The following is a 72,089-nucleotide window of genomic DNA, read 5'->3' as shown; positions in this document are numbered from 1 at the left end:
CCACAACCAACAAGGCTGCAGAATTACAGTGCATGGCAGGCAATCCCTGCATGTTCATTGGCTCTCTAAAGAGCTCCAAACATGCAGGGAGGGGACCCGAGTTCCCGCCTGAGCCACCCGGAAATACTCACCGAGCTCGTCGAGCACAGTGATGCTCAGGCAAGTACCAAGCAGTGGCGAGCACGTTCGCTCATCACTACCTGTGACCTGTCAATGACTCGCTGACTGTCCCTGTGAGATCCTGCTTATAGTTGGATCTCACAGGCCACCATACACTGGGGTCATCAGATAACCTAGGGGTACCATGGCAATGATCGCCACCTGCAATTACAATCGTGTGGGGTTGATCCTGCCATTGGGGGTCTTTTAACCCTTTTTTAACCTCTTAGCTACCGCTGTCACGATTGTCCATGTTATTTAAGGGATTAATCGGACCAGATCGACTCCAAACCCAGCAAAGGCTGAGAACGCAGGGTGTCAGCTGTCATGTACAGCAGTCACCAGTGGGAATTGCGACCACGGGTGGGTTGATGGGGGTGCGCTGTTCACTTGTTCCCAACCGCCATTTTAAAACGACAATCTGGAATAAGGCCCCTCAACGATTGCCGTCTAATGCGTATTGGTAATCATTAAAAGGTTTAAGCACCTCTCCAGTGTGTTTTTTTCTTTCCATGCTGGAGTGGTGTTTCTGTTGTTGCACACTTGTAATCATCTATTATTACAGCTATACACATAACCTGAATACAGTTGCCTGTTGCAAATTGTCCTGGTGACAAAAAAATTTGGAGCCGATCAAATGCCTCCCTGATGGTATTACATAATGGATAAGTATCTGCCTGTATTTCTCAGCATTGAAGACACCATTAATTGTGACTAAATTCCCAACATCAATTCTCCCTCTGATATCTAACAAACAGGTCATGCTGGAGAAACTTGCACCTACTGCCACTCAGTGTCTTCAGCACCTTTGCGAGAAACTAATGTTTGGGCAGTCAATCAGTCTACCAAATAAAATTCCTGAGAAGGAAATTATGGATGGCTTCGCTTCTTTTACTGGGTGGCAATACCAAACCACTGGAAATATTCCAGGCTGGTTGGAGACAAGCTCATTCCAACAGAAAAATACCAGCAGCAAGCTAAGGAGATGGTGGCCTCTATCATCATGAAGGAGTCATGCTCATTTTTATAGTTTTAAGTGAGCACACAGAGACTGGTTTCTGCAGCAGCACATCCAGGCCGGAATAGTGGCAGAGAAATTGCTGTACCATCAGGTTGAGGATGCGAGCCATGTAAGGCACATGCATGAGGTTGCCCCAGCGTAGGGCCACCACCAGGTTAGCACCATTATTGCACACGGCCTTCCCTGACTCCAGGTTCAGTGGAGACAGCCATTGCTCAAACGTGGCCTGGAGAGCTGTCCACAACTCTTCAGCTGTATGACTGCGATCCCCAAGGCATATTAATTTTAACACTGCCTGATTGTGGTGAGCCCTGGCTGCACAGTACGGAGGTGGGGGGATTCCGTCTGTACTGTTCAAACTTGTGTTTCATTAAGGCAGAGGTTGAGGTTGCAGGTGGGGACCCTAGAGGAGGTGGAGGAGGCTAAAGCACTGGAGGAAGTGTTAGATACAGAGGTTTGTCCCGCAAGCCTTGGGGATTCCAACACTTGCTGTCCAGTGACACCTTGGTGTCCAATAGTGGTTTAGTTCTCCATCCCCTGGTGTGTAGTAGTTTAGTTCTCCAAACCCTAGCTGTTTAGTAGTTTAGTTCTCCAACCCCTGTTGTCTATTAGTTTAGTTCTCCATGTTCTGGTGTGTATTTGTTTCATTCTCCAACCATGCCCACCCCCAGGGGTTAACGTCTGGTGACGAGGGTCAGAATTCTGCTCTGACCCTATCAACTGAAAAAAAATTTGGGCTTCGCTGCACATGCTTTCCCTCTCTTGAGTCTATGAAGCTTTGGATCAGACCTCTGATACCCCAGAATAGAATGTGTGAACAACTCTGCAGACTTGCCCATCTGTGGTTCCCCACAGTCAGTTGGGTGGTTGGAATGTTGTGACGTGGGGGAAAACAAGGGTAACTGAAGTACCACCTCTGAGGACTGCACTGTGTGTGATGTTAAGGTGGAGGAAGAGGAGCAGAGGCTACTTGATGCAGTCATCTACTGGAGCACATGTTCTCTCTGGTCCTCATCTGCAAAGTGTACTGCTGTCTCGGCATCACAGACTTGGCCCTATCTTGGATCTCTTCATACCTAAACAACCCTACATTCAGTGTCTCCCACTCACACACCACCACCTTATCTCACCCTCTATGTGTCGGTGTCCCCCCAAGGTTCAACTCTAGGACCCCTGCTCTTCTCCATCTATACCTTCGGCCAGGGACAGCTGATAGATCTACCTCTCTGGACCTGATATCACCTCCAGTCCTTACTAACCAGAATCCCACAATGTGTGTCCGCTATTTCATCTTTCTTCTCTGCTAGATTTATAAAACTTAACATGGATAAAGCCAAATTCATCATCTTTCCACCATCTCATTCATCCCCCCAACTGACCTATCCATCAAATCAATGGCTGCTCACTCACCCGAGTCCCTCCTCATCAGATCCAAGCCCTTTCCACGTCCTGCCAACTCCAGAATATCTCCAGGATCCTCACATTCTTCAACCATGAATCTACAAAAACACCAGTGCACACCCTCATCATCTCCCGCCTGGACTACTGCAAGCTCCTGCTCTGTGGCCTCCCTTCTACCACTCTCACACCCCTCCAATCTATCCTATACTGTTCTAGCGGACTAATCTACCTGTCACCCCACTGTTCCCCGACTTCTCCCCTCTGTCAATCCCTGCGCTGGCTCCCCATTGCACAGAGACTCTAGTTGAAAATACTGTGGAAACCTTGAAAAGGAAGCTGAAGAAGACCCACTTCTTCTGACAAGCGTACAATCTGCAGTAACCCTCACTCCACCATACCGCTGCACGACCAGCTGCACCCTCACCTACTTTATCCTCACCCATCCTTTGTAGATTGTTTGTGTGCTCTTGTGGGCAGGGTGCTCTCTCCTCTTGTACCAGTCGGTGACCCCTTTTCACATGTAAAGCTCCATGGAATAAATGGTGCTATAATAATAAATAATAATAATTATATTACTTGTACTCTGGGTCAATTGATGGCACTTTCCTGGTGTCTGCCCCTAATTTGATGTGTTTTGGTAGCTTTTGGGCCCATTTGAAGGTGTTGTACATGGGTTTGGTTTTGCTCATCATTGAATCCAATAGCGTTGTCACGCAAGGTGTGGGAAAGACTTAGTGCAACAAAAAGGGAAGAAGGAAAGGGAGCCTAGACTCTAGGGAAAGGGGGGGAAGTGGAAACCTCCTAGGTGGATCTAGCGTCACCCTGTCTCCCTTAACGTCCCTGTATTGGCTCTTCAATTGCCCTGTCTTTCTGTTGCGTAAGCCTACGGCTAGGGAAGGGAGGAGATGAGCACTAGTCAATCTCCACTAAACACTATAGACAACAGGAGTACACAAACAGGGGGAAATTGCTTAGCTTTATATGACTCCAGAAAAATGCGCACACGTCCTCAAGCTCCAGAGAGGACGAAGTACTTCTCTTGCTAAGACCTTCACAAGTAGTAATAAATATCGCCGGCACCTCGCTCTGAAACACAGCAGATATTTATACATCCAGGCAGGGTGATAATTAGCTAGAGGGAAGTAGCCACTGGGTCCTAGAGACAGCCTCTAAGAAGATGTCTGTAATGCCAAACATAGAACTCGCCTGCAGCAAACTGCAGGTCGACTGTCTGTCACTTCTGACACACCCGTGACAGGCGTTCGGCTATGTTCAGTGAATATTCAACTAATAAATCGGCGAATATTGCAAATTTGATGATCATAATCCAAACCGAATATTGAAATATTCGCTCATCTCTACTGTTCACTAAACTTGATCTTTTTGAGGGGCATATAACTTTATTTGTGATAGACCAGGTGATGACAGCATTTAGATAACATTATGAACTTTATGAGTAGAGATGATATAAATTTTTTAAATTTGAAATCGCCACGTTCGGCAAAATTTGTCCAAAAATTTGGTGTGTGGCAAACTTATTTATTGCGACTCTAAGGTAGTCCAATTGGACTGGAAATATGGGTAGAACATTTTGTTGTCCCCCAATATTGTATCCCATCTGTTTTATCCTTAATATAGCCTTAAGGGGATGAGAGAGATGAGAAGAGTTGAACATAAGTACATTACTCAATTGAATATAATTAATCAGTTGTGCTGGCACTGCTGCTGCCACCTAACATATATGTTAATAATAATGTAAAGTTGTAAATATTATCTTCCTAGAATTTGATACTAATTATTGCTGTTACGATTGAAAGCTTTCCAACGAGGAGTCAAACATAATAAATCATGTTTTCGTTTAATTTTAATGATTTGAACATACCTTTCCTATTTCATTTGTTATATGTAGCATATTAAAGGATTGAACAGCAGGATACAGAATTTCTGGCAAAATTTAAAGAGCAGCATCTGACCTCCTTGACTTTTTCTTTAATCATCACCCTTCTGAGACTTCGGAGCAGGCAGCTGCAATTTCAAGCCCGCCTCCGCACTTAGGTGGAAGAACTTCTAAAGCAAGCTCTCTGCTCATGAAAAACACTAGCAGTACTAAAAAAAGAAAAAAGCGACAAGACATCAACCTAGGGTAAACCTCCATGTTCAATAAGCACTGTACTCCGAACAAAGTGAAACCCTAGGACTACAACTGACCATGCTGGGCTGATACAAAGCACTTTCCATGCCCCAGGTCACTCTAACTGTGATTGAAAAAGTGCACTTGTACAAAACATGCGCTTAGCTGGTCAAGTGTTTTTCTTTTTTAGAACATTTTGGAAACATAAATATTTCCTCTAATTTATTTGTCCATACTTATAACAAATGTCATGTTGAGTTCTTTATTTTTTTTTCTAAAACTGCATGGGGAACAAATGCTTCCACAACAAAAATAAACATATGTTTACTGGAGAATTAGTTAAAACTAAACTAAATACGGAAAAAAAGAACAAGTATCACAGATTTTATGTGGTTTTAAAACCCACTCAATCATATCATTCAGGTGTATTTGTCCCCATTGGTCTGTATTCTGGGACACACATGTCTACTTGTTCCTGTTTGCATAATATAACTTGTATATTGTAGGGCGCCATGCAAATAGTTTAACTAATACCCCCTCCAACAGAACCTGAAATGAATCATGAAATCATGGATTAAACTTGAAGTACAGAACTCTTGGAACACTTGGCTCTAGGCGTAATAACCTTGAGATTCTTGTGGATCTTTATCCAGATGAGATAAATATCATCCCAAACATCCACAACAGAAGACACCTGGAATTTTACAAAGATTGGAAATGGAAAAATCAGATTCTAGAGTGGATCTTTATCCAGATGAGATAAATATCATCCCAAACATCCACAGCAGAAACCACCTGGAATTTTACAAAGATTGGAAATGGAAAAATCAGATTCTAGAGTTGACTGTAAGCAAACTCAGACATGATTGCCACGGACAATGACTACCCATTGAAGCAGTTCAAGCTAATCGTCATGATGAGTATTGTCATACTGTAGACCAAGGAGGAACACATTCAATGGGTATTTTCTCCCTTCTCAGCTATGGAAATGATGGGTGAAACAATCTGAGATAAGTTATATATCAATTGGCAGTACAAAACCTGGGAAACTCTGAAGAGACTCGATACTCACCAGTTGTAGACACTTTTTTAGGGAAGGCTACTGTAGCACTTGTTTCTCATATACAGTAGGCTTTTCTCCAAGTTGACATTGAGCATACAGGTATATTATTAAGTTAAACCAGAACATATTGACATAGGATATCTTGGAAGAACTTAATAATGAATATTGAAAAATCACAGGAGCACTGTGGATAACTCATTGTATCACTAGATATTTATACTGCCCATTCGTATGGAAAGCAGTTTTCCATTAATGTACTTCTTTGATCTGGATAAGGTTGTAAACTCTCCAAAGATCTAACTTTGAGAAATAATGAGCCCTTCTGATACGATCAAACCTGTCCAAGATGATAGTCCAAGACTGTGTTTTCACAGGCAATGCTAATTAATGAAAGATCTTATAGATACAGGCAATAACGACTGAAAAATGTATAGAGATTTCCTTTAATGCAGTTGGACATCACCTCAGACTTAAATTAAACTCTGCTTCTGGATACGTCTTTACAAGGAAGGAGAGTACTAGGGCTATTGTGGAAAGAAAGGAGATAGGTCCAAGGTTATATCTGTACTCTCATTTAGGCTGTGGTGTTTTACAGCTTCAAGTGATGCTGTAGATGGATTCTAAGGTAGGTGGGCTTCAGAATACTCGTAGATTGGCTGCAGTAGCACTGTCAAAGTGAGGCATGATCAAGAGTAAGGAACAGGAGTAGTACTACAAGTACCAGTCCTGATATCCAAAGGTCAAGGCATGATGAGTTTAAACAAAGTTAAAGTTACATACAAAGGAAATAAATAAAATACGGAATTACCCAGAACCATGTGCCTTTATCAACCATTAATTAGGCTACCAGGACTCCTGTCAACACTGTTGCATATTTTCTCCTGACAAATTTTACATCTGTACATACCACACTATTACAACACTTTGTTACAGGTGCTTGCTTTTGAGTCATGTGCCTTTCATTTTTTGGTACATCAATTTTGGGAAGGGGGTTGAATTTTGGTTAAAATATAGAAAAACAAATGAAAAAAATATAGATATTTAACTGTGTACCTTTTTTACTAGTCCAATTTGACGACCGCTGAACCTACACCTATATCTCAGCAGCCTGCTATGCATTGTACCTTCTTTAAAGTACATTTTAATCAACAGATCTTGGAATATTAACGATTTCCACAATTGCATGTGTTTAAGAAAAATGTTCCTGTGCTGAGATAATCTTATAAATGTGCCCCTGCTGTGTACTGTGTAATGGCAGTGTCTGACCGTACAGGAACATGATCTGATCATACCACATCTCCTGGGCAGGGGAGGTAGCTAATGAGAGTATACAGACAGGACAGCACGAGGATCACAGCTGAATCTTTCTCTGAGGTTAAATATTGTTTAAAAACAGGCAGTGATATGTTTTTCCTCACAAAAAGAATCATTTCTGATCCCGGCTGTAATGTCTGTATACTCTTTTGCTTCCTCCCCTGCCCAGGAGATGTGGTATGATCAGACCATGTTCCTGTACGGTCAGACACAGCCATTACACAATACACAGCAGGGCCACATTTTTAAGATTATCTCAGCACAGGAAAAAAAAATTTAAACACATCCAATTGTGAAACACATTATTATTCCAAGATCTATTGCTTAAAATCAACATTAGTTCATGGGACAACCCCTTTAAGCATACCTACCTATCTAGCATTTTTTGTTAAGTTCTTTTTGGCATTGTTTAAATAAGATTGTCAAAAATGTATTATATTGTTGTACAAAATGGATGGAAAAAGAAAAGGTGGCAATGATAATGTGTGGTGTAGTGTAAAAAAAAACATACTAAGTCTAGAATTAATAATAAAAGGAGTCAGGTCTATGCGTTTTGAATTTCAGAACTTACAGTGATTATGCTCGAAATGCATAGACCCAAGTATTTTTATTAGTTTTGTATTATTTGATTTTTATTTTTTCCTTTTTTTAACTATGTTGCTAATAAAATAATTTTTTAATATGCTTACCTAATTTCCTGCGGATGCTGTATTTTTTCATTTTGCTGCTATATCTACAACCAGAAGTTGGTCTAGAGTCTCCGTGCACCGCACTTCGATTCAAGGCATTTTTCAACAGATGGTTAGCCAATATACAACTTTTCTATTTTTTATTTGTATTATATAATCCAGATGTTGGTGTCACTGGTTTGGCTGACAACTAAAGTCATGTTTCATGAATCATTGAAGTATTTAAAATAGAATATTCACAATTTTTATTTTCTGGCCCCCAAAAACTGTTAATCTGACTATGCACCTCTAGATCAATATGGATATACAGTAAATAGTGATGAGCGAGCGTGTTCTGTTAACCCTTTTGGCGAGCATGCTCGGGTGCTCGCCGAGTATCTTCAGCATGCTCGTGTGTTATGTTTGAGCTGCTCCCTGTGCATGATTTGACAGTTTGACAGCTTTAATACATGTCAGGAATGCCTAACAAGCAGGCATTCCTCACATGTATTAAAGCTGTCAAATAGTCGCAAATCATGCACACGGAGCAACTCAAACATAGCACCAGAGCACGCTGAAGATACTCAGAAAACACCCGAGCATGCTCGTAAATTTCGAGTAACGAGTAGAGATGAGCGTTGTTCTACTCGAACTGTTCGCCAATCTCAAATTCGAGCTGTTTTGGGCGGTGTTCGAGCCGGTCGGCGAACACGAACAATTTGAGAAAAATTCGGCTGTTCGAGGTTATGTTCGATAACTGTTCGTGCACCAAAATCATAACTGGATTTTTTCTCAGTAATGATGAAAATTAACGTTAATACGCAGTTTGAGTGTACAGCGGGGCGGGGGGAGGGGCAGGGGATGGATCTCTGCAGGAACAATGAAGATCTCCATTTTTTTTTCTATTTCCCGCATTTGCAGTGGGGAGGTGCAATCTGTCAGCCTATCAGCAGCGCACACACGGAGCGAAGTGCTTTTTTTCACACAAGCAAGGGCATGTGTGATTGGCAGTGTATGTCACATGTCCTTGCCCTATAAGACCAAGCCATTTTCCCCGTCGCCACCATTTTCTCACTGCTGCAGCTGCGTGTTAGACGGCACCGCTGTTGCTGTGTGCGCTATACCTTGTTAATTTCAAGCCAATTTTCGCACAAATATACAGATAGCTTGGGAGTAGGGAATAGTTGTGATTGCAGTCCTTTTAAGGACTAGGTTACAGCATTTCCTATGACTTTTATCAGGCAGGTCTGTGCTCTTAAATAGATAGATTGTGGGAGTAAAGACTAATTGTAATTGGAGTCCTTTTCAGGACTAGGTTACATCAGTTCCTATCAGTTTTTGCCAGGCAGGTCTGTGCCAGTGCTGTGCAAGTTTTTTTCACAGCATTTGGCTGAATCTAGCAAAGCTAATCCTTTTTGGCCTATTGCAGAGTGTGTTAGTCAGTGGAGTAGCCTATCTGTGTTGCAAGATATACCACCTGTGTATAGAATACCAATTTTTTTACTGCACCTAGTGAAGTAAAATCTTTTGGGCATAGCATCATTCTATTAGTCCATCTATACTGACCTCCATCAGGTTGCAAACTGAATATAATTTTTTTCTGCATCTAGCTCTGAAAAAATATTTGGGCTTCTAGCAGTGTGTGGGACTTGGTCTATTAGTCCATCTATACTGACCTCCATCAGGTTGCAAATTAAAAATATTTTTTTTCTTCATTTAGCTCTGAAAAAATATTTGGGCTTCTAGCAGTGTGTGGGACTTGTTCTATTAGTCCTTCTATACTGACCTCCAGCAGGTTGCAAATTGAATATAATTTTTTTCTGCATCTAGCTCTGAAAAAATATTTGGGCTTCTAGCGGTGTGTGGGACTTGGTCTATTAGTCCATCTATACTGACCTCCATCAGGTTGCAAATTAAAAATAATTTTTTTCTGCATCTAGCTCTGAAAAAATATTTGGGCTTCTAGCAGTGTGTGGGACTTGGTCTATTAGTCCATCTATACTGACCTCCATCAGGTTGCAAATTAAAAATAATTTTTTTCTTCATTTATCTCTGAAAAAATATTTGGGCTTCTAGCAGCGTGTGGGACTTGTTCTATTAGTCCATCTATACTGACCTCCATCAGGTTGCAAATTAAAAATAATTTTTTTCTGCATCTAGCTCTGAAAAAATATTTGGGCTTCTAGCAGTGTGTGGGACTTGGTCTATTAGTCCATCTATACTGACCTCCATCAGGTTGCAAATTAAAAATAATTTTTTTCTGCATCTAGCTCTGAAAAAATATTTGGGCTTCTAGCAGTGTGTGGGACTTGGTCTATTAGTCCATCTATACTGACCTCCATCAGGTTGCAAATTGAATAAAAAAATTTTCTGCATCTAGCTCTGAAAAAATATTTGGGCTTCTAGCGGTGTGTGGGACTTGGTCTATTAGTCCATCTATACTGACCTCCATCAGGTTGCAAATTAGAAATAATTTTTTTCTGCATCTAGCTCTGAAAAAATATTTGGGCTTCTAGCAGTGTGTGGGACTTGGTCTATTAGTCCATCTATACTGACCTCCATCAGGTTGCAAATTAAAAATAATTTTTTTCTGCATCTAGCTCTGAAAAAATATTTGGGCTTCTAGCAGTGTGTGGGACTTGGTCTATTAGTCCATCTATACTGACCTCCATCAGGTTGCAAATTGAATATAATTTTTTTCTTCATTTAGCTCTGAAAAAATATTTGGGCTTCTAGCAGTGTGTGGGACTTGTTCTATTAGTCCTTCTATACTGACCTCCAGCAGGTTGCAAATTGAATATAATTTTTTTCTGCATCTAGCTCTGAAAAAATATTTGGGCTTCTAGCGGTGTGTGGGACTTGGTCTATTAGTCCATCTATACTGACCTCCATCAGGTTGCAAATTAGAAATAATTTTTTTCTGCATCTAGCTCTGAAAAAATATTTGGGCTTCTAGCAGTGTGTGGGACTTGGTCTATTAGTCCATCTATACTGACCTCCATCAGGTTGCAAATTAAAAATAATTTTTTTCTGCATCTAGCTCTGAAAAAATATTTGGGCTTCTAGCAGTGTGTGGGACTTGGTCTATTAGTCCATCTATACTGACCTCCATCAGGTTGCAAATTGAATATAATTTTTTTCTTCATTTAGCTCTGAAAAAATATTTGGGCTTCTAGCAGTGTGTGGGACTTGTTCTATTAGTCCTTCTATACTGACCTCCAGCAGGTTGCAAATTGAATATAATTTTTTTCTGCATCTAGCTCTGAAAAAATATTTGGGCTTCTAGCGGTGTGTGGGACTTGGTCTATTAGTCCATCTATACTGACCTCCATCAGGTTGCAAATTAAAAATAATTTTTTTCTGCATCTAGCTCTGAAAAAATATTTGGGCTTCTAGCGGTGTGTGGGACTTGGTCTATTAGTCCATCTATACTGACCTCCATCAGGTTGCAAATTAAAAATAATTTTTTTCTGCATCTAGCTCTGAAAAAATATTTGGGCTTCTAGCAGTGTGTGGGACTTGGTCTATTAGTCCATCTATACTGACCTCCATCAGGTTGCAAATTGAATAAAAAAATTTTCTGCATCTAGCTCTGAAAAAATATTTGGGCTTCTAGCGGTGTGTGGGACTTGGTCTATTAGTCCATCTATACTGACCTCCATCAGGTTGCAAATTAAAAATAATTTTTTTCTGCATCTAACCGAGCCAATAGTTTTGGCCTAATACCACAGTTTGGCCACTCAGCTCTGCTCGGTTACCATCCATTGTTTTTTTGTGCAAACAACTCCAGAGTTGTGAATTAGTTAACCACCAAAATGAGTGGAAAAAGGCCTGCTGCTGGTGGAAAGGGGAATAGGCGTGTTGGGAAGGGGAAAAAAGGTTGTGTCCGTGGGGTAGGTGCAGAAGAAAGACCATCTTCCAGCCAAACTAAAATGTCTACTTCTTTTAGCGGACAATGTGATAAGATCCCTTTCTTACGGCCACGCCAATCGCTACAAATTCCAGATGAGGCACAAAAACAGCAGGTGCTTCAACGGATATCAAGTGCTCCTTTAAGTGGGCTCTCCTCCACATCAACTTCAACATCACAAATACTCCAGTCCTCAAAGGTGTCACCCAAATCGCACTTGCTTCCTCACAGCTCCCAAATCTCCAGCTGCCCGTCTGAGTATGAGGTAGAACAGATGGTTGAGTCTGCAGAGCTGTTTACTCATACTATAGCCTTGGAATCAGAGGTCGACTCCAGCGCTTCTGTGAATCCAGACGAGGAAATGATCTGCACTGATGCCCAGAATCTTTATGAGTCGGATCCAGGACCAGACGCAGAAGGTTCTGACCATAATGTAGACCCTCATTCCCAAACTGTAACTCCTGTTGGTGGAGACAATGAGGAAGACGATGATAAGACTCAAATACCTGATTGGAGCGACAACTTTAGTTTTTTGTCAGGGCAGGAACAGGTTGGCTCTGAGGACGACGGGTGTGATAACGCACAGGGTGATGATGATGAGGTCGGAGATCCCACTTACTGTCAACCCACAGTCAGCCAAGAGATGAGGTCAGCAGAGGAGGTGGAGGAAGATGCTAGTGACGACGAGGTCAGGTTGCGCCTTCCTGGACAGAGACGTAGTACTGGAAGCACGTCAACAACTGCATCCTCAAACACAACTCTGCCTCTCACCACAAGTCGTGGTGGCTCTTCAGGTCGCATGGGTGCTAAGCCTTGCATAGCCTGGGCATTTTTTCAGATCGATAAAGATGACCCAACTCGTGTTATCTGTAACATTTGTCAGCAAAAGCTAAGTAGAGGCCAAAAAATACATAGTTTGAGTACTTCATGCATGAACCGGCACATGGACATGAAGCATAAGTTGCAGTGGGAAGCTCAGTGTGCTACAATGCGGTCTAGCCGGCCGGGCCAACCACCGTCTGCCATATCTTGTGCATCCGCGGCCTCTTCATCCTCTGTGACTGGGGGGACAGCAGTCACACCTGTTTTGGGGCGCAGACCTGCCACCTCTTTACCCGCAACAGCCAGCGTGATTGGCAGGTCATCATTTTCTTTGGAGGTGGTAACACCATCTGGTCTTGAGCGCTGTCCGACATCGATAGCACCACCTTTGGATCAAGGCAACCTAACATGTCCACCTGCATCTTCCTCACAGACCGGCAGTTTGCCGGGGACACCCTTATCAACCCCGTCTAAGCACAATAGCCAGCCCTCGGTCCCTCAGATGTGGACAAGTAAAAGACCATTTCCTCCTAGCCATGAGAAAGCTAAGAGGTTGAATTTCACCATCTGCAAGCTCTTGGCTACAGAAATGCTGCCTTTCCGCCTGGTGGACACAGAGGATTTTCGAGACCTTATGTCCGTCGCAGTGCCCCAGTACCAGATGCCCAGTCGGCACTACTTCTCAAAGAAAGGTGTGCCTGCGCTCCACCAGCATGTCGCACACAACATCACCGCTTCTTTGAAAAACTCTGTGTGACAGGGTGCATTTCACCACAGACACTTGGACGAGTAGGCATGGACAGGGGCGTTACATGTCGCTGACTGGGCACTGGGTAACTATGGTGACAGCAGGACAAGGGGATGCTGTCCAAGTCTTGCCGTCCCCACGAGTTGTGCGTCAATCCTCTTTATGTCAAAGTTCCTCCACTGCTTCTGCCTCCTCAACCTCCTCTCGGTCTTCCACCTGCACCCAAAGCCTGTCTGGTCATGCCACAAGCTTTCTAACTGCGCAGAAGGGATCCTGCACACCTCCTTACTATGCTGGCAGTAGGGCTCAACGTCATCAGGCGGTTTTTACATTGAAATGTCTGGGAAATGTGAGTCACACTGCTGAGGAGTTGTGGTCAGCTCTGGAGAACCAATTTCATGAATGGTTGTCTCCACTGGACCTGAAACCAGGGAAGGCCGTGTGCGACAATGCTGCAAACCTGGGTGCGGCCCTTCGCCGGGGCAATGTCACACACGTGCCTTGTATGGCTCACGTGTTGAACCTGGTTGTCCAGCAATTTTTAGCCCACTATCCCAGACTAGATGGCCTTCTGCAGAGGGCACGGTCGCTGTGTGCTCACTTCCGCCGTTCGCATCCCGCAGCTCAGCGACTTACATCTCTACAGAAGTCGTTGGGCCTGCCACTTCACCGGCTAAAATGCGATGTGCCTACCCGGTGGAATTCAACTCTGCACATGTTGCAGCAACTGTGGCAGCACCGACAAGCCCTGGTGCAATACGTTCTGACGTATAGCCTGGGCCAACGAGATTCAGAGGTGGGGCAAATCACGCTGGAGGAGTGGTCTCAGATCAGGGACCTATGCACCCTTCTGCACAGTTTTGAAATGGCGACGAAGATGTTTAGTGCTGACGATGCCATTATCAGCATGACTATTCCGGTGATTTACATGCTGGAGCACATGTTAAACAGAATTCGGAGTCAGGTTGTGGCACAAGAGGAGGTGGAGGAAGTAGAGGAGGAGGAGTTGTATGCGGAAGGGCTAACATCTGCAAGGTCCAGACGGTCGGCAGCACCAAGGCGGCAGGCATGTGAGGGTGGGGGAGATGATTTTACCAGGGTGCATGGTAGCAGCTAAACTAGTGAGGAAGGTGCAGGAGCCCAGGAAGAAGTGGAGGACGAACTGATGGAAGACTCATCAGATGAGGGAGACCTTGATCACATTTCTGTTGTGCGAGGTTGGGGGGAGAGGACAGAGGAAGGAAGCATGATTGTTACCTCGCCACAAACACAACAGGGACTTGGTGCTCCTGGATGCGCAACACACATGAGTGCCTTCTTGCTGCACTACCTGCAACATGACCCTCGAATTGTGAGAATTAGAAATAATCCTGACTACTGGGTTGCCACACTGTTAGATCCCCGGTACAAAAGTAAATTTGCAGAAATTATTCCTGCCATAGAAAGGGATGCACGCATGCAGGAGTATCAGCAGAGACTGTTGCAGAATCTTACATGTGCTTTTCCACAAAATACCAGTGGTGCACGTAGTGAATCTCACAGTTCCAACTTGCCAACCGTGGGACCGTCAAGTGTTCAGCACTCAAACCGTAACAGAACCACAGTATCTGCTGGTAACATCAATTTTGCGGAATCATTTCACCACTTTTTTAGCCCATCCTTTGCAAGGCCACAGGAGACAAGAAGTCTGACACATAGTCAATGCCTAGAGACGATGGTACAGGAGTATCTCCAAGTAAACATTGAAGCCACGACTGTGTCACTGGACCCTTGCTCTTTTTGGGCTTCCAATCTGGATAAATGGCCGGAGCTAGCCACTTACGCCTTGGAGATCTTGTCATGCCCCGCAGCCAGCGTTCTGTCTGAACGTGTGTTCAGCGCTGCTGGTGGTGTGCTGACAGATAAGCGCAAGCGGCTCTCCACTGATAATGTAGACAGACTCACGTTCATAAAGATGAACAAATCATGGATCCGAAACGACTTTTCTACCCCTGTGTCATCCTGGGGAGAGTAAAAGCTTGATGATTGGTTAAAATCACCCTACCAACCGTTTTAAGCTTTCAAATTACTAATCATGTTTACCTGTATCTTGACTGAAAAATAATTTGGGCTTTGTAGCAGTGTGCAGCACTGATCCTATTCGGCCATCTATAATAAGCTTCACCAGATTTAAAATTAAAAATAATTTTTAGCTGCATCTAGCCCGGAAAATAATTTTGGGGCTCCGAGATGCGCAAGACACATAAGTGCCTTCTTGCTGCACTACCTGCAGCATGACCCTCATATTGTCAGAATTCGAAGTAATCATGACTACTGGGTTGCCACACTCTTAGATCCCCCAAACTTTTCGATCAACCTTTTCATTTTAATAAAGACCTAAAAAATGGTCATTTTTGAAATTATAAGCATTAGCAGGTTGTTAGAAACTGAAATCAAACAGTTTTCAACTCAAAACTTTATTCTAGGTGATGTTACATTTTCACATAGGACCGCTTGTTCGAAAGGAGCTTCTGAACTCTCTCGTCCATTGAATTTGTCAGGTTTTGGATGGTTTCTGCTTCAATTGTTTTGCATGAGGACAGAATACCCTCCCAGAGCTGTTGCTTAGATGTGAACTGCCTCCCGCCATCATAGACACTCCTTTTAATGATGCTCCAAAGGTTCTGAATGGGGTAGAGGTCAGGGGAGCATGGGGGTCACACCATAAGTTTGTCCCCTTTTATGCCCATATCAGCCAGAGATGCAGATGTTTTATGTGCAGCATGAGATGGTGCATTATCATGCAGAAAAATGATCTTGCTGTGAAATACACGGTTCTTCTTCTTGAACCATGGCAGGAAGTGCTGTTTGAGAAAATCCACATACATTATGGAGTTCATCTTTAGCGCCTTCAGGGATCCTAAAGGGGCCGACAATCTCTCTCCCCATGATTCCAGCCCAAAACATTACTCCACCTCCTCCTTGTTGGCGCTGTAGCCGTGTTTGCGTGGGGTGTCCATCAACCAGCCATCCTCCACTCCATTCATCTGGACCATCGAGCGCTGCACGGCACTCATCCGTGAACAAAACAGTTTTGAAATCAGTCTTCATGTAATGTTTGGCCCACTGGAGCCGTTTCTGCTTGTGTGAAGTGGATAGAGGAGGTCGACAGGATGGCGTATGCACAGCTGCAAACCTCTGAAGGACCCTGCATCTTGTTGTTCGGGGGACGTTGGAGGCACAAGCAGCTTCAAAAACTTGTCTGCTGCTATGACAAGGCTTTTTTGCCGCTGCTCTTTCAACCTGACGTAATTGCCTGTAGGAAAGAGTCCTCAATTTGCCCTTATCAGCACGCACACGTGTGTACTGTGAATCAGCTACATACTTCTTGATTGCCAAGACACTTCATCCTGATCATCGCACAATGTTGATTGTAGTCATGCCTTGACCTAAACACTCCACAATTTGTTGCTTCTCAGCAGCCGACACATCCTTTTTCTTTCCCATTTTGGCAGAAAATGTAGGCTGCTTAATAATGTGAGAGAGCCTTCTTAAGTAGTCTTGCCTTTCATTGGACACACCTGCCAAACTAATTAGCACAGGTGTCTGCAATTGCTTACAGTGATATAAAGAGCCCTGACACACATCACCATCAATGAGTTTAACTGACAAACAAACAAATTCTTCCCTTATCACTCCTAAATAGAGATGAGCGGTGTTCGACTAGAACTGTTCGCCAATCTCAAATTCGAGCTGTTTTGGGCGGTGTTCGAGTTGTTTGACGAACCCGAACGATTTGCAAAAAATTCGGCTGTTCGAGGTTATGTTCGATAACTGTTCGTGCACCAAAAGCGTGTCCTGCATGTCTTGCGCTATTTAGAGCACCAATCATGCAGGGATTGTCTGCCACTCACTGTAATGCCACAGCCATGGTGGTTGTGGCATTACAGTGATTGCCCAAATCGATGGGAACAGTGCCAACAGTGAAACATGAAAAGCCGGCAATTCAGCAGCGGCATACACCTGTACCCGACAATTTAGAACCGAAAGAATAGAGCTTCACACATAGATTAGATAGATATAAACATGTCAGCCACATATATACGAAGTACAGTGAAAGTGCTGCTTACTGTACTTGTCATTTAGCGTAAAGGATTTATCAAAAAAAATAATAGTGTTTTCATGCATCGTCTCTTTAAAAAAGCCGGCCGGCAATTCAGCAGTGGTACCCGACAATTTAGAATAGAAAGAATAGAGAATCACACATAGATTAGATAGATAGAAACATGTCAGTCACATATATATGAAGTACAGTGACAGTGCTGCTTACTGTACTTGTCATTTAGCGTAAAGGATTTATCAAAAAAAATAATAGTGTTTTCATGCACAGTCTCTTTAAAAAAGCCGGCCGGCAATTCAGCATCTGTACCCGACAATTTAGAATAGAAGGAATAGAGCTTCACACATAGATTAGATAGATAGAAACATGTCAGTCACATATATATGAAGTACAGTGATAGTGTTGGTTACTGTACTTGTCATTTAGTATTAAAATAAAGGATTTATTATTAAAAAAATTGGCGTGGGGTTCCCCTTAATTTTAGGCTCTAGCGGAGGTTAAGCAGACGGCTGGGGCAGATGTTTGAAGCCTGGGAAGGGGGTAATACCCACGGAGCTTCCCAGGCTACTAATATCAGCCCCCAGCTGAATACATAGCCTTTACTAGCTATTAAAATGGGGGACCCCCCAAAAAAAATGACGTGGGGTCCCCCCTAATTTAATAGCTAGCAAAGGCTAGGCAGACAGCTGGGGGCTGATATTAATAGCCCAGGAAGGGAGCCATGAATATTGGCCCCCTCCCAGGCTAGAAACACCAGCCGTCAGCCGCCCCAGAAATGGCGCATTCATAGGATGCGCCAATTCTGGCACTTAGCCTCGCTCTTCCACGCTGCCCTGGTGCGGTGGCAGGGGGTAATAGGGTTGGGGTTGATGTCAGCTTATAATGCCAGCTGACATCAAGCCCAGGTTAGTAATTGGAGAGGCGTCTATAAGACACCCCCATTACTAACCCCATAGTCAAAGTTAAAAAAAACACAAACACCCAGAATAAAGTCCTTTAATTGAAATAAAGACACAATCCTTTATTGTTCTAAATTAAACCATACTTACCGTCACGCCCATTCCAGCTGAAGCCAACGATCTCCTGCAATAAAAGAAAAATAATAAAGCAACCTCATCCTTACCTTTCCATGGTTCCCACGACAGCTTCAGCTCTGCTACATCGAGATGACAGGCTGGACCGCAGCAGAACGCTGCCATCCAGCCTCTCATCCCGCAGACACTGAGAAGCGCAGGCTTGCTTGCGCTGCTCAGCGTCTCTCTGTGACGACATCCAGATGAGCCGAGTTCATGTCCAATGAACTCGGCTCACCTCATGCACGTCACTGACAGCGTGGGAAAATTCTCACGCTGAAGCGGTGAGTGCAGGAGAATTCTCCCACGCTGTCAGTGACGTGCATAAGGTGAGCTCATGTCCAATGAACTCAGCTCACCTCCTGCACGTCACTGACAGCGTGGGAGAATTCTCCTGCACTCAGCGCTTCAGTGTGAGAATTCTCCCACGCTGAAGCGCTGAGTGCAGGAGAATTTTCCCACGCTGTCAGTGACGTGCATGAGGTGAGCCGAGTTCATTGGACATTAACTCGGCTCATCTGGATGCCCTCACAGAGAGACACTGTGGAGCGCAAGCAAGCCTGCGCTTCTCAGTGTCTGCGGGATGACAGGCTGGATGGCAGCGTTCTGCTGCGGTCCAGCCTGTCATCTCGATGTAGCAGAGCTGAAGCTGTCATGGGAACCATGGAAAGGTAAGGATGATGTTGCTTTATTATTTTTCTTTTATTTCAGGAGATCGTTGGCTTCAGCTGGAATGGGCGTGATGGTAAGTATGGTTTAATTTAGAACAATAAAGAATTGTGTGTTTATTTCAATTAAAGGACTTTTTTCTGGGTGTTGTGTTTTTTTTAAATACTTTACTAGAAATTCATGGTGGTCATGTCTAATATTGGCGTGACCCCATGAATTTCGGGCTTAGGGCCAGCTGATAATGCCAAGCTGGCCCTAACCCCTTTATTACCCAGTGAGCCACCGCATCAGGGCCCTGGATGAGTTGGGTACAGCGCCAGAAGATGGCGCTTCTATGAACGCGCCATTTTCCGGGGTGGCTGCGGACTGCAATTTGCAGCGGGGGTGGCCCAGAAAGCTTGGGCCTCCCTGCGCTGCGGATTCCAGCCCCCAGCTGCCTAGTTGTACCTGGCTGGACACAAAAACAGGGCGAAGCCCCACGTCAATTTTCTTTAAATTATTTCATGAAATAATTAAGAAAAAAAGGGCTTCCCTATATTGTTGTGTCCGGCCAGGTACAAATAGGCAGCTGGTGGTTGGGGGCAGCCCGTTCCTGCCTGCTGTACCTGGCTGGACACAAATATAGTGCGAAGCCCCACGTCAATTTTTTTTAAATTATTTCATGAATTTCCTGAAATAATTTAAAAAAATTGAAGTGGGGCTTCGCACTATATTTGTGTCCAGCCAGGTACAGCAGGCAGGAACGGGCTGCCCCCATCCACCAGCTGCCTATTTGTACCTGGCCGGACACAACAATATAGGGAAGCCCTTTTTTTCTTAATTATTTCATGAATTTCATGAAATAATTAAAAAAAATTGAAGTGGGGCTTCGCACTATATTTGTGTCCAGCCAGGTACAGCAGGCAGGAACGGGCTGCCCCCAACCACCAGCTGCCTATTTGTACCTGGCCGGACACAACAATATAGGGAAGGCCTTTTTTTCTTAATTATTTCATGAATTTCATGAAATAATTAAAAAAAAAGTACGTGGGGCTTCACCCTATTTTTGTGTCCAGCCAGGTACAACTAGGCAGCTGGGGGCTGGAATCTGCAGCGCAGGGAGGCCCAAGCTTTCTGGGCCCCCCCCCCGCTACAAATTGCAGTCCGCAGCCACCCCGGAAAATGGCGCGTTCATAGAAGCGCCATCTTCTGGCGCTGTACCCAACTCATCCAGGGCCCTGGTGCGGTGGCTCACTGGGTAATAAAGGGGTTAGGGCCAGCTTGGTATTATCAGCTGGCCCCAAGCCCAAAATTCATGGGGTCACGCCAGTATTAGACATGACCGCCATGAATTTCTAGTAAAGTATTTAAAAAAAACACAACACCCAGAATAAAGTCCTTTAATTGAAATAAAAACACAATTCTTTATTGTTCTAAATTAAACCATACTTACCATCACACCCATTCCAGCTGAAGCCAACGATCTCCTGCAATAAAAGAAAAATAATAAACCAACCTCATCCTTACCTTTCCATGGTTCCCACGACAGCTTCAGCTCTGCTACATCGAGATGACTGGCTGGACCGCAGCAGAACGCTGCCATCCAGTCTGTCATCCCGCAGACACTGAGAAGCGCAGGCATGCTTGCGCTCCTCACTGTCTCGCTGTGACGGCATCCAGATGAGCCGAGGTCATGTCCAATGAACTCGGCTCACCTCATGCACGTCACTGACAGCGTGGGAAAATTCTCACGCTGAAGTGCTGAGTGCAGGAGAATTCTCCCACGCTGTCAGTGATGTGCATGAGGTGAGCTCATGTCCAATGAACTCAGCTCACCTCCTGCACGTCACTGACAGCGTGGGAAAATTCTCCTGCAATCAGCGCTTCAGCGTGAGAATTTTCCCACGCTGTCAGTGACGTGCATGAGGTGAGCCGAGTTCATTGGACATGAACTCGGCTCATCTGGATGTCGTCACAGAGAGACGCTGAGCAGCGCAAGCATGCCTGCGCTTCTCAGTGTCTGCAGGATGACAGGCTGGATGGCAGCGTTCTGCTGCGGTCCAGCCTGTCATCTCGATGTAGCAGAGCTGAAGCTGTCATGGGAACCATGGAAAGGTAAGGATGAGGTTGCTTTATTATTTTTCTTTTATTGCAGGAGATCGTTGGCTTCAGCTGGAATGGGCGTGATGGTAAGTATGGTTTAATTTAGAACAATAAAGGATTGTGTCTTTATTTCAATTAAAGGACTTTATTCTGGGTGTTTGTGTTTTTTTTAACTTTGACTATGGGGTTAGTAATGGGGGTGTCTTATAGACGCCTCTCCATTACTAACCTGGGCTTGATGTCAGCTGGCATTATAAGCTGACATCAACCCCAACCCTATTACCCCCTGCCACCGCACCAGGGCAGCGTGGAAGAGCGAGGCTAAGTGCCAGAATTGGCGCATCCTATGAATGCGCCATTTCTGGGGCGGCTGACGGCTGGTGTTTCTAGCCTGGGAGGGGGCCAATATTCATGGCTCCCTTCCTGGGCTATTAATATCAGCCCCCAGCTGTCTGCCTAGCCTTTGCTAGCTATTAAATTAGGGGGGACCCCACGTCATTTTTTTTGGGGGGTCCCCCATTTTAATAGCTAGTAAAGGCTATGTATTCAGCTGGGGGCTGATATTAGTAGCCTGGGAAGCTCCGTGGGTATTACCCCCTTCCCAGGCTTCAAACATCTGCAACAGCCGTCTGCTTAACCTCCGCTAGAGCCTAAAATTAAGGGGACCCCCACGCCAATTTTTTTAATAATAAATCCTTTATTTTAATACTAAATGACAAGTACAGTAACCAACACTATCACTGTACTTCATATATATGTGACTGACATGTTTCTATCTATCTAATCTATGTGTGATGCTCTATCTTTCTGTTCTAAATTGTCGGGTACCGCTGCTGAATTGCCGGCCGGCTTTTTTAAAGAGACAGTGCATGAAAACACTATTATTTTTTTAAATAAATCCTTTACACTAAATGACAAGTACAGTAAGCAACACTTTCACTGTGCTTATTATATATGTGACTGACATGTTTCTATCTATCTAATCTATGTGTGAAGCTCTATTCTTTCTGTTCTAAATTGTCGGGTACAGATGCTGAATTGCCGACCGTCTTTTTTAAAGAGACGGTGCATGAAAACACAATTATTTTTTTTAATAAATCCTTTACACTAAATGACAAGTGCAGTAACCAACACTGTCACTGTGCTTCTTATATGTGTGAGTGACATGTTTCTATCTGTCTAATCTATGTGTGATGCTCTATTCCTTCTTGTCTAAATTGTCGGGTACCGGTGTATGCCGCTGCTGAATTTGCCGGCCGGCTTTTTTAAAGAGAGTGTCTTCTGAGCAGTTTGTCAGCTTTTGGACACCTTTGCAGCTGTTTTCTATGTGTTTCTATGTGTTTTTGTTTGCCTGCCATTGGTTTTAACGGTGTTCGACGGTGTTCTAAGGTGTTCTAAGGTGTTCGACGAACAGTTCGACGAACAGTTCCTCGAACATCCCGGTGTTCTACGAACCGAACCGAACCCGAACACTACGGGGGTGGCTCAACACTACTCCTAAACACTTTTTGCATAATAATTTGGAACGCGGTGTACATGTGCTTTTCCACAAAACACCAGTGGTTCACGTAGTGAATCTTACAGTTCTAACTTGCCAACCGTGGTCTGTTTGGAATTGTTCAATAAAGGGCCCAAAATTAAGATAACATAGATGGGAGAGGTCTCTATGAATAGGAATTCCTAAGTATTTGATACCCTGTGAGGGCCAGGCAAAGGGAAAGTTGGACTGGATGGAATCCTATATGGATTTAGGGAGGGAGACATCGAGGGCCTCAGACTTCGCTGCATTGATTTTAAAATTTTACCATGTAACAAAGTGATCTATTTCAGGCATAACAGCAGGGATGGATATATGTGATTGAGTGATATATACTAGGACATCATCAGCAAATAGAGAGCATTTGTACTCGGTGCCTCCCACCTCAATCCACCTAATATTGGGGTTATGGCGAATTGATGAGAGCAGGTGCTCCGTCACTAGGATGTATAAGAGAGGGGACAGAGGACATCCCTGCCTTGTCCCATTGGTGATTGTGAAAGGTGATGAAAATGTTCTGACGCACCCCCTGGGCCTTGGGACACCCGGAGCCGGACCCTTTTGGTGGATGCTGGTGGTTGTAGTCTTCGTGGCGGCGATCCGGTTCCGTGGCTCAGGGCGGTCAAACCAGTTGCGGAACTATTTATGTGGTTTTGATGTTTAAATGTCCGACTACGCCACCCGTGGATTGCGGTCAGAGTGAACCGCCGCTACAGGGCAGACCGCTAAGGCTGGTGTTGTGGGTGCAGCAGAGCGTAGCATAACTCCCCACGGGAGGAGTATAGCCTCAGGGCAGTGTATGCGGAGGATGGGGGTGATGGTGCAGGGCAGCAGCAGTAACGACACGGAGTCAGTGATGCAGTTCAGGGCCTTTACTCACAGTTCTTATTATCCAGACCACGTCTGCAGGTAACGGCTGCCCACGTCGTACTGTGCTCACCAGGTGAGGGGCTCAGACAACTCCCAGATAACTTTGGAGCGCTTCACAGGACCCCCTTTGTGTGTCCTTTGTCTGGCCTTTCTTACCAACACTTCTGTCCGGCTGCCTCGGGCCTCCTCTTGGTAAACTTGGCGCCAGTTTCCCTGACCCTATGTGGTGCCTTCCTAGCGGGTGGAGCAAGGGGCTGCGCCACATAAAATGTCAGAGCCTCCGGTTTCTAGCTGAGGGTCGTTTCCTGCCTCCACTAGTTCGGGGACCGGTCTCCCCCTTTGGCCTGACCCCTCCACGCAGGTGGATTCGGGCGTGCGGTGGCGACTCGCCCGTCCGCACCCCTGGGATCCCTTCATTCCTCGTTCCTGGAGCCTTCTACGCTCCTCTTCCTTCCTTCTCCCTCTTGCAGGCCTGGGCCTCTGTTACTAGGCCCGCCTCCGGAGCAGAGCTCATGCAGAGCCCCTGCTCCCTGCCACTTCTGCTCAGACTTCTCTGCACTGAACTAAGATGGTGCCCACCTTTTATACTCCCTTCTCAATGCACCCAGGAACTGCTTCCTCCCTGCTCCTGCACTGCAGGGTTCCCCTTCCTCAGTGTTCCCTCCCCCCACTCCAGCCAGGGACAGGGACTGTCGTGCCCATCTCAGGGGCATATTGGTCGCCCTGCCCCACGGCAATGTGGTGTAATGCATGCAGGTGTCGGGTCCTGATCCACACTCCATCCTTATCTGAGAGTGAGATATCACACCTCTGGGTGAGGTGCAATACGTCTGTAGCAACCGAGCCCTCGGTGCTACAGTTCCATTTATCTTCAGCCTAGGTGACGTATTGTGATACAGGGCCGTGATTTTGGCTATAAAAGGGTCCCCTAGACCCCTACCCCAAGCTTTTTAAGAGAATCATATATGGCGTGCCAGGAGACTCTATGGAATGCTTTCTCAGCATCCAACGAGAGTATCTACTTACAAATTTTTAACTGCATCTAGCCCAGGAAATACTTTGTGCCTAGTAGCAGTGTCTGCTAGTCATCGGATTATCCCGGCTGTTAAGCAAGCTACACCACCTGTAGTTTGGACACTTAATTTTTTCAAAGGAAATGCTTCGGGACCACGGGATACTCAGTGAAGAGCATCAGGAGGCACCCCAAGGCATAGGGGCTGGGACTGGCACTAGGATGCCTTGCGGTGGACAGCCGAGCTCGATCCTTATAAAAGCTTTTTAACTGCAGCAGCTTTAGTGGACGCTACTGGAGCTGGAATTACGCGGCTGCTGGCATGAGACTTGCCCTCCAATAGATCCTTGTAAATGGATTTAAAGTGTATTCATTCAAATTAGAGGGACAATTTAAATTAAAAAGCTTAGAGCTGCCTCCACCACAGGGGGGCTCTCTCGACCCACCAGCGGACAGGCACCAGTATTGGGAGAGGGGGGCTGGCCGTCAGGGTTTTCCGCGGCTCTGGCACAAACCCGGCGACACGGAGGTGGCACGGGCAGGAGCGGACTGGCCGTCTCGGCTTCTCACTTTTTGGATTTTAGAAGGGCATGACATGCCTATATCTGTGTCTCCCCCTCCTTTTACTCCTCCACCTCTTTTCTTTTCGCATGACTATATGTACTTGTCACTTTTCCATGTGTTAGTTGTGTCTTCTGAGCAGTTTGTCAGCTTTTGGACACCTTTGAAGGTGTTTTCTATGTGTTTCTATGTGTTTTTGTTTGCCTGCCATTGGTTTTAACGGTGTTCGAAGGTGTTCGACGAACAGTTCGACGAACAGTTCGGCGAACACACGGGTGTTCGACGAACCGAACCGAACTCGAACACTACGGGGGTGGCTCAACACTAGTAACGAGCATGCTCGCTTGTCACTAACAGTAACCTGCTTGTCATTATGTAAGAACATGTTTACAAGCTACTGTAAATTTTACTGCTTTCTTGAACTGTATTATTACTAGCCATGCAACACCTCTAATGCAATCCATGCATCAATAAAGGTTGTACATAACAATACTATTACTGGTGTTTTACATTGCTTTTCCTTGACAATTAATAGGCATTTTTACCCATTATGTGTCTTGTGTGAAAACTATGCTCTACTTAATGAGGTCAATAAACTCATTAGCAGATAGTAGAAGCTAATAATTTTGCTAAAAATCAATTCATACATAAAAGATTGACACGAGTTCACTAAATGTTACAATTCTAAATGTAAATGACTCCAGTAAAAGGACTCTTTGTCTATGTCACTAGGTAAAATATTTTCTAAGGATTAAGCTGAAAAATGTTCTGCTGTGACACTTAGCGACAGAGACTTGGAATAAAAAATTGACTCCAGACAAGTTAACAAAATCAAAGTATCTTATTCATTTTTATTTTACTCGCTTACAGTGTATAGAGCCATTCATTTTCACAGCACTGTAGAGATAGCATCACCGTTTTCCCCATTGGGGCTCACAATGTGAATTCTCTATCAGTATTTCTTTGAAGGAAACCGGAGAACCTGGAGGAAACCCACGCAAACATGGGAAGAACATACAAACTCCTTGCAGATGTTGTCTTTACCCCAGGACCCCAATGCTGCAAAACAACAGTTATAACCACTGAGCCACCATGCTGTTAAGATTAGTGATGAGCGAGCACTAAAATGCTCGGGTACTCGTTGCTCAGGTCGAGAAAATTGGAATACTCGGGTGCTCGACCCGAGCAACGAGCCCAATGTAAGTCTATGGGAAACTCGAGCATTTTTTAGGTAGCTCCCACCCGCGGTCTGCAGAGGGCCTAAAAATTGCCCAAATCGATGGGAACAGTGCTAAAATGACATGGGAACAGCATGGGGAAGACCCCTGGAAGCATCTCTGACTCCCAGATCACTGCTGTCAACAGCGTTGTCAGAATATTACGCCACTTTTACGGACTCACAACAAGACATACAAAAACGAAACCAAAATGGATTTTTCTGGGAAATATGTTAAGGAACATCCTTTCCAGGTTAATGACTTGTATATAAGGCAAAATAAATAACCAAAAACAAAAATGCTCCTCCACAACTTGGGCTATCTTAACGCTTTTGCATTGATTTCAACCAAGATAAATACATTCACCAGGAAATGTAATTTTAACATTTTACAACCTTATCTTGCCATGTTGTGTGTGATACATCATCAGACACATGCATACAGTGCTGAAAAGACATGGGAACAGCATGGGGAAGACCTCTGGAAGCATCTCTGACTGCCAGGTCACTGTCTAAAAGTGTGCCCATCATAAGTGATCCTTGGCGCATGCGAAGATGCCTCCTGCCATGCACCTGTCCTTGCAGACTTGCAACAATCACCGTCCACGTCCTTGTCCCAGTGCAGCGTTCAGTTGTCCCTACCCCATTCCTTGGAATGCAAGTGCAATTATGCAGGCAGCCACCCAACCACCCACAGTCTGCAATACTATACTGCCAAATTTTTGACAGCTACTTGCACTTGAAATGTGGCCTTTTAGGCTCGTGGCGGCGGAAGCTTTCCATAACCTCATGCCGGCGGCGGCCGCGTGTTCATGCTCGGTCCCCAGCCGCCACTATATTTCCCGGTATCGCCTCCGCCTTCCACAAGCTCATGTACCACAACATTACCCATGCCCTCCCCAGTGCACTTACTGGGAAGGACCGCTTAACCACAAACACGTGGACAGGTGAATGTTGCCAGGGATGGTACGGATCCAGTCCACAACATTTTTTTGCTGAGAGTTGTATTTATCTCGGTGAAAGGACTGGCATAGAGCGAAATCGTATCTACCCTGCGTGTCATTTCTCCCAGGAAGTCCTGTAAATGAGCTTGTTGCAGAAGCAATGGCAGCCCGTCCAGCATCAACTCGCACTTGTCGGTGGTGCTTGGACACACACACATCTTTCTTTGCGCATTTAATTTCTTGAATACAGAGTTGGACTATGGCCTGATCTGTAATGCGTTTTGAGAAATATCATGCATAAGCATGGCCAATCCACAATAAAAAAGCAGCAATAGAATGTCCGGGAATCTTCCCCAACACTTTCTTAGCCAGGGCTGCTTTTCGGCAAGCTTGGACGGGCCCACCAGAGAACCGGAGACTCCTCCAGCGGGCCTTGGCTTCTCCTTCAGGAGAGTTCATAGTGCCGAGGTGAGGCCATGATGATGATAGAGGCCACCATCTGCTTAGTTTTCTGTTACTTGGAATGCAAGTGCAAGTATGTGATGCGCCCCCTGGGACATATTCCTTTTTGAGGGGAATACCCGGCACCGGATCAGATGGGGGGTTGTAGTCTCCGAGCGGCTGTGACCCGGCCCGTGCCCAGGGCGTCAAGCTCAGTGTTATGTGGCAGTCCTACAGATGTTATTAAGAGTTCTTTTGTGTCGACTACGCCACCCGTTGTGATGCGGTCACTGTGGCCGCCGCTGCAGCAGGGTCCGCTGAGGCTGATGGTGGGTGCGCAGCTTGGTGGGATAACCCCCAACGGGAGGGGTATAGCCTCAGAGGGGACAGGCGCAGAGGATGGGGGTTGTGGTGGTGTAGTGCAGACGGCAGTAAAGACAGAGTCGGGTTGTGCAGTTAAGGGTGTTTACTTACTGAAGTTGTTGTACTGGTCACTCCAGCTGCTAGTGACCACCCGAGCCGTGCTGCGTCCACCAGGTCCTGGATCCAGCCAACCCCCAAACAAGTCCGGAGCGTGGCCCTGAGCTCTCTTTCTGTCCCGTTCTCTGGCCGTCCCCACCAGTAATCCACCTAGGTCCAGCTCCCTCGGGCCTTCTGTTGGGACACCCTTGGCCCTGGGTTCCCTGACCCTTCATGTGGTGTGCCTTCGGGGTGGATGTGATGGGTGACCGTGGCAGACGCTGCCCACGGTCTCCGGTCTCTGGCTGGGGAATGTTTTTACCCCCACCAGCTTGGGTTCCGGTACCCTGTGCCGACTCCTCACCCGGTGCTTTAATTTGGGTTCTTGGGTCCTCTCTGTTTTCCCCTCTGGGTACTCCTTCTCTGCTCCTCTCTCACTCAGGGTCTCTCTTCTCCCTTGCTGCAGGCTGACTTCCTCTCTCTGCTTGCTGTCTGCTCCTCTGCATCTGACCCTGATCTTAGTTGGTGCCCACCTTATATACACCCTCTATGTGTGAGCTCAGGTGACCAGCACCCAATGAGCTCCTATCTTTACCCAGGCTGCTCCCCCTATCTGCCCCTACACTACATGGGATGTACCACCCCCCTCCCACTCCAGCCAGGAACAGACTCGGTCGTACCTGCACATCTCTAAGTGGGAGTACCGTCGGCCTGTTCCCCGGAAATGGGATGTGTGTAGTGCATGCAGCCTACCGAGCTCAGATCCACACTCCATCCTTGCCCGGGAGTGGAATATCACACCTCTGGGTTGAGGTGCAATACCCCTGTAGCAGCCGAATCCTCAGGGTGCTACATTCCCCCCTGGTAAATCACAGCACGTCCTCGGGCTGTAAGACATAAACACCAAAACATACAAATTTTTTTATAAACATAGAAAACATATAAAACATTATATATATAAAACTTTTCATATAAACATTCTCGTCGTCTCTTGTTTCAGGTTCCTCCTCCGGACACTGTGCAACGTGTGTCCGGGAAAAGTGCGACAGTCTCTTTGAAAAACTGGTTTTCTATAAAACCGGTAGGGGGCGCTTTAGGACGCGCAACTATTTACAGGGGAAGTTGGCCGCTCTCAGTCCTCGGCCAGGTAGAGGGAAGGGAATGGCTGCTCACAGTCCTCAGCCTGTAGGATGAAGGGGTTAACGGGTAAACAGTTCACTGGTCCCAACGGGGACTATTTTAGCAGCAACGGTTCACTGTGCCCCGACGGGCAACTATATACAGTCTCTACTCCCGTCCTCAACGACGGCTCCCTCCTGCTTTTTCTTGGTGATATGGTGTTGCTTCAGACCCGTCCGGGTCCTCTGGCTCCTCCTCCCCGTACCGCAACTCCTCCTCCGTCAAGCGGTGTACGTGGAGGGCGTAAGGTCCTTTGGCACACTTGTGCCGGGTGAAGGTGACCTCGTCCCCGATGTAAAGGTCACGACCTCTGTGTCCCTCCGGTAGGTGGGACTCAACGTCTCTCCTGGTTACGAAGACGTCGCCTAGGGTGTGGTGGTCTCGGATGAAGCCCCACCCATGCTGCAGGTTAAACTTTATCACAGTCCCGGTGGTGCGGGGACTATGCGCTGCACGGGGGTCCCTCCTGGTTCGGCTCTTCTGCTCGGCGCTCCTTATTTGGGCCTGTTGTTCCCGGACCCGCCTCTCTCTCCGCTCCCTCGCAAACTCCTCGAGCTGTTGGCGGCAGCACTCAGCACGCTCCGCTGCAGCTGCCCTGGTTTCCTGAGTGAACCCCATTAGATCTTCTCCGGTGGGGTCCCACTCAAACTGCGCTTCCGCTAGCGGGGGCGAGATCCTTATTACGGGCTTCGGAGCCGGAATCAGGGGTGCACACATGGCCCCAACCCTCCTCTGGTGCTCCAGTTCGTAATACTTCTGGGGCCAGATGAAAGGCTGCCCGTCCGGCCACGTGTGCTGGGCAAACAAGTCCTCTCCCAGACGCGGCACCCTTGGTTTTACGGGTGCGGGCGCGGTGGTGGTGGCGCCCGGGTTGCCCAGGCCTTGCGGCCAGGCCTGGGGCACCTGGAAGGTGAAGGGCACCGTTAATACGGCGGCGCCCTGGGCTACCTGGCCTTGCGACCAGGCCGGAGGCTCCGCGGAGGTAGGGGGCGCTGTTGGTGATGCGACGCCCGGGAATTCTAGGCCCTGCGACCAGGCTGGTGGTACTTCCTGCTTGGTCACGCTCGGGGTCGAGGCGTGTGACGTCACAGGGGTCGCGGCGGCGGCTTCCGGTTGGGGCCTAGTCTGCGTCGGTGACATGGCGTTTTCGGGCACAGCAGGGGGACTTTCGGGCTCTGCGACGGGGAGCTGGGGCAGGTAAGCGGTGTCACGGCTTGGGGTATAGGCGTCCCCTTTACCTGCCTCCATGCGTTCGGCTCCCTCCTCGGCGCCGTCTCCGGCCTTGGGTCCTCCCGCGCCATCCTCAGAGGCGGTCTGCTTCCTCATCTCGGCTGGCGTGCTCCGGGTCTTGGTTTGCTGGGCCATCTCCCGGCTCCACTCCGCCAATGTCTCTCGCTGTACCCGGGCCATCCTCCGTGCGAGGCCCTCCAGGGCAGTCTGTGCACACTCCCGGTCTCGGGGAAGCTGTGCAAGGACCTCCACTAGGCCTAGTGGGGTCGTGGTGTCCAGCAGGCTCCTGACCAACGGGTCGGTGCTGCTCTGCTCTTCTTCCAGCAGGCTCCTGGCCAGCGGGCCGGTGCTGCTCTGCTCTCTGGACATCTCCGGGTGAGCTTCTCTGCTACTCCTTGTTAGACCTCTTGCCTCCGGGTGCGCTCGCTCCAGACTGCTCCAAGCGGCACCCATCTTTTCTCTTCTCTTTCGTCTCCTCCCACCTCGAGGGCGGTCCCGGGGCAACTCGGTGACTGTCAGCTCCAGGGGTAGTTCTTTCACGCTGACAGACACCTCCAACATCACAGTCTCTGTTGGTTTGGGCGGTTTCCACTTTTGGCGCCATTTTCTGTCCCGGCCCACGATGGGAGGTGGCCTCTTGCCCTCCTCTGGCACGCCCATAATGGCGTCCGCTGCTCTTCCAAGGCGGGAAATCTGCGGTTTTGGCGGGAAGCGTCGCCCAGTGGCGGGAAACTCTGCAGATGGCGGGAACAAGCTGGAAATGGCGGACAATCGGCGGGAAACGACTGGTGATGGAGTCCGATGGCGTGGACCCTCCGGAACCGGCGGGAGACTTCTTTCTGAGGTAAACTTGCACTTTTCTTCAGGCACGCAGTACCCGGGTGTTGCGGGCACGTAATCCTGCCGACTACGCCAAAGTTGACGCGCCCCCTGGGACATATTCCTTTTTGAGGGGAATACCCGGCACCGGATCAGATGGGGGGTTGTAGTCTCCGAGCGGCTGTGACCCGGCCCGTGCCCAGGGCGTCAAGCTCAGTGTTATGTGGCAGTCCTACAGATGTTATTAAGAGTTCTTTTGTGTCGACTACGCCACCCGTTGTGATGCGGTCACTGTGGCCGCCGCTGCAGCAGGGTCCGCTGAGGCTGATGGTGGGTGCGCAGCTTGGTGGGATAACCCCCAACGGGAGGGGTATAGCCTCAGAGGGGACAGGCGCAGAGGATGGGGGTTGTGGTGGTGTAGTGCAGACGGCAGTGAAGACAGAGTCGGATTGTGCAGTTAAGGGTGTTTACTTACTGCAGTTGTTGTACTGGTCACTCCAGCTGCTAGTGACCACCCGAGCCGTGCTGCGTCCACCAGGTCCTGGATCCAGCCAACCCCCAAACAAGTCCGGAGCGTGGCCCTGAGCTCTCTTTCTGTCCCGTTCTCTGGCCGTCCCCACCAGTAATCCACCTAGGTCCAGCTCCCTCGGGCCTTCTGTTGGGACACCCTTGGCCCTGGGTTCCCTGACCCTTCATGTGGTGTGCCTTCGGGGTGGATGTGATGGGTGACCGTGGCAGATGCTGCCCACGGTCTCCGGTCTCTGGCTGGGGAATGTTTTTACCCCCACCAGCTTGGGTTCCGGTACCCTGTGCCGACTCCTCACCCGGTGCTTTAATTTGGGTTCTTGGGTCCTCTCTGTTTTCCCCTCTGGGTACTCCTTCTCTGCTCCTCTCTCACTCAGGGTCTCTCTTCTCCCTTGCTGCAGGCTGACTTCCTCTCTCTGCTTGCTGTCTGCTCCTCTGCATCTGACCCTGATCTTAGTTGGTGCCCACCTTATATACACCCTCTATGTGTGAGCTCAGGTGACCAGCACCCAATGAGCTCCTATCTTTACCCAGGCTGCTCCCCCTATCTGCCCCTACACTACATGGGATGTACCACCCCCCTCCCACTCCAGCCAGGAACAGACTCGGTCGTACCTGCACATCTCTAAGTGGGAGTACCGTCGGCCTGTTCCCCGGAAATGGGATGTGTGTAGTGCATGCAGCCTACCGAGCTCAGATCCACACTCCATCCTTGCCCGGGAGTGGAATATCACACCTCTGGGTTGAGGTGCAATACCCCTGTAGCAGCCGAATCCTCAGGGTGCTACATATGCAGCCAGCCACCCACCCACCCACCTACAGGCCGCAACACTAAACTGCCAGATTTCTGGGCCGCTCTTTGTACTTGAAATATGGCCTTTTAAGCTCGTGGAGGCGGAAGCTTTTCATAACCTCATGCCGGCGGCGTCCGGGTGTCCATACTTGTTCCCCAGCCGCCACTATATTTTCCGGTATCGCCTCCTCCTTCCACAAGCACGGGTCTCACAACATTACCCGTGCCCTCCCCAGTGCACTTGCTGGGAAGGACCGCCTAACCACAAACATGTGGACAGGTGAATGTTGCCAGGGACGGTACAGAGCCAGTCCACAACTTTTTTTTGCTGAGAGTTGTACTTAGCTCGGTGAAAGGACTGGCATAGAGGGAAACCGTATCTACCCTGCGTGTCATTTCTCACAGGAATTCCTCTAAAGCTGCTTGCACTTGAAATGTGGCCTGAACGTTACTGATGGTACTTTTCTGTCGGAATTTGCTTGCTTCCTACCAGCCTGGAATATTTCCAGCAAGCTATGGTACGATGCCATGGTATTAGCACTGCCCCCAGTACCAGTACTCAGGCATTTTATTTGGTAGACTGAGTGACGGCCCAAATACATTTTCTCACAAAGGAGCTGAAGATAGAGTGGCAGTAGGTGAAAGTTTCTCCAGCCTGTTAGATATTAGAGGGTGAACGGCAGGACATTGGATCAGTGGTTAGCACTGAAGACTTGCAGGGCTGGGATCCTGGGTAGTGTTGAGCCAACCCCGTAGTGTTCGAGTTCGGTTCGGTTCGTCGAACACCCGTATGTTTGCCGAACTGTTCGTTGAACTGTTCGTCGAATACCTTCGAACACCGTTAAAACCAATGGCAGGCAAACAAAAACACATAGAAACTAGTGTTGAGTGAGCACTAAAATGCTCGGGTGCTCGAAGCTCGGGCCGAGCTCACTGTGATACTCGGGTGCTCGACCCGAGCAACGAGCCCAATGTTAGTCTATGGGAGACCCGAACATTTTTGCGGCGGCTCCCCCGGCAGTCTGTAGAAAGCCTAAAAAGTGCCCAAAACGATAGTGACAGTGCTCAAATGACATGGGGACAGCATGGGGATCGCCCCCGGGAAGCATTTCTGACCCCCAGGTCACTGCTGTCAACAACGTGGTCAGAGTGTGACACCCCAGGGGTCTGGTTGCCACAGTGATAGAGATATTATGTCTGAGAGCAGGTGGGAGGTCCTTTGGTCAGGGATCCTGTGCATGCCACACCTCCTGCCCAGTCTTGGGAGGGGAAGAACTTCCCCTGTATAAACCCGGGGCTGAGGCAGGGTGAGTCAGACAAGGAGAGTGGAGAAGAGAAGCAGCATAGGAAACAGCAGAGTTACAAGGAGTCAGGGGCTGGCAGCTACAGAGCTCGCCCTGACTAAGAAGATTCTTTACCGGACCCGGAGTCCGAGGCTGTGGGGACTAACTCCTACCCAGCAGCAGAATCCGTCGGGCAGGGGATTTCAGGTCCTCTGGCCCAGAAGCCCGAAGGCACGGTCACACGTGTGGGACCAGCACCGCCATCGTGGAGCGGAAGCCATTAGAAGGCCCCGAGTCACCGGCCATACGGGTGAGCACCACACGGTACACTCAGGGACGTGGGCTACTTACATCAGCTTCTAGCAAGGTAGCCAGAAGAGTACAGTCAGTTTGGGAGGCCTACAACTACGCCTGGCCAGGGGAGATCCCATCTGCTCAAAGACTGACCAGGCCCCGTTTGCTAGCAAGTACTCCGGGAGGGTCTGTCGTTGTTACCAGTAAAGACCCTGAACTACACCGCACCGTCTCTGAGTGGTTCCTGCTACCCCCATCATCCACGTCGGCTGCCCTGAGGCCATACCCCTCCCGTTGGGGGTTATACTATCACGCTGCACAATCCTACCACCGGCCTCAGCGGTCTGCCCTGCAGCAGCAGCTTCCTGGCTGCACTCAACGGGTGGCGTAGTCATCAACTATTTACTACTAATAGACTGCCGTCTAGTTTGACTCCCTGGGCACGGACCGGGTCACCGCCACGAGATTACAACCCTCCACGGATCCGGCTCCGGGTAAGCTCCCGCGTGCGCACCGCAGCGCGACACAGGCCCAGGGGCGCGTCAAGAGGTATTAAGCCACTTTTACAGGCTCACAATAAAACATTCAAAAACGAAAGTGAAAGTGCTTTCCTGTGAAATATGTTAACCCCTTAACGACCATGGGTCTTTCTGTTTTTGTGTTTTCCTTTTTTGCTCCCCTTTTTCCCAGAGCCAGAACTTTTTTAATTTTCATTCAATATAACCATGTGAGGGCTTATTTTTTGCGGGACGAGTTGTACTTTTAAACACCATCACGGGTTTTACCATATCGTGTGCTGGAAAATGGGAAAAAAATTCCAAGTGCAGTGAAACTGCAAAAAAAATGCAATTCCACAGTTGTTTTTTGGGTCCTTTTTTACCACGTTCACAGATTGCTAAAACTGTCCTTCCATCATTATTTTCCAGGTCGTTACGAGTTCATAGACACCAAACATGTATAGGTTCTTTTTTATTTAAGTGGTGAAAAAAAAATCCAAAGCTTGCTAAAAAAACAAAAAAAAATGACGCCATTTTCCGAGACCCTTAGCTTCTCCATTTTTCGGGATCTGGGGCCAGGTGAGGGCTTATTTTTTGCGCGCCGGGCTGACGTTTTTATTGATACCATTTTGGGGTAGATCCGATGTTTTGATCGCCCGTTATTGCATTTTATTGCAAAGTTGTAGCGACCAAAAAAACTTAATTCTGGCGTTTAAATTTTTTTTCTCGTTACGCCGTTTACTGATTGTATTAATTCTTCTTTTATATTGATAGATCGGGCGATTCTGAATGCGGCGATACCAAATATGTGTATGTGTTTTTTTTATATATATATATATTTTATTTTGAATGGGGCGAAAAGGGGGTGACTTAAACTTTTATATATTTTTTATTTTTTTTATTTTTTTAAAAACTTTTTTTTTACACTTTCTGCTTGCTTCTATAGTCTCCAGAGGAGACTAGAAGCAGAAGTTGTCTGATTGCTTCTACTGCATACAAGCGATGAGCAGATCGCTTGTATGCAGGAGAAATGCTGACTTGCTATGAGCGCTGACCACTAGGTGGCGCTCATAGCAATTGAGACATGACAACCACAGGCGTCTGCTGCAGACCCTGAGTTGTCATGCCCACCCATTGGTGACCCGCGATCACGTGACGGGGTCACTGATGGGCGGGGCTTAGGACTCCCGGAAGCGCGAGTTAAATGCCACTGTCAGAGATTTAACATGTTAACAGCCGCGGGTGGATTGCGATTCCAATAATCAGCTGACATGTGCTCGCTTCAGTGCAGGCTCAACGCCGGAGCCCCCGCTGAACCGGCCTTCCCGACCTGGTGCGTACTATTACTGACCAGGTCGGAAAGGGGTTAAGGAACATCCTTTCCAGGGTAAAGACTTGTGTATAAGGTAAAATAAATAACCAAAAACAAAAATACTCCTCCACACCTTGGGCTATGTTCACAAATAGCATTTTTTATGCGTCTTTGCACGTTTGTATTGCTTTCAACCGTGACAAATGCATTCACCGGGAAATGTCATTTTAACATTTTACAACCTTATCTGGCCATGTGCTGTGTGACACATGCATACAGTGCTAAAAAGACATGAGAACAGCATGGGGAAGACCCCAGGAAGCATCTCTGACACCCAGGTCACTGCCTAAAAGTGTGCACATCAGAAGTGATCCTTGCCGCATCAGAAGATGCAGACTTGCAACTATCCCCGTGCAAGTCCTTGTCCCAGGGCAGTGTTCAATTGTACCTCCCCCATAACTTTCAATACAAGAGCAAGTATGCAGCCTGCCACCCACCCACCCCCAGGCTGCAATACCATACTGCTAGCTTGCTTGCACTTGAAATTGGGCCTTTTAGGCATGTGGAGGTGGAATCTGGCCACCACGTCATGGCTGCGTCGGTAGCCTGGTATTCATACTCAGTCCCCAGCCGCCCGGCTTCAACACAAAGTTCAGTAGGTAGACAGCAGCAGTGGTCGGCCTCCTACACAACGAGTAAATTATTCATGATCATGAGGCCATCCACCTCCTTAGCTTTCTGTTCCTTGGATTGTAAGCGCATGTATGTAGTAGCAGCTAGGCCTGAGGTGGTCAGCGTTTTGGCGCATATTCTACCTCCTTTGAGGATTGCTGGATGTTTTCTGCTACTATCCCAGTTCTATGACTCCCGTTAAAACAAAGCTTCAGGTGATGAATGATGGATGAGGTGGTGGCAAAGGAGAAAGAGCAGGAGGAACAGGGACCATTCACATCAATATCATGCCAGCCAACCACACATGTCTTGTAGGATATGTTTCTGTACCAAAAGGAGCGGTTCAGCTACACAGTTATAAGGCATACAGTGAATGCAATGCCTACCAAAAATTTCGAGGCACTCCAATGCCCCTTGGAAGTGACATGGAGGTCAGAGGGCCTTAACTAAACCGTTTTTTCCATTTATATCAACTGGGTCTCCTGTACACTAGAGATGAGCGTTGTTCTACTCGAACTGTTCGCCAATCTCAAATTCGAGCTGTTTTGGGCGGTGTTCGAGCCGTTCGGCGAACACGAACAATTTGAGAAAAATTCGGCTGTTCGAGGTTATGTTCGATAACTGTTCGTGCATCAAAATCATAACTGGATTTTTTCTCAGTAATGATGAAAATTAATGTTAATACGCAGTTTGAGTGTACAGCGGGGTGGGGGGAGGGGCAGGGGATGGATCTCTGCAGGAACAATGAAGATCTCCATTTTTTTTTCTCTTTCCCGCATTTACAGTGGGGAGGTGCAATCTGTCAGCCTATCAGCAGCGCACACACGGAGCGAAGTGCTTTTTTTCACACAAGCAAGGGCATGTGTCATTGGCAGTGTATGTCACATGTCCTTACCCTATAAGACCAAGCCATTTTCCCCGTCGCCACCATTTTCTCACTGCTGCAGCTGCGTGTTAGACGGCACCGCTGTTGCTGTGTGCGCTATACCTTGTTAATTTCAAGCCAATTTTCGCACAAATATACAGATAGCTTGGGAGTAGGGAATAGTTGTGATTGCAGTCCTTTTAAGGACTAGGTTACAGCATTTCCTACGACTTTTATCAGGCAGGTCTGTGCTCTTAAATAGATAGGTTGTGGGAGTAAAGACTAATTGTAATTGGAGTCCTTTTCAGGACTAGGTTACATCAGTTCCTATCAGTTTTTGCCAGGCAGGTCTGTGCCAGTGCTGTGCAATTTTTTTTCACAGCATTTGGCTGTATCTAGCAAAGCTAATCCTTTTTGGCCTATTGCAGAGTGTGTTAGTCAGTGGAGTAGCCTATCTGTGTTGCAAGATATACCACCTGTGTATAGAATACCAATTTTTTTACTGCACCTAGTGAAGTAAAATCTTTTGGGCATAGCATCATTCTATTAGTCCATCTATACTGACCTCCATCAGGTTGCAAACTGAATCTAATTTTTTTCTGCATCTAGCTCTGAAAAAATATTGGGCTTCTAGCTGTGTGTGGGTCTTGTTCTATTAATCCATCTATACTGACCTCCATCAGGTTGCAAACTGAATATAATTTTTTTCTGCATCTAGCTCTGAAAAAATATTGGGCTTCTAGCTGTGTGTGGGTCTTGTTCTATTAATCCATCTATACTGACCTCCATCAGGTTGCAAACTGAATATAATTTTTTTCTGCATCTACCTCTGAAAAAATATTGGGCTTCTAGCTGTGTGTGGGTCTTGTTCTATTAATCCATCTATACTGACCTCCATCAGGTTGCAAACTGAATATAATTTTTTTCTGCATCTAGCTCTGAAAAAATATTTGGCCTTCTAGCAGTGTGTGGGACTTGTTCTATTAGTCCACCTATACTGACCTCCATCAGGTTGTAAACTGAATATATTTTTTCTGCATCTACCTCTGAAAAAATATTGGGCTTCTAGCTGTGTGTGGGACTTGTTGTATTAGTCCATCTATACTGACCTCCATCAGGTTGCAAACTGAATATATTGTTTTCTGCATCTACCTCTGAAAAAATATTGGGCTTCTAGCTGTGTGTGGGTCTTGTTCTATTAATCCATCTATACAGACCTCCATCAGGTTGCAAACTGAATATAATTTTTTTCTGCATCTAGCTCTGAAAAAATATTTGGCCTTCTAGTAGTGTGTGGGACTTTCTCTGTTAGTCCATCTATACTGACCTCCATCAGGTTGCAAACTGAATATATTTTTTTCTGCACCTACCTCTGAAAAAATATTGGGCTTCTAGCTGTGTGTGGGTCTTGTTCTATTAATCCATCTATACTGACCTCCATCAGGTTGCAAACTGAATATAATTTTTTTCTGCATCTAGCGCTGAAAAAATATTTGGCCTTCTAGTAGTGTGTCGGACTTTCTCTATTAGTCCATCTATACTGACCTCCATCAGGTTGCAAATTAAAAATAATTTTTATCTGCATCTACAGTACCTCTGAAAAAATATTTGAGCTTCTAGCTGTGTGTGGGAATGTTGTATTAGTCCATCTATACTGACCTCCATCAGGTTGCAAACTGAGTATATTTTTTTCTGCATCTACCTCTGAAAAAATATTGGGCTTCTAGCTGTGTGTGGGACTTGTTGTATTAGTCCATATATACTGACCTCCATCAGGTTGCAAACTGAATATATTTTTTTCTGCATCTACCTCTGAAAAAATATTGGGCTTCTAGCTGTGTGTGGGTCTTGTTCTATTAATCCATCTATACAGACCTCCATCAGGTTGCAAACTGAATATAATTTTTTTCTGCATCTATCTCTGAAAAAATATTTGGCCTTCTAGTAGTGTGTGGGACTTTCTCTGTTAGTCCATCTATACTGACCTCCATCAGGTTGCAAACTGAATATATTTTTTTCTGCATCTACCTCTGAAAAAATATTGGGCTTCTAGCTGTGTGTGGGACTTGTTGTATTAGTCCATCTATACTGACCTCCATCAGGTTGCAAATTGAATATAATTTTTTTCTGCATCTAACCCAGCCAATAGTTTTGGCCTAATACCACAGTTTGGCCACTCAGCTCTGCTCGGTTACCATCCATTGTTTTTTTGTGCAAACAACTCCAGAGTTGTGAATTAGTTAACCACCAAAATGAGTGGAAAAAGGCCTGCTGCTGGTGGAAAGGGGAATAGGCGTGTTGGGAAGGGGAAAAAAGGTTGTGTCCGTGGGGTAGGTGTTAAAGCAACAGTAACATCTGCAGAAGAAAGACCATCTTCCAGCCAAACTAAAATGTCTACTTCTTTTAGCGGACAATGTGATAAGATCCCTTTCTTACGGCCACGCCAATCGCTACAAATTCCAGATGAGGCACAAAAACAGCAGGTGCTTCAACGGATATCAAGTGCTCCTTTAAGTGGGCTCTCCTCCACATCAACTTCAACATCACAAATACTCCAGTCCTCAAAGGTGTCACCCAAATCGCACTTGCTTCCTCACAGCTCCCAAATCTCCAGCTGCCCGTCTGAGTATGAGGTAGAACAGATGGTTGAGTCTGCAGGGCTGTTTACTCATACTATAGCCTGGGAATCAGAGGTCGACTCCAGCGCTTCTGTGAATCCAGACGAGGAAATGATCTGCACTGATGCCCAGAATCTTTATGAGTCGGATCCAGGACCAGACGCAGAAGGTTCTGACCATAATGTAGACCCTCATTCCCAAACTGTAACTCCTGTTGGTGGAGACAATGAGGAAGACGATGATAAGACTCAAATACCTGATTGGAGCGACAACTTTAGTTTTTTGTCAGGGCAGGAACAGGTTGGCTCTGAGGACGACGGGTGTGATAACACACAGGGTGATGATGATGAGGTTGAAGATCCCACTTACTGTCAACCCACAGTCAGCCAAGAGATGAGGTCAGCAGAGGAGGTGGAGGAAGATGCTAGTGACGACGAGGTCAGGTTCCGCCTTCCTGGACAGAGACGTAGTACTGGAAGCACGTCAACAACTGCATCCTCAAACACAACTCTGCCTCTCACCACAAGTCGTGGTGGCTCTTCAGGTCGCATGGGTGCTAAGCCTTGCATAGCCTGGGCATTTTTTCAGATCGATAAAGATGACCCAACTCGTGTTATCTGTAACATTTGTCAGCAAAAGCTAAGTAGAGGCCAAAAAATACATAGTTTGAGTACTTCATTCATGAACCGGCACATGGACATGAAGCATAAGTTGCAGTGGGAAGCTCAGTGTGCTACAATGCGGCCTAGCCAGCCGGGCCAACCACCGTCTGCCATATCTTGTGCATCCGCGGCCTCTTCATCCTCTGTGACTGGGGGGACAGCAGTCACACCTGTTTTGGGGCGCAGACCTGCCACCTCTTTACCCGCAACAGCCAGCGTGATTGGCAGGTCATCATTTTCTTTGGAGGTGGTAACACCAGCTGGTGTTGAGCGCTGTCCGACATCGATAGCACCACCTTTGGATCAAGGCAACCTAACATGTCCGCCTGCATCTTCCTCACAGACCGGCAGTTTGCCGGGGACACCCTTATCAACCCCGTCTAAGCACAATAGCCAGCCCTCGGTCCCTCAGATGTGGACAAGTAAAAGACCATTTCCTCCTAGCCATGAGAAAGCTAAGAGGTTGAATTTCACCATCTGCAAGCTCTTGGCTACAGAAATGCTGCCTTTCCGCCTGGTGGACACAGAGGATTTTCGAGACCTTATGTCCGTCGCAGTGCCCCAGTACCAGATGCCCAGTCGGCACTACTTCTCAAAGAAAGGTGTGCCTGCGCTCCACCAGCATGTCGCACACAACATCACCGCTTCTTTGAGAAATTCTGTGTGTGACTGGGTGCATTTCACCACAGACACTTGGACGAGTAGGCATGGACAGGGGCGTTACATGTCGCTGACTGGGCACTGGGTAACTATGGTGACAGCAGGACAAGGGGCTGCTGTCCAAGTCTTGCCGTCCCCACGAGTTGTGCGTCAATCCTCTTTATGTCAAAGTTCCTCCACTGCTTCTGCCTCCTCAACCTCCTCTCGGTCTTCCACCTGCACCCAAAGCCTGTCTGGTCATGCCACAAGCTTTCTAACTGCGCAGAAGGGATCCTGCACACCTCCTTACTATGCTGGCAGTAGGGCTCAACGTCATCAGGCGGTTTTTACTTTGAAATGTCTGGGAAATGTGAGTCACACAGCTGAGGAGTTGTGGTCAGCTCTGGAGAACCAATTTCATGAATGGCTGTCTCCACTGGACCTGAAACCAGGGAAGGCCGTGTGCGACAATGCTGCAAACCTGGGTGCGGCCCTTCGCCGGGGCAATGTCACACACGTGCCTTGTATGGCTCACGTGTTGAACCTGGTTGTCCAGCAATTTTTAGCCCACTATCCCAGACTAGATGGCCTTCTGCAGAGGGCACGGTCGCTGTGTGCTCACTTCCGCCGTTCGCATCCCACAGCTCAGCGACTTACATCTCTACAGAAGTCGTTGGGCCTGCCACTTCACCGGCTAAAATGCGATGTGCCTACCCGGTGGAATTCAACTCTGCACATGTTGCAGCGACTGTGGCAGCACCGACAAGCCCTGGTGCAATACATTCTGACGTATAGCCTGGGCCAACGAGATTCAGAGGTGGGGCAAATCACGCTGGAGGAGTGGTCTCAGATCAGGGACCTATGCACCCTTCTGCACAGTTTTGAAATCGCGACAAAGATGTTTAGTGCTGATGATGCCATTATCAGCATGACTATTCCGGTGATTTACATGCTGGAGCACATGTTAAACAGAATTCGGAGTCAGGTGGTGGCACAAGAGGAGGTGGAGGAAGTAGAGGAGGAGGAGTTGTATGCGGAAGGGCTAACATCTGCAAGGTCCAGACGGTCGGCAGCACCAACGCGGCAGGCATGTGAGGGTGGGGGAGATGGTTTTACCAGGGCGCATGGTAGCAGCCAAACTAGTGAGGAAGGTGCAGGAGCCCAGGAAGAAGTGGAGGACGAACTGATGGAAGACTCATCAGATGAGGGAGACCTTGATCACATTTCTGTTGTGCGAGGTTGGGGGGAGAGGACAGAGGAAGGAAGCATGATTGTTACCTCGCCACCAACACAACAGGGACTTGGTGCTCCTGGATGCGCAACACACATGAGTGCCTTCTTGCTGCACAACCTGCAACATGACCCTCTAATTGTGAGAATTAGAAATAATCCTGACTACTGGGCTGCCACACTGTTAGATCCCCGGTACAAAAGTAAATTTGCCGAAATTATTCCTGCCATAGAAAGGGATGCACGCATGCAGGAGTATTAGCAGAGACTGTTGCAGAATCTTACATGTGCTTTTCCACAAAACACCAGTGGTGCACGTAGTGAATCTCACAGTTCCAACTTGCCAACCGTGGGACCGTCAAGTGTTCAGCACTCAAACCGTAACAGAACCACAGTATCTGCTGGTAACATCAATTTTGCGGAATCATTTCCCCACTTTTTTAGCCCATCCTTTGCAAGGCCACAGGAGACAAGAAGTCTGACACATAGTCAACGCCTAGAGACGATGGTACAGGAGTATCTCCAAGTAAACATTGAAGCCACGACTGTGTCACTGGACCCTTGCTCTTTTTGGGCTTCCAATCTGGATAAATGGCCGGAGCTAGCCACTTACGCCTTGGAGATCTTGTCATGCCCCGCAGCCAGCGTTCTGTCTGAACGTGTGTTCAGCGCTGCTGGTGGTGTGCTGACAGATAAGCGCACGCGGCTCTCCACTGATAATGTAGACAGACTCACGTTCATAAAGATGAACAAATCATGGATCCGAAACGACTTTTCTACCCCTGTGTCATCCTGGGGAGAGTAAAAGCTTGATGATTGGTTAAAATCACCCTACCAACCGTTTTAAGCTTTCAAATTACTAATCATGTTTATCTGTATCTTGACTGGAAAATAATTTGGGCTTTGTAGCAGTGTGCAGCACTGATCCTATTAGGCCATCTATAATAAGCTCCACCAGATTTAAAATTAAAAATAATTTTTAGCTGCATCTAGCCCGGAAAATAATTTTGGGGCTCCGAGATGCGCAAGACACATAAGTGCCTTCTTGCTGCACTACCTGCAGCATGACCCTCATATTGTCAGAATTCGAAGTAATCATGACTACTGGGTTGCCACACTCTTAGATCCCCCAAACTTTTCGATCAACCTTTTCATTTTAATAAAGACCAAAAAAATGGTCATTTTTGAAATTATAAGCATTAGCAGGTTGTTAGTAACTGAAATCAAACAGTTTTCAACTCAAAACTTTATTCTAGGTGATGTTACATTTTCACATAGGACCCCTTGTTCGAAAGGAGCTTCTGAACTCTCTCGTCCATTGAATTTGTCAGGTTTTGGATGGTTTCTGCTTCAATTGTTTTGCATGAGGACAGAATACCCTCCCAGACCTGTTGCTTAGATGTGAACTGCCTCCCGCCATCATAGACACTCCTTTTAATGATGCTCCAAAGGTTCTGAATGGGGTAGAGGTCAGGGGAGCATGGGGGTCACACCATAAGTTTGTCCCCTTTTATGCCCATATCAGCCAGAGATGCAGATGTTTTATGTGCAGCATGAGATGGTGCATTATCATGCAGAAAAATGATCTTGCTGTGAAATACACGGTTCTTCTTCTTGAACCATGGCAGGAAGTGCTGTTTGAGAAAATCCACATACATTATGGAGTTCATCTTTAGCGCCTTCAGGGATCCTAAAGGGGCCGACAATCTCTCTCCCCATGATTCCAGCCCAAAACATTACTCCACCTCCTCCTTGTTGGCGCTGTAGCCGTGTTTGCGTGGGGTGTCCATCAACCAGCCATCCTCCACTCCATCCATCTGGACCATCGAGCGCTGCACGGCACTCATCCGTGAACAAAACAGTTTTGAAATCAGTCTTCATGTAATGTTTGGCCCACTGGAGCCGTTTCTGCTTGTGTGAAGTGGATAGAGGAGGTCGACAGGATGGCGTATGCACAGCTGCAAACCTCTGAAGGACCCTGCATCTTGTTGTTCGGGGGACGTTGGAGGCACAAGCAGCTTCAAAAACTTGTCTGCTGCTATGACAAGGCTTTTTTGCCGCTGCTCTTTCAACCTGACGTAATTGCCTGTAGGAAAGAGTCCTCAATTTGCCCTTATCAGCACGCACACGTGTGTACTGTGAATCAGCTACATACTTCTTGATTGCCAAGACACTTCATCCTGATCATCGCACAATGTTGATTGTAGTCATGCCTTGACCTAAACACTCCACAATTTGTTGCTTCTCAGCAGCCGACACATCCTTTTTCTTTCCCATTTTGGCAGAAAATGTAGGCTGCTTAATAATGTGAGAGAGCCTTCTTAAGTAGTCTTGCCTTTCATTGGACACACCTGCCAAACTAATTAGCACAGGTGTCTGCAATTGCTTACAGTGATATAAAGAGCCCTGACACACATCACCATCAATGAGTTTAACTGACAAACAAACAAATTCTTCCCTTATCACTCCTAAACACTTTTTGCATAATAATTTGGAATGCAGTGTACATGTGCTTTTCCACAAAACACCAGTGGTTCACGTAGTGAATCTTACAGTTCTAACTTGCCAACCGTGGTCTGTATGGAATTGTTCAATAAAGGGCCCAAAATTAAGATAACATAGATGGGAGAGGTCTCTATGAATAGGAATTCCTAAGTATTTGATACCCTGTGAGGGCCAGGCAAAGGGAAAGTTGGACTGGATGGAATCCTATATGGATTTGGGGAGGGAGACATCGAGGGCCTCAGACTTCGCTGCATTGATTTTAAAATTTTACCATGTAACAAAGTGATCTATTTCAGCCATAACAGCAGGGATGGATATATGTGATTGAGTGATATATACTAGGACATCATCAGCAAATAGAGAGCACTTGTACTCGGTGCCTCCCACCTCAATCCACCTAATATTGAGGTTATGGCGAATTGATGAGAGCAGGTGCTCCGTCACTAGGATGTATAAGAGAGGGGACAGAGGACATCCCTGCCTTGTCCCATTGGTGATTGTGAAAGGTGATGAAAATGTTCTGACGCACCCCCTGGGCCTTGGGACACCCGGAGCCGGACCCTTTTTGGTGGATGCTGGTGGTTGTAGTCTTCGTGGCGGTGACCCGGTTCCGTGGCTCAGGGCGGTCAAACCAGTGGCGGAACTATTTATGTGGTTTTCATGTTTAAATGTCCGACTACGCCACCCGTGGATTGCGGTCAGAGTGAACCGCCGCTACAGGGCAGACCGCTGAGGCTGGTGTTGTGGGTGCAGCAGAGCGTAGCATAACTCCCCACGGGAGGAGTATAGCCTCAGGGCAGTGTATGCGGAGGATGGGGGTGATGGTGCAGGTCAGCAGCAGTAACGACACGGAGTCAGTGATGCAGTCCAGGGCCTTTACTCACAGTTCTTATTATCCAGACCATGTCTGCAGGTAACGGCTGCCCACGTCGTACTGTGCTCACCAGGTGAGGGGCTCAGACAACTCCCAGACAACTTTGGAGCGCTTCACAGGACCCCCTTTGTGTGTCCTTTGTCTGGCTTTTCTTACCAACACTTCTGTCCGGCTGCCTCGGGCCTCCTCTTGGCAAACTTGGCGCCAGTTTCCCTGACCCTATGTGGTGCCTTCCTAGCGGGTGTAGCGAGGGGCTGCGCCACATAAAATGTCAGAGCCTCCGGTTTCTAGCTGAGGGTCGTTTCCTGCCTCCACTAGTTCGGGGACCGGTCTCCCCCTTTGGCCTGACCCCTCCACGCAGGTGGATTCGGGCGTGCGGTGGCGACTCGCCCGTCCGCACCCCTGGGATCCCTTCATTCCTCGTTCCTGGAGCCTTCTCCGCTCCTCTTCCTTCCTTCTCCCTCTTCCAGGCCTGGGCCTCTGTTACTAGGCCCGCCTCCGGAGCAGAGCTCATGCAGAGCCCCTGCTCCCTGCCACTTCTGCTCAGACTTCTCTGCACTGAACTAAGATGGTGCCCACCTTTTATACTCCCTTCTCAATGCACCCAGGAACTGCTTCCTCCCTGCTCCTGCACTACAGGGTTCCCGTTCCTCAGTGTTCCCTCCCCCCACTCCAGCCAGGGACAGGGACTGTCGTGCCCATCTCAGGGGCATATTGGTCGCCCTGCCCCACGGCAATGTGGTGTAATGCATGCAGGTGTCGGGTCCTGATCCACACTCCATCCTTACCTGAGAGTGAGATATCACACCTCTGGGTGAGGTGCAATACCTCTGTAGCAACCGAGCCCTCAGGGTGCTACAGTTCCATTTATCTTCAGCCTAGGTGACGTATTGCGATACAGGGCCGTGATTTTGGCTATAAAAGGGTCCCCTAGACCCCTACCCCAAGCTTTTTAAGAGAATCATATATGGCGTGCCAGGAGACTCTATGGAATGCTTTCTCAGCATCCAACGAGAGTATCTAATTACAAATTTTTAACTGCATCTAGCCCAGGAAATACTTTGTGCCTAGTAGCAGTGTCTGCTAGTCAGCGGATTATCCCGGCTGTTAAGCAAGCTACACCACCTGTAGTTTAGACACTTAATTTTTTCAAAGGAAATGCTTCGGGACCATGGGATACTTAGTGAAGAGCATCAGGAGGCACCCCAAGGCATAGGGGCTGGGACTGGCAGTAGGATGCCTTGCGGTGGACAGCCGAGCTCGATCCTTATAAAAGCTTTTTAACTGCAGCAGCTTTAGTGGATGCTACTGGAGCTGGAATTACGCGGCTGCTGGCATGAGACTTGCCCTCCAATAGATCCTTGTAAATGGATTTAAAGTGTATTCATTCAAATTAGAGAGACAATTTAAATTAAAAAGCTTAGAGCTGCCTCCACCACAGGGGGGCTCGCTCGACCCACCAGCGGACATGCACCAGTATTGGGAGAGGGGGGCTGGCCGTCAGGGTTCACCGCGGCTCTGGCACAAACCCGGCGACACGGAGGTGGCACGGGCAGGAGCGGACTGGCCGTGTCGGCTTCTCACTTTTTAGATTTTAGAAGGGCATGACATGCCTATATCTGTGTCTCCCCCTCCTTTTACTCCTCCACCTCTTTTATTTTCGCATGACTATATGTACTTGTCACTTTTCCATGTGTTAGTTATGTCTTCTGAGCAGTTTGTCAGCTTTTGGACACCTTTGAAGGTGTTTTCTATGTGTTTCTATGTGTTTTTGTTTGCCTGCCATTGGTTTTAACTGTGTTCGAAGGTGTTCGACGAACAGTTCGACGAACAGTTCGGCGAACACACGGGTGTTCGACGAACCGAACCGAACTCGAACACTACGGGGGTGGCTCAACACTACTGTACACTGTTGGTCTAAGCAGGGAATGGAAGGCTTTCCAAAAATTATTAGGCACTGCAATGCCCCTTGAAACAGACGTGGATTACAGCGTATTAAAAACCTTCTACCCATTATTGGGGAGTGGGTCTCCCTTAGTGTTCGCCTATGCATTGAAAAGCAAAAGCTGACAAAAATTAGGAGGAAATGCAATGCCCGTTGCAAGAGTCGTGGAGGTTAGAGGTAATTAAAAACAACATGTCAATGCCCCTTGGAAGAGCTGTGGAGTTCAGAGTGGTTTAACAAGACGGTTTTAATGCCCCTTAGAAGAGACGTGGAGTTCAGAGTGGTTTAACAAGACAGTTTTAATGCTCCTTGGAAGAGATGTGGAGGTCACAGTAGCTTAACAAGATGGTTTTAATGCCCCTTGGAAGAGACGTGGAGTTCAGAGTGGTTTAACAAGACAGTTTTAATGCCCCTTGGAAGAGTGGTGGAGGTTACAGTGGAATAAAAAGACAATATCAATGCCCCGTGGAAGAGACGTGGAGGTCACAGTAGCTTAACAAGATGGTTTTAATGCCCCTTGGAAGAGTGGTGGAGGTCACAGTGGAATAAAAAGACAATATCAATGCCCCTTGGAAGAGTGGTGGAGGTTAGAGTGGAATAAAAAGACAATATCAACGCCCTGTGGAAGAGACGTGGAGGTCACAGTAGCTTAACAAGACGCTTTTAATGCCCCTTGGAAGAGTGGTGGAGGTCGCAGTGGAATAAAAAGACAATATTAACGACCCTTGGAAGAGATGTGGAGGTCACAGTAGCTTAACAAGACGATTTTAATGCCCCTTACAAGAGCCATGCAGTACAGCATATTAAAAACATTATTCTCATTATTGGGGAGTGGGTCTCCCATAGTCTTTGCCTATGCCTTCCAAGCAAAAGCTGCCAAAAATTAGGAAGGTGGAACTTGCAATGTCCCTTACAAGAGCCATGCAGTACAGCATATTAAAAACATTATTCCCATTATTGGGGAGTGGGTCTCCCATAGTCTTTGCCTATGCCTTCCAAGCAAAAGCTGCCAAAAATTAGGACAGAGGAACTTGCAATGCTGGCAACATGGACCACGGTCACCCTGGTGGTATAGTGGTCGTGGAGGCTGAGGATAAGGAGAAGAGCAAAAAACAGCCGAAATGAGGAAGCGTATACCCATGTGTGGGTGTGAAGCGATGCATGGGAATACACCTCCCAAAATAACAAAGTGGATTTGACTTTATGTTACTCTGCTGTCATTTGGTGGTGATGAGAAGTCTGGCCCAATCCAGTCCTTGTTCATTTTGATAAGGGTCAGCTTGTCAGCATTGTCAGTTGACAGGCGAGTGCGCTCATCAGTTATAATTCCCCCAGCGGCACTAAAAACACGCTCCGATAACACGCTAGCAGCAGGGCAGGCCAGGACCTCCAAGGCATACAGAGTGAGTTCATTCCAAGTGTCCAGCTTGGATACCCAATAATTAATAGGCACAGAGGAATCACGGAGGATGCTGGTACTCCCTCACCATCTTTTGAAACTTTCCACTCTTTGTGAGAGTACCCTGCGCCTAAGGGCCTGTAAGCTGGGCAGGTCTCAGAAAACTGTCCTAGAACAATGACAATGTTCCCCTGCCTCTGCTGGATTGGAGTTGCGTCTCTCTCGCCTGTATGCCTTAGTTGGGCAGCGAACTGTGACCTCTGCCGCTAGCGTGTTCAGATGGGAATTTTTTTAATAGTTCTGCAGCAAGGGCCTTCTGGTACTGCCCCATTTTTGTAGACCTCTCCAACTTAGGAAAAAGAGAGTGAAAGTTCTCCTTGTAGAGGGGGTCTAAAAGTGTCATCAACCAGTAATGACTGTCACCCAACATTTTGACAATGCGAGGGTCACGGTTAAGGCAGCGTAACATAAAGTCAGCCATGGGTGCCAGACTGGTAACGGGCAAGACTACCGTGTCCTCACCAAGATGATGACAGATAGTGTTGAGCGATCACTAAAATGCTCGGGTGCTCGAAGCTCGGGCCGAGCTTACCGTGATACTCGGGTGCTCGACCCGAGCAACGAGCCCAATGTTAGTCTGTGAGAGACCCGAGCATTTTTGCGGCAGCACCCCCGGCAGAAAGCCTAAAAAGTGCCCAAAACGATAGTGACAGTGCTCAAAAGACTTGGGGGCAGCATGGGGATCGCCCCTGGAAGCATTTCTGACCCCCAGGTCACTGCTGTCAACAACGTGGTCAGAGGTATTAAGCCACTTTTGCGGGCTCACAATAAAACGTTCAAAAACGAAACTGAAATGGTTTTCCTGTGAAATCTGTTAAGGAATTTCCTTTCCAGGGTTAACACTTGTGTATAAGGTAAAATAAATAACCAAAAACAAAAATACTCCTCCACACCTTGGGCTATGTTCACAAGTAGCATTTTTCATGCGTTTTTGCACTTTTGTATTGCTTTCAACCGTGACAAATGCGTTCACCGGGAAATGTCATTTTAACATTTTACAACCTTATCTGGCTATGTGCTGTGTGAAACATGCATACAGTGCTGAAAAGACAAGGGATCAGCATGGGGAAGACCCCTGGAAGCATCTCTGACCCCCAGGTCACTGTCTAAAAGTGTGCCCATCAGAAGTGATCCTTGCCGCATCAGAAGATGCAGACTTGCAACTATCCCCGTGCAAGTCCTTGTCCCAGGGCAGTGTTCAATTGTACCTCCCCCATTCCTTGCAATGCAAGCGAAAATATGCAGCCAACCACCCACCCACCCGCAGGCTGCAATACCATACTGCTAGCTTTCACTTGAAATTGGGCCTTTTAGTTTGGAGGAGGCCGAAGCTGGCCACTACCTCATGGCCGCTTCGGCAGCGAGGTATCCATACTCTGTCCCCAGCCTCCCGGCGGCCGGGTGTCCACGCTCGATCCCCAGCCACCAGGTGGCGGCCTGGTGTCCATACTCGGTCCCCAGCCGCCCTGATTTCTCCTGTCACCTTCCCCCACACTTTTCTTAGCCTGGCCTGCTTTAGGGTAGCATTGGACGAGCCCACCAGAGAACCAGACTCCTCCGGTGGGCCCTGGCTTCTCCATCAGGGGAGTTGAGAGTGCCTAGGTGAGGAGCATGATGATGATGATAGAAGTTAACATCTGCTTTGTTTTCTTGGAATGCAAGCGCATGTATGTAGTAGCGGCTAGGCCTGAGTTGGTCCGCGTTTTGGCGCATATCCTACCTCCTCCGAGGATTGCTGGATGTTTTCCTGTTACTATCCCAGTTCTATGACTCCCGTTAAAACAAAACTTCAGGTGATAAATGATGGATGAGGTGGTGGTAAAGGAGAAAGAGCAGGAGGAACAGGGACCATTTACATCAATATCAGGCCAGTCAACCGGATATGTCTTGTAGGATATGTTTCTGTAACAAAAGGAGCCGTTCAGCTACACAGTTATAGGGCATACAGTGAGTGCAATGCCTACCAAAAATTTCGAGCCACTCCAATGCCCCTTGGAAATGACATGGAGGTCAGAGGGCGTTAACTAAACCTTTTTTTCGATTTATAGCAACTGGGTCTCCCGTGCACTGTTGGCCTAAGCAGTGAATGGAAGGCTTTCCAAAAATTATGAGGAACTGCAATGCCCCTTACAAGAGCCATGTGTGGCACCCCAGGGGTCTGGTCACCACAGTAATAGAGATATTACGTCAGAGAGCAAGTGGGAGGTTTCCTGGTCAGGATCCCTTAAACATGCAACATCCTCCTGCCCCAGTCCTGGGAGGGGAGAATTCTGCCCTTATAAACTGGATCTGGGGCGGAGTTGAGTGAGTCAGAGAACAGTCAGAGTCAGAGTGAGAGCAAGGGAAAGTAACAGCAAGGAGCTCTGTAGGAGCTAGGAGCTAAAGACCAGGGGCTGGAAGCTGAGCAGAGCTCGTCCTGGCAGAAGACAATAGGAACCGGACACAGGAGTCTGAAGCTGTGAGGACTTATATATCCAGCAGCAGAAACCAGCCGGCAGGGGATTTCAGGTCCTCTGGCCATAGAAGCCCGGAGGCTCAGTCACAAGCAAGGGACCAGAACCGCCGTTGTGGAGCGGAGGCTAACAGAAGGCCCCAAGTCACCAGCCATACGGGTGAGCATTACACGGTACACTCAGGGACGTGGGCTACTTCTACCCGCTTACAGCAAGGTAGCCAGGAAGAGTGCAGACAGACGGGGAGGCCTACAACTCCACCTGGCCAGGGGAACTCCTGCTTGCTCACAGACTGACCAGGCCTCTTATGCTAGCCAGTACTCCCGGGAGGGTCTACCTTATAATCATCAGTAAAGACCCTGAACTGCACTGCAAAGACTCTGAGTCGTTCCTGCTGCGCTCGTGCACCATCACCCCCACCATCCACACTCACTGCCCTGAGGCTATACTCCTCCCGAGGGGAGTTATCCCATTCTATGCTGCGCACACAACACCAGCCTCAGCGGTCTGCCTCGCAGCGGTAGTACTCCCTGACCGCAATCCACGGGTGGCGCAGTCGGACAATTAACCTCAAAACCTAAGAAAGAATGCCACTGGTTTGACCAGCCTGAGACACGGGACCGGGTCACCGCCACGGAGACTACAGACCCCAGAGACCCGGCACCGGGTATCCCACACACGTGTGCACACGGCCCAGGGGGCGCGTCACATGCAGTACAGCAAATTACAAACATAAGTCCCATTATTGGGGAGTGGGTGTCCCATAGTATTTGCTTATGCCTTGCAAGCAAAAGCTGCCAAAAATTAGGACGGAGCAACTTGCAATGCCCCTTACAAGAGCCATGCACTACAGCATATTACAAACATAAGTCCCATTATTGGGGAGTGGTTCTCCCATAGTATTTGCTTATGCTTTCCCAACAAAAGCTGCCAGAAATTAGGACTGAGCATCTTGCAATGCCCCTTACAAGTGCCATGCAGTACAGCATATTACAAACATAAGTCCCATTATTGGGGAGTGGGTCTCCCATAGTATTTGCTTATGCTTTCCCAGCAAAAGCTGCCAAAAATTAGGACGGAGCAACTTGCAATGCCCCTTACAAGAGCTATGCAGTACAGCATACTACAAACATAAGTCCCATTATTGGGGAGTGGGTCTCCCATAGTATTTGCTTATGTTTTCCCAGCAAAAGCTGCCAAAAATTAGGACTGAGCATCTTGCAATGCCCCTTACAAGTGCCATGCAGTACAGCATATTACAAACATAAGTCCCATTATTGGGGAGTGGGTGTCCCATAGTATTTGCTTATGCTTTCCCAGCAAAAGCTGCCAAAAATTAGGACGGAGCAACTTGCAATGCCCCTTACAAGAGCCATGCAGTACAGCATATTACAAACATAAGTCCCATTATTGGGGAGTGGGTTTCCCATAGTATTTGCTTATGCTTTCCCAGCAAAAGCTGCCAAAAATTAGGACGGTGCAACTTGCAATGCCCCTTACAAGAGCCATGCAGTACAGCATATTACAAACATAAGTCCCATTATTGGGGAGTGGGTCTCCCATAGTATTTGCTTATGCTTTCCCAGCAAAAGCTGCCAAAAATTAGGACGGAGCAACTTGCAATGCCCCTTACAAGAGCCATGCAGTACAGCATATTACAAACATAAGTCCCATTATTGGGGAGTGGGTCTCCCATGGTATTTGCTTATGCTTTCCCAGCAAAAGCTGCCAAAAATTAGGACGGAGCAACTTGCAATGCCCCTTACAAGAGCCATGCAGTACAGCATATTACAAACATAAGTCCCATTATTGGGGAGTGGGTGTCCCATGGTATTTGCTTATGCTTTCCCAGCAAAAGCTGCCAAAAATTAGGACGGAGCAACTTTCAATGCCCCTTACAAGAGCCATGCAGTACAGCATATTACAAACATAAGTCCCATTATTGGGGAGTGGGTCTCCCATAGTATTTGCTTATGCTTTCCCAGCAAAAGCTGCCAAAAATTAGGACGGAGCAACTTGCAATGCCCCTTACAAGAGCCATGAAGTACAGCATATTACAAACATAAGTCCCATTATTGGGGAGTGGGTGTCCCATGGCATTTGCTTAAGCTTTCCCAGCCAAAGCTGCCAAAAATTAGGACGGAGGAACTTGCAATGCTGGCACCCTGGTGGTATAGTGGTGGTGGAGGCTGAGGATAAGGAGAAGAAGATTAAACAGTTGTAACGAGGAAGCGTATACCCATGTGTGGGTGTGAAGCGGTGCGTGTGAAGCGGTGCATGTGAATACACCTCCCGAAATAACACAGTGGATTTGACTTTATGTTACTCTGCTGTCATTTGGTGGTGATGAGAAGTCTGGCCCAATCCAGCCCTTGTTCATTTTGATAAGGGTCAGCTTGTCAGCATTGTCAGTTGACAGGCGAGTGCGCTTATCAGTTATAATTCCCCCAGCGGCACTAAAAACACGCTCCGATAACACGCTAGCGGCAGGGCAGGCCAGGACCTCCAAGGCGTACAGAGCGAGTTAATTCCAAGTGTCCAGCTTGGATACCCAATAATTAAAAGGCACAGAGGAATCACGGAGGACGCTGGTACGATCGGCAAGGTACTCCCTCACCATCTTTTGAAACTTTCCACTCCTTGTGAGAGTACCCCGCGCCTCAGGGCCTGTAAGCTGGGCGGGTGTCAGAAAACTGTCCCAGAACGTTGACAGTGTTCCCCTGCCTCTGCTGGATTGGAGTTGCATCTCTCTCGCCTGTACGCCTTGGTTGGGCAACGAACTGTGACCTCTGCCGCTAGCGTGTTCAGATGGGAATTTTTTTAAGAGTTCTGCAGCAAGGGCCTTCTGATATTGCCCCATTTTTGTAGACCTCTCCACCTCAGGAATAAGAGAATGAAAGTTCTCTTTGTAGCGGGGGTCTACAAGTGTCACCAACCAGTAATGACTGTCACCCAATATTTTGACAACGCGAGGGTCACGGTTAAGGCAGCGTAATATAAAGTCAGCCATGCGTGCCAGACTGGTAATGGGCAAGATTTCTGTGTCCTCACTGTAGCGGCGGCGTCCCTGCCTCCTGCTAGGCAGGGACGCTGTTCCCCTCACCTCTCTGCTCCGTGCCCGGCGGCTTCCTCCCGCTCTGCCTGCAGCGCCCGCTCTCCCCCGGTCACTGTGCTTAGGGCGCACGCGCGCTCCCCCTCTCTTAAAGGGGACGCGCGCGTCGCCCTAAGGAGTCCCCGGCCAATGGCCGGAGGATCCCTCCATATATAAGGCACCTCCTCCAAAATGGAGGTGCCCGAGCAATGTTGTTGCACTGTTCACTACTCTGCTTCAGCCCTCAGGTCCCGTTGCCAGTTACCTGCCAGTTACCTGCCAGTTACCTGCCAGTCTCCTGCCAGTTTGCTGCCTGATTCCTGCCTGTCATCCGCTTTCCTGCTTGCTAGCCTGAGGCCCGACGGTCTGCCTTCCAACACCTGTCAGTCTGTCTATGGACCAGCTTGCCCGCTCACCTGGGAGCGCTCACCTGCTACCTGCCTGATAGCCTACCTGGAGGCTCCGCTGTCACGTGCTGTGACCACCTGCCAGTCCAGAGACTGTTGCCCGCTCACCTGGGAGTGCTCATATGCTACCTGCCTTTTAGCCTACCTAGAGGCTCCGCCGTCACGTGCTGTGACCACCTGCCAGTCCAGAGACTCTTGCCCGCTCACCTGGGAGCGCCCATCTGCTACCTGCCTGTTAGCCTACCTGGAGGCTCCGCCGTCACATGCTGTGACCACCTGCTTATCCTGAGACTCTCGCCTGCTCAACTGGGAGCACTCATCTGCCATCTGCCTGCTAGCCTACCTGAAGGCTCAGCCGTCACAGGTCGTACCTGCCCGTTTACCCAGAGACTGCCACGGTCACTTGCCGTGACCTCCTGCCCGTTTACCCAGAGACTGCCCCGGTCACTTGCCGTGACCTCCTGCCCGTTTACCGAGAGACTGCCCCGGTCACTTGCCGTGACCTCCTGCCCGTTTACCCAGAGACTGTCCCTGTCACTTGCTGTGACCTCCTGCCCGTTTACCCAGAGACTGTCCCGGTCACTTGCTGTGACCTCCTGCCCGTTTACCCAGAGACTGTCCCGGTCACTTGCCGTGACCTCCTGCCCGTTTGCCCAGAGACTGTCCCGGTCACCTGCTGTGACCGCCTGCCTGTCTTCCCTGGTCGCCACCCGCTTCCTTACAAGGACTGCCCCCTTGTATAAGTTGCTCAGAGGTTCCGCCTCCCAGACCCGTTACACTCACCAAGATGACGACTGACCATGCTCTCCTCCTCCTCCTCCTCTTCCTCCTCCCCCCTGTCCTCAGACCACCCACGCTGAACCGACGGTATGACACTTGTACAGGTACTACCGTCTACAACGCATGATAGCAGCTCCTGTTCTTCCTCCTCCTCCTCCTCTCCCTCATTGTCCCCCAATGCACGTTGGGATGAGATGAGGCTGGGCTGTGTGTAATTGCCCGCTACGGCTTCTTGATCAATCTCATCATATCTGGCTTCATTGCCTCCTCTTTAATTCTCTGCAGAGAGCGTTGCAAAAGACAGACAAGTGGGATGCTGACACTAATGATGGCGTCATCGCCACTCACCATCTTGGTGGCCTCCTCAAAGTTTGTTAGGATGGTACATATGTCAGACATCCAGGTCCACTCCTGAGGTCTTATGTGTGGAGTCTGACCTGAATATCGACGGCCTTGTTGCAGCTGGTACTCCACAACTGCTCTCTTCTGCTCACAAATCCTTTGCAACATATGGAGGGTAGAGTTCCAACGTGTGGGGACATCACACACCAGTCGGTGTGCCGGAAGCTGCAAACGCTGCTGCAACACAGCAAGGGCGGCGGAAGCTGTAGCCGACTTGCGAAAATGAGCTGACAGGCGGCGTACTTTCACAAGCAGATCTGGCAACTCGGGGTACGATTTAAGAAACCACTGAACCACGAGGTTAAGCACATGAGCCAGGCATGGTACGTGTGTGATCTCACCTCGCCTCAGAGCCGCCACCAGGTTACGGCCATTGTCACACACGACCATGCCGGGATGTAGGTTCAGCAGTCTCAGCCACAGATCTGCCTGCTCTTTCACAGCTGTCCACAACTCACAAGCAGTGTGAGGTTTATCACCTAAGCTTATGAGTTTCAGCACAGCCTGTTGCCGCTTGGCGGAGGCAGTACTGCAATGCTTCCAGCTTGTAACTGATGTGGTGATATCTGAGATGGAGGCTGAACATGAGGAGGAGGAGGAGGAGGATGCGCAGGAGCTGTACACTGTGGGGGCAACTCTGACTGACATAGGGCCCGCAATCCTCGGTGTGGGGCGGATGTGTTCCGTCCCAAGGTCCGACTGGGTCCCGGCTTCCACTATGTTTACCCAGTGTGCCGTCAGAGAGATGTACCGTTCTTGGCCACAAGCACTTGTCCACGTGTCCGTTGTCAGGTGGACTCTCCCAGTAACTGTGTTGTTGAGGGCACGGCAGATGCTTTGGGACACGTGCTTGTGTAGTGCGGGGATGGCACACCGGGCAAAATAGTGTCGGCTGGGGACCGAGTACCGAGGGACGGCCACCGCCATAAGATTGCGGAAGGATTCCATCTCCACCAGCCTAAAAGGCAGCATTTCCAATGCAAGCAGTCGTGAAATGTGCGAATTTAGGACTGTGGCCTGTGGGGCGTTAGCTGCGAATTTCCGCTTTCGTTCAAAGGTCTGGGATATGGACAATTGAACACTGCGGTGTGACGTGGACGTGGACGTTGATGCTGTTTCTTGAGAAACTGCCATAACAAGTGAAGACAGAGAGGAGGGGGCATCTTTACATGCAGTATGGACAGGTGATTGCCTTGCACACACAACAGGGCGTTCTATTGCACGCACAACAGTGGAAGAAGCAGTGGTGACACCCGCTGACACTGGTCGTGGACCCTGGGTTTCGCCCCACAAAGTCGGTTGCTTTGCTGGTGGTGGTCAGGCTGGTAGTTTTGTCACCCCTGCTGATGCTGGTGTAGCACCCCGAGGACTCGGCTGCTACAGGGGTATTGCACCTCGAACGAGAGGTGCGGTATTCCACTCCCGGGTAAGGATGGAGTGTGGAACGGGGCTCAGTTAGCTGCATACACTACACTCACCCCATTTCCGGGGGACAGATCAACGGTACTCCCACCAGATAGATGTGCAGGTACGACAGCGTCTGTCCCTGGCTGGAGTGGGGAGGGGGGAGGAATATCCCAGTGGTGTAGGAGCAGACAGGGGAGGGACTCTGGGCATAGGTAGGAGCCCATTGGGTGCTGGTCACCTAGGCTCGGGTGTCAGAAGGGAGTATAAAAGGTGGGCACCATGATAGAACGGGAGAGAGGTGCAGAAGAGTGCAGTCTGAGAGAGTTCAGCCAGAGAGGGCTGACAGGGAGCTGTGGCTCAGTCCGGGCCCAGCTCCAGAGCCAGGCCTGAAGTGGAGGCCTGAAGCAGAGAGAGAGAGAAGTAAGAGGAAGAAGGAACATAAACACCAGGAAAGGCCCAGAGACGCAAGAAAAGAGGGAACCCTAAGATCCCACGGAATAACGGGTGAAGGGTTGGCAGAACAGGGTACCGGATCCCAAACTGGTGGAGGCCAATTATCCTTAGCCAGGAACCGGAGGTCGTGGTCAAGTCTTGGCGCGACCCCTCACCATATCCACCAGGAAGGCATACCGTATAGGGTCAGGGAAACCGGGAAAGGCTTCGCCACCAGAAGGCCCGAGGGAGCCGGACAAAGGTGGGTCCCTGGTGGGGACGGCCAGTAGGAAGGAAGAGAGGGGAGCTCTGGACCACGCTCTGGAATTGCCTGGGAGTTGGCCGAGTCCCTGACCTGGTGGACGCAGCATGACTCGGGCGGTCTTAACTGCGCACAAGGGACCTGATAAAGAACTGTGAGTAAAGCATTGAAAACTGCAGCTGTACGTCTCACTGATTCCTTGTCGCATTAGCACTATAAGGACGGGGACTACTATAACATCACTACCATCATCCCCTCTTCGCCTGCTGCCCTTGGGCCATACCCCTCCCGTTGGGGGTTATACTATCCACGCTGCACACCCGTACCACCGGCCTCAGCGGTCTGCCCTGCAGCGGTGGCTTCATAGCCGCAATCAACGGGTGGCGTAGTCGAACAATATAACATCTTATTCTAAGTTCTGCCACTTGGTTTGACACCCTGGGCACGGACCGGGTCACCGCCACGAGGACTACTACCCCTATTAGATCCGCCTCCGGGTATTCCCCGCATTCGCAACGCTGCACATCATGGCCCAGGGGGTGCGTCACTGGCATGGCAGGTGGAACATATGGCCTTTTTGGGGTTATCAGCAGAGTCTTTAAAAAAATTCCAGACTCTGGAAGACCTACCGCTTGTACTGGCAACGTCCATCGTGTTGGTGTTACGGGGAACGGTTGCCTGCCTTCTGTCTGCGGCCACCACACTGCTTCTTCCTGCCTGTTGGGGTAGTCTGCATCCCTCCCCCTGTGTGCTGCTGGCCTCACTCTGCATGTCCTCCTTCCACGTTGGGTCAGTTACTAGATCATCCACCACCTCCTCCTCTTCCACTTGCGCACCACGATCCTCCTCCTCACTTCCTGGCAATTGTGTCTCGTCATCGTCCACCTCTTGTGACAGATTGCCAAAGTCGACTTCCTGTGGCCATGGCTGTTCAAATATTTGGGCATCGCAACATGGGATCTCCTCTTCCACCACTTCAAGCGTATTAGGCAAGGGGCCCAAATATGGAAATGGACCAGTGAACAGCTCTTCAGAGTGTCCAAGTGTGGGATCACTTGCTGTCTGATGACACTCGGCATGGTGGGAGGAAGGAGCATCAGGGTGAGGAGGAGTATGCGGTTGAGACTCACAGCTACTAAGAGTTGACCGTGTGGAAGACAGACCGGAGATGGTGGTGCCCAGGTAACTGGAAGTATTGTCTGCTATCCAATTAATAACCTGTTCACACTGATCAGTTCTCAATACTGGTGTTGTTCTGTGCTTCCCTAGTAATTCGGTCAAGAAGTGGGAGTGAGAAGATGTTGCTGTTGGTTGTGGCACATTTTCACCTTGGCCACGGCCCCGTCCTCTGCACGAACCATCACCAGAACGTCCACTTCCACGTCGTTTGCCACGCGCCTTGCCCATTGTAAATGAAGTAAAATAGCTCACACTTGCACTATCAATGGAAAAAGGGTAATAAAGAGTAGATTAGAACCGTGGAAGAGGAAAACCACAGTTATTGTTTACTGGGGTATACCACACTTTTTTAAATAGAGATATTTGCGGCTGAACAGTGAGCGACACACTCAAACTGCTTTTTTTTTAGATACCAAAGGCCCAAAACTGGATAGTACAGCGATTTGACCCGTGGAACTGCGAAACCACACTGGGATGTCGGGCCTACACAAGACTATTTTCGACAGATATATTTTTGTGTCACAACAGAGAGGAGACACTACTGTTTTTCTTTACGGAAAAAACTACCAAAACCTGAATAATAGAGATTTTTTACCGTGGAACAGCAAAACCACAGTTATAATTTACTGGTGTATACCAGGCTTTTTAAAATATATATATATTTGCGGCTGAACAGTGAGCGACACACTGAAACTGTTTTTTTTAGATACAAATGGCCCAAAAGTGGATAATACAGAGGTTTGTACCGTGGAACTGCAAAACCACACTTGTATTTCTCGGGCCTACACCAGACTATTTTCAACAGATATATTTGTGTCTGAAAAATCAGGGAGACACTATTTTTTTTTTTTTACAGCAAAAAATACAAAAAGCAGGATAATAGAGATTTTTTACCGTGGAACAGCAAAAGCACACTTCTGTCTCTCTGGCCTACACCAGACTATTTTCAACAGATATATTTGTGTCTGAAAAATCAAGGAGACACTATTATTATTTTTATACAGCAAAAAATGCCAAAAACAGGATAATAGAGATGTTTTACCGTGGAACATCAAAACCACAGTAATAATTTACTGGTGTATACCAGGCTTTTTAAAATATATATATATTTGCGGCTGAACAGTGAGCGACACACTCAAACTGTTTTTTTTAGATACAAATGGCCCAAAAGTGGATAATACAGAGGTTTGTACCGTGGAACAGCAAAAGCACACTTCTGTCTCTCTGGCCTACACCAGACTATTTTCAACAGATATATTTGTGTCTGAAAAATCAGGGAGACACTATTATTATTTTTATACAGCAAAAAATGCCAAAAAGAGGATAATAGAGATGTTTTACCGTGGAACATCAAAACCACAGTAATAATTTACTGGTGTATACCAGGCTTTTTAAAATATATATATATTTGCGGCTGAACAGTGAGCGACACACTCAAACTGTTTTTTTAGATACAAATGGCCCAAAAGTGGATAATACAGAGGTTTTTACCGTGGAACTGCAAAACCACACTTGTATTTCTCGGGCCTACACCAGACTATTTTCCACAGATATATTTGTGTCTGAAAAATTAGGGAGACACTATTTTTTTTTTTTTACAGCAAAGAATGCAAAAAGCTGGATAATAGAGATTTTTTACCGTGGAACAGCAAAAGCACACTTCTGTCTCTCTGGCCTACACCAGACTATTTTCAACAGATATATTTTTGTCTGAAAAATCAGGGAGACACTATTATTAATTTTAATACAGCAAAAAATGCCAAAAACAGGATAATAGAGATGTTTTACCGTGGAACATCAAAACCACCGTAATAATTTACTGGTGTGTACCAGACTTTTTAAAATATATATATATTTGCGGCTGAACAGTGAGCGACACACTCAAACTGTTTTTTTTAGATACAAATGGCCCAAAAGTGGATAATACAGAAGTTTGTACCGTGGAACTGCAAAACCACACTTGTATTTCTCGGGCCTACACCAGACTATTTTCAACAGATATATTTGTGTCTGAAAAATCAGGGAGACACTATTTTTTCTTTTTTTACAGAAAAAATGCAAAAAGCAGGATAATAGAGATTTTTTACCGTGGAACAGCAAAAGCACACTTCTGTCTCTCTGGCCTACACCAGACTATTTTCAACAGATATATTTGTGTCTGAAAAATCAGGGAGACACTATTATTATTTTTATACAGCAAAAAATGCCAAAACAGGATAATAGAGATGTTTTACCGTGGAACATCAAAACCACAGTAATAATTTACTGGTGTATACCAGGCTTTTTAAAATATATATATATTTGCGACTGAACAGTGAGCGACACACTCAAACTGTTTTTTTTAGATACAAATGGCCCAAAAGTGGATAATACAGAGGTTTGTACCGTGGAACTGCAAAACCACACTTGTATTTCTCGGGCCTACACCAGACTATTTTCAACAGATATATTTGTGTCTGAAAAATCAGGGAGACACTATTTTTTTTTTTTACCTCAAAAAATGCAAAAATCAGGATAATAGAGATGTTTTACCGTGGAACATCAAAACCACAGTAATAATTTACTGGTGTGTACCAGACTTTTTAAAATATATATATATTTGCGGCTGAACAGTGAGCGACACACTCAAACTGTTTTTTTTAGATACAAATGGCCCAAAAGTGGATAATACAGAAGTTTGTACCGTGGAACTGCAAAACCACACTTGTATTTCTCGGGCCTACACCAGACTATTTTCAACAGATATATTTATGTCTGAAAAATCAGGGAGACACTATTTTTTCTTTTTTTACAGAAAAAATGCAAAAAGCAGGATAATAGAGATTTTTTACCGTGGAACAGCAAAAGCACACTTCTGTCTCTCTGGCCTACACCAGACTATTTTGAACAGATATATTTGTGTCTGAAAAATCAGGGAGACACTATTATTTTTATACAGCAAAAAATGCCAAAAACAGTATAATAGAGATGTTTTACCGTGGAACATCAAAACCACAGTAATAATTTACTGGTGTATACCAAGCTTTTTAAAATATATATATATTTGCGGCTGAACAGTGAGCGACACACTCAAACTGTTTTTTTAGATACAAATGGCCCAAAAGTGGATAATACAGAGGTTTTTACCGTGGAACTGCAAAACCACACTTGTATTTCTCGGGCCTACACCAGACTATTTTCCACAGATATATTTGTGTCTGAAAAATCAGGAAGACACTATTATTATTTTTAAACAACAAAAAATGCCAAAAACAGGATAATAGAGATGTTTTACCGTGGAACAGCAAAAGCACACTTCTGTCTCTCTGGCCTACACCAGACTATTTTCAACAGATATATCTGTGTCTGAAAAATCAGGGAGACACTATTTTTTTTTTTTTTTACAGCAAAAAATGCAAAAAGCAGGATAATAGAGATTTTTTACCGTGGAACAGCAAAAGCACACTTCTGTCTCTCTGGCCTACACCAGACTATTTTCAACAGATATATCTGTGTCTGAAAAATCAGGGAGACACTATTATTACTTTTATACAGCAAAAAATGCCAAAAACAGGAAAATAGAGATGTTTTACCGTGGAACATCAAAACCACAGTAATAATTTACTGGTGTATACCAGGCTTTTTAAAATATATATATATTTGCGGCTGAACAGTGAGCGACACACTCAAACTGTTTTTTTTAGATACATATGGCCCAAAAGTGGATAATACAGAGGTTTGTACCGTGGAACTGCAAAACCACACTTGTATTTCTCGGGCCTACACCAGACTATTTTCAACAGATATATTTGTGTCTGAAAAATCAGGAAGACACTATTTTTTTTTTTTTACAGCAAAAAATGCAAAAAGCAGGATAATAGAGATTTTTTACCGTGGAACAGCAAAAGCACACTTCTGTCTCTCTGGCCTACACCAGACTATTTTCAACAGATATATTTGTGTCTGAAAAATCAGGGAGACACTATTATTATTTTTATACAGCAAAAAATGCCAAAAACAGGATAATAGAGATGTTTTACCGTGGAACATCAAAACCACAGTAATAATTTACTGGTGTATACCAGGCTTTTTAAAATATATATATATTTGTGGCTGAACAGTGAGCGTCACACTCAAACTGTTTTTTTTAGATACAAATGGCCCAAAAGTGGATAATACAGAGGTTTGTACCATGGAACTGCAAAACCACACTTGTATTTCTCGGGCCTACACCAGACTATTTTCAACAGATATATTTGTGTCTGAAAAATCAGGGAGACACTATTTTTTTTTTTTTACAGCAAAAATGCAAAAAGCAGGATAATAGAGATTTTTTACCATGTAACAGCAAAAGCACACTTCTGTCTCTCTGGCCTACACCAGACTATTTTCAACAGATATATTTGTGTCTGAAAAATCAGGGAGACACTATTATTATTTTTATACAGCAAAAAATGCCAAAAACAGGATAATAGAGATGTTTTAGCGTGGAACATCAAAACCACAGTAATAATTTACTGGTGTATACCAGGCTTTCTAAACTATATATATATTTGCGGCTGAACAGTGAGCGACACACTCAAACTGTTTTTTTTAGATACAAATGGCCCAAAAGTGGATAATACAGAGGTTTGTACCGTGGAACTGCAAAACCACACTTGTATTTCTCGGGCCTACACCAGACTATTTTCAACAGATATATTTGTGTCTGAAAAATCAGGGAGACACTATTTTTTTTTTTTTTACAGCAAAAAATGCAGAAAGCAGGATAATAGAGATTTTTTACCATGGAACAGCAAAAGCACACTTCTGTCTCTCTGGCCTACACCAGACTATTTTGAACAGATATATTTGTGTCTGAAAAATCAGGGAGACACTATTATTATTTTTATACAGCAAAAAATGCCAAAACAGGATAATAGAGATGTTTTACCGTGGAACATCAAAACCACAGTAATAATTTACTGGTGTATACCAGGCTTTTTAAAATATATATATATTTGCAGCTGAACAGTGAGCGACACACTCAAACTGTTTTTTTTAGATACAAATGGCCCAAAAGTGGATAATACAGAGGTTTGTACCGTGGAACTGCAAAACCACACTTGTATTTCTCGGGCCTACACCAGACTATTTTCAACAGACATATTTGTGTCTGAAAAATCAGGGAGACACTATTTTTTTTTTTTTTACAGCAAAAAATGCAAAAAGCAGGATAATAGAGATTTTTTACCGTGGAACAGCAAAAGCACACTTCTGTCTCTCTGGCCTACACCAGACTATTTTCAACAGATATATTTGTGTCTGAAAAATCAGGGAGACACTATTATTATTTTTATACAGCAAAAAATGCCAAAAACAGGATAATAGAGATGTTTTAGCGTGGAACATCAAAACCACAGTAATAATTTACTGGTGTATACCAGGCTTTCTAAACTATATATATATTTGCGGCTGAACAGTGAGCGACACACTCAAACTGTTTTTTTTAGATACAAATGGCCCAAAAGTGGATAATACAGAGGTTTGTACCGTGGAACTGCAAAACCACACTTGTATTTCTCGGGCCTACACCAGACTATTTTCAACAGATATATTTGTGTCTGAAAAATCAGGGAGACACTATTTTTTTTTTTTTTACTGCAAAAAATGCAAAAAGCAGGATAATAGAGATTTTTTACCATGGAACAGCAAAAGCACACTTCTGTCTCTCTGGCCTACACCAGACTATTTTGAACAGATATATTTGTGTCTGAAAAATCAGGGAGACACTATTATTATTTTTATACAGCAAAAAATGCCAAAAACAGGATAATAGAGATGTTTTACCGTGGAACATCAAAACCACAGTAATAATTTACTGGTGTATACCAGGCTTTTTAAAATATATATATATTTGCGGCTGAACAGTGAGCGACACACTCAAACTGTTTTTTTTAGATACAAATGGCCCAAAAGTGGATAATACAGAGGTTTGTACCGTGGAACTGCAAAACCACACTTGTATTTCTCGGGCCTACACCGGACGATTTTCAACAGATATATTTGTGTCTGAAAAATCAGGGAGACACTATTTTTTCTTTTTTTACAGCAAAAAATGCAAAAAGCAGGATAATAGAGATTTTTTACCGTGGAACAGCAAAAGCACACTTCTGTCTCTCTGGCCTACACCAGACTATTTTCAACAGATATATTTGTGTCTGAAAAATCAGGGAGACACTATTATTATTTTTATACAGCAAAAAATGCCAAAACAGGATAATAGAGATGTTTTACCGTGGAACATCAAAACCACAGTAATAATTTACTGGTGTATACCAGGCTTTTTAAAATATATATATATTTGCGGCTGAGCAGTGAGCGACACACTCAAACTGTTTTTTTTAGATACAAATGGCCCAAAAGTGGATAATACAGAGGTTTGTACCGTGGAACTGCAAAACCACACTTGTATTTCTCGGGCCTACACCAGACTATTTTCAACAGATATATTTGTGTCTGAAAAATCAGAGGCACACTTTTTTTTTTGGGGGGGGGGGTGGGGGGTGCACCAAAAGGTTAATAAGATGGGTATTTCTACATTGTGAAGGAGGAAAAAAAAAAGAGGATTTAGATTAAAAAAAAGGATTTTTCCTGGCCCCCGGGACCTGGAGCTAAGTCCAGCAATTTCAGCAACAGGAGCAGCACACAGGACTGTAATGCAGCGTTTGCTGGTATAACCATTGCGTCTCCTATACAGCCTGCCTGCCTGCCTGCCTGATATACCTGGGATGGATATTAGTCCTGAGAAGGACTGTTTGTTTGATCTGGCAGCCTTTACAGACCCTACACTAACTATTTTGCAGGATATATCTCTCCCTAAATCAGCAGCGCTGTCCCTACACTGTCTGATCCGGAGCGACTGTGTCCAAGATGGCGGCACCCGGTTTTAAATACTCGAGGTGACGCTGTGCGGCCAGCCAATCACTGTAATGCCCACAAACAACATGGCTGCGGCATTACAGTGACTGGCTGGCAATTCCTGTATGTTCATTGGCTCTGAAAAGAGCGCCAAACATGCAGGGCGGAGACCCGAGCACCGAGCAGTGTCGAGCATGTTCGTTCAACACTAATAGAAACACATAGAAAGCACCTTCAAGGTGTCCAAAAAGCTGAAAAACTGCTCAGAAGACACAACTAACACATGGAAAAGTGACAAGTACATATAGTCATGCGAAAAGAAAGGAGGTGGAGGAGTAAAAGGAGGGGGAGACACAGATATAGGCATGTCATGCCCTTCTAAAACCAAAAAAGTGCGAAGCCGACACGGCCAGTCCATTCCTGCCCGTGCTACCTCCGTGTCGCCGGGTTTGTGCCAGAGCCGCGGTGGACCTGTCGGCCAGCCCCCCTCTCCCAATATTGGTGCCTGTCCGCTGGTGGGTCGAGCGAGCCCCCCTGCGGTGGAGGCAGGTCTAATCTTTTTAATTTAAATTGTCTCTCTAATTTGAATGAGTACACTTTAAATCCTTTTACAAGGATCTATTGGAGGGCAAGTCTCATGCCAGCGGCCGCTGTAATTCCAGCTCCATTAGCATCCACTAAAGCTGCTGCAGTTAAAAAGCTTTTATAAGGATCGAGCTTGGCGGTCCACCGCAAGGTGTCCTACTGCCAGTCCCAGCCCCTGTGCCTTGGGGTGCCTCCCCGATGCTCTTCACTGAGTGTCCCGGGGGCCCGAAGCATTTCCTCTGAAAAAATTAAGTGTCCAAACTGCAGGTGGTGTAGCTTGCTTAACAGCTGGGATAATCTGCTGACTAGCAGACACTGCTGCTAGGCACAAACTATTTCCTGGGCTAGATGCAGTTAAAAATTTGTAATTAGATACTCTCGTTGGATGCTGAGAAAGCATTCCATAGTGTCTCCTGGCACGCCATATATTATTCTCTTAAAAAGCTTGAGGTAGGGTCTAGGGGACCATTTTATAGGCAAAATCACGGCCCTGTATTGCAATACGTCACCTAGGCTGAAGATAAATGGAACATTTTCATCACCTTTCATAATCACCAATGGGACAAGGCAGGGATGTCCTCTGTCCCCTCTCTTATACATCCTAGTGACGGAGTACCTGCTCTCATCAATTCGCCATGACCCCAATATTAGGTGGATTGAGGTAGGAGGCACGGAGTACAAGTGCTTTGCATTTGTTGATGATGTCCTAGTATATATCACTCAATCGCATATCTCCATCCCTGCTGTTATGACTGAAATAGATCACTTTGTTACATGGTCAAATTTTAAAATCAATGCAGCGAAGTCTGAGGCCCTTGATGTCTCCCTCCCCAAATCCATACAGGATTCCATCCAGTCCAACTTTCCCTTTGCCTGGCCCTCACAGGGTATCAAATACTTAGGAATTCGTATTCATAGAGAGCTCTCCCGTCTATGTTATTTTAATTTTGGGCCCTTTATTGAACAGCTCCATACAAACCACGGTTGGCAAGTTAGAACTGTAAGATTCACTACGTGAACCACTGGTGTTTTGTGGAAAAGCACATGCACACTGTGTTCCAAATTATTATGCAAAAAGTGTTTAGGAGTGATAAGGTAAGAATTTTTTTGTTTGTCAGTTAAACTCATTGATGGTGATGTGTGTCAGGGCTCTTTATATCACTGTAAGCAATTACAGACACCTGTGCTAATTAGTTTGGCAGGTGTGTCCAATGAAAGGAAAGACTACTTAAGAAGGCTGTCCCACATTATTAAGCAGCCTACATTTTCTGCCAAAATGGGAAAGAAAAAGGATGTGTCGGCTGCTGAGAAGCACAATCAAGAAGTATGTAGCTTATTCACAGTACACATGTGTGCGTGCTGATAAGGGAAAATTGAGGACTCTTTCCTACAGGCAATTACGTCAGGTTAAAAGAGCAGCGGCAAAAAAGCCTTGTCATAGCAGCAGACAAGTTTTTGAAGCTGCTGGTGCCTCCATCGTCCCCCGAACAACAAGATGCAGGGTCCTTCAGAGGTTTGCAGCTGTGCGTAAGCCATCCTGTCGACCTCCTCTATCCACTGTACACAAGCAGAAACGGCTCCAGTAGGCCAAACAATACATGAAGACTGATTTCAAAACTGTTTTGTTCACCGATGATTGCTGTGCAACGCTCGATGGTCCAGATGGATGAAGTGGAGGATGGCTTTTTGATGGACACCCCATGCAAACACGGCTACGGCGACAACAAGGAGTAGGTGGAGTAATGTATTGGGCTGGAATCATGGGGAGAGAGATTGTCGGCCCCTTTAGCATCCCTGAAGGGGTAAAGATGAACTCCATAATGTATGTGGAGTTTCTCAAGCAGCACTTCCTGCCATGGTTCAAGAACAAGAACCGTGTATTCCGCAGCAAGATCATTTTCATACATGATAATGCACCGTCTCATGCTGCACATAACACATCTGCATCTCTGGCTGATATGGGCATAAAAGTGGACAAACTTATGGTGTGACCCCCATGCTCCCCTGGCCTCAACCCCATTGAGAACCTCTGGAGCATCATCAAAAGGACTGTCTATGATGGCAGGAGGCAGTTCACATCTAAGCAATAGCTCTGGGAAGGTATTCTGTCCTCATGCAAAACAATTGAAGCAGAAACCATCCAAAACCTGACAAATTCAATGGACGAGAGAGTTCAGAAGCTCCTTTCGAACAAGGGGACCTATGTGCAAATGTAACATCACCTAGAATAAAGTTTTGAGTTGAAAACTGTTGATTTCCGTTTCTAATACCCTGCTAATGCTTATAATTTCAAAAATGACCATTTTTTTGTTCTTTATTAAAATGAAAAGGTTAATCGAAGAGTGTGGGGGATCTAAGAGTGTGGCAACACAGTAGTCAGGATTATTTTGAATTCTGACAATCTGAAGGTCATGTTGCAGGTAGTGCAGCAAGAAGGCACTCATGTGTCTTGCGCATCTATGAGCCCCAAAATTATTTTCCGGGCTAGATGCAGCTAAAAATTATTATTAATTTGAAAGCTGGTGGAGTTTAGTATAGATGGCCTAATAGAATCAGTACTGCAAACTGCTACAAGGCCCAAATTATTTTCCAGCCAAGATACAGATAAACATGATTAGTAATTTTAAATCTGGTGGAGTTTAGTATAGATGGCCTTATAGAATCAGTACTGCACACTGCTACAAGGCCCAAATTATTTTCCTGCCAATATACAGATAAACATGATTAGTAATTTGAAAGCTTAAAACGGTTGGTAAGTTGATTTTAACAAATCATCAAGCTTTTACTCTCCCCAGGATGACACAGGGGTAGAAAAGTCGTTTCGGATCCATGATCTGTTCATCTTTATGAACGTGAGTCTGTCTACATTATCAGTGGAGAGCCGCGTGCGCTTATCCGTCAGCACACCACAAGCAGTGCTGAACACACGTTCAGACAGAATGCTGGCTGCGGGGCATGACAAGATCTCCAAGGTGCAAGTGGCGAGCTACGGCCATTTATCCAGATTGGAAGCCCAAAAAGAGCAAGGGTCCAGTGACACAGTCATGGCTTCAATGTTTACTTGGAGATACTCCTGTACCATCTTCTCTAGGCGTTGACTATGTGTCAGACTTCTTGTCTCCTGTGGCATTGCAAAGGATGGGCTAAAAAAGTGGTGAAATGATTCCGCAAAATTGATGTTACCAGCAGATACAGTGTTTCTGTTACGTTTTGAGTGCTGAACACTCGACGGTCCCACGGTTGGCAAGTTGGAACTGTGAGATTCACTACGTGCACCACTAGTGTTTTGTGGAAAAGCACATGTAAGATTCTGCAACAGTCTCTGCTGATACTCCTGCATGCGTGCATCTCTTTCTATGGCAGGAATAATTTCTGCAAATGTACTTTTGTACCGGGAATCTAACAGTGTGGCAACCCAGTAGTCAGGATTATTTCTAATTCTCACAATTCGAGGGTCATGTTGCAGGTAGTGCAGCAAGAAGGCACTCATGTGTCTTGCGCATCAAGGAGCACCAAGTCCCTGTTGTGTTGGTGGCGAGGTAACAATCATGCTTCCTTACTCTGTCCTCTCCCCCCAACCTCGCACAAGAGAAATGTGATCAAGGTCTCCCTCATCTGATGAGTCTTCCATCAGTTCGTCTTCCACTTCTTCCTGGGCTCCTGCACCTTCCTCACTAGTTTGGCTGCTACCATGCGCCCCGGTAAAACCATCTCCCCCACCCTCACATGCCCGCCGCCTTGGTGCTGCCGACCGTCTGGACCTTGCAGATGTTAGCCCTTCCGCATACAACTCCTCCTCCTCTACTTCCTCCACCACCTGACTCGGAATTCTGTTTAACATGTGCTCCAGCATGTAAATCACCGGAATAGTTATGCTGATAATGGCATCGTCAGCACTAAACATCTTCGTCGCCATTTCAAAACTGTGCAGAAGGGTGCATAGGTCCCTGATCCGAGACCACTCCTCCAGCGTGATTTGCCCCACCTCTGGATCTCTTTGGCCCAGGCTATACGTCAGAACGTATTGCACCAGGGCTTGTCGGTGCTGCCACAGTCGCTGCAACATGTGCAGAGTTGAATTCCACCGGGTAGGCACATCACATTTTAGCCGGTGAAGTGGCAGGTCCAACGACTTCTGTAGAGATGTAAGTCGCTGAGCTGCGGGATGCGAACGGTGGAAGTGAGCACACAGCTACCGTGCCCTCTGCAGAAGGCCATCTAGTCCCGGATAGTGGGCTAAAAATTGCTGGACAACCAGGTTCAACACGTGAGCCATACAGGGCACAGTGTGACATTGCCCCGGCGAAGGGCCGCACCCAGGTTTGCAGCATTGTCGCACACGGCCTTCCCTGGTTTCAGGTCCAGTGGAGACAACCATTCATGAAACTGGTTCTCCAAAGCTGACCACAATTCCTCAGCTGTGTGACTCACATTTCCCAGACATTTCAAAGTAAAAACTGCCTGATGACTGTGAGCCCTGCTGCCAGCATAGTAAGGAGGTGTGCAGGATCCCTTCTGCGCAGTTAGAAAGCTTGTGGCATTACCAGACAGGCTTTGGGTGCAGGTGGAGGACCGAGAGGAGGTTGAGGAGGCAGAAGCAGTGGAGGAACT

The sequence above is a fragment of the Phyllobates terribilis genome, unplaced genomic scaffold (assembly GCF_046119375.1).
Source record: "Phyllobates terribilis strain yellow unplaced genomic scaffold, ASM4611937v1 Scaffold_8__6_contigs__length_399053987, whole genome shotgun sequence".
NCBI classification, from domain to species: domain Eukaryota; kingdom Metazoa; phylum Chordata; class Amphibia; order Anura; family Dendrobatidae; genus Phyllobates; species Phyllobates terribilis.
Note: the sequence above shows the minus strand (reverse complement) of the source record.